General features: G+C 32.3%; 3 protein-coding genes and 1 pseudogene across 8 annotated transcripts; 3 read left to right on the plus strand and 1 right to left on the minus strand.

Annotated features, from left to right (window-relative positions):
• The first annotated feature begins 29,767 nt into the window (after positions 1-29,767).
• Positions 29,768-39,802, plus strand: LOC113742790 (TSL-kinase interacting protein 1). Its single transcript, XM_072047933.1, is given in 15 exon segments — positions 29,768-30,066; positions 30,961-31,163; positions 31,612-31,694; positions 31,796-31,843; positions 31,961-32,070; positions 32,885-32,969; positions 33,091-33,373; positions 34,762-34,896; positions 34,989-35,077; positions 35,079-35,114; positions 35,204-35,442; positions 37,394-37,751; positions 38,361-38,780; positions 38,885-39,010; positions 39,257-39,802. Coding segments are annotated over 14 exon segments (2,373 nt in total). The 5' UTR covers positions 29,768-30,066; positions 30,961-31,024; the 3' UTR covers positions 39,479-39,802.
• A 1,344-nt stretch (positions 39,803-41,146) lies between these two features.
• On the plus strand, positions 41,147-46,367 carry LOC113742295 (exosome complex component RRP4 homolog). 6 transcript variants are annotated; one of them, XM_027270102.2, is made up of 9 exons: positions 41,147-41,330; positions 42,856-43,033; positions 43,574-43,828; positions 43,959-44,060; positions 44,152-44,197; positions 44,540-44,629; positions 44,972-45,037; positions 45,379-45,447; positions 45,740-46,367. In XM_027270102.2, exons 3-9 carry the CDS (start codon positions 43,668-43,670, stop codon positions 46,193-46,195), a joined length of 990 nt encoding a protein of 329 aa, XP_027125903.1. In that variant the 5' UTR covers positions 41,147-41,330; positions 42,856-43,033; positions 43,574-43,667; the 3' UTR covers positions 46,196-46,367. The 6 variants fall into 6 exon arrangements, with proteins under 6 accessions (XP_027125903.1, XP_027125905.1, XP_027125907.1 ...); XM_027270104.2 differs by having other exon boundaries at positions 42,918-43,033; XM_027270106.2 differs by having other exon boundaries at positions 42,957-43,033.
• Positions 46,368-54,726: 8,359 nt separating this feature from the next.
• LOC113741170 (uncharacterized) lies at positions 54,727-60,055 on the minus strand. Its single transcript, XM_027268651.2, has 4 exons — positions 59,717-60,055; positions 58,146-58,381; positions 57,067-57,775; positions 54,727-56,884 (listed from the first exon to the last, which is right to left on the minus strand). Exons 2-4 carry the CDS (start codon positions 58,365-58,367, stop codon positions 55,137-55,139), a joined length of 2,679 nt encoding a protein of 892 aa, XP_027124452.1. The 5' UTR covers positions 58,368-58,381; positions 59,717-60,055; the 3' UTR covers positions 54,727-55,136.
• LOC113741046 (probable WRKY transcription factor 21) lies at positions 59,070-66,239 on the plus strand (annotated as a pseudogene).
• Positions 66,240-72,089: the final 5,850 nt, after the last annotated feature.

The following is a 72,089-nucleotide window of genomic DNA, read 5'->3' on the forward strand; positions in this document are numbered from 1 at the left end:
GTAAAGTTCAATCGAGCCCTTGCTCGCACTTGTATATCTTTTGTCAAGCAATACAATCAATTATCGTTTCGAAAAAAAAAAAAAAAAGTGAACGGTGAATACTAATGTTTGAATTCCCGTTTGGTCTGGTGCATTAAAGGGAAGTATAGTGCTTTCTTTTGTCAAAAAATTTTGAGAGTACTTGTTCAGTTCGAAGGCTCACTTTCAACCTATACAAATTCAATTGGCTCTCCCTCCATTGTAGTATAGGAGTAGAGTAGGTTATTGACGTTAGACAGCCAACCAAAAAAAAAAGAGAGAGAATACTAATGATTTAATAAACTCATATACTGAAAAACAAAACAAAGAAGGAAACAAAAAACCTAATGTTTCTGTGGTTTTATCTAAAAGAACGATATACCGGAGTTATAGTATACGTGGTAGTGAAGTTTTATTAGTTAAATTAGCATTCTTTATATTTATGTTTTCAGTATTTTGGTTATCACTTAATACTTATAAAACATGTTCTTATGATTTAGTAGGTTGTGGTTGTAATTGAAGGTTCATTAATTCAGTGTATTGGTTATATCAAGGCGTCAATAATTTGGACATCACTGAGGGCTTAGCAAAAGTTGTTTCCAAGCATAGCAATTTTTACCTTCATCCACAGGTCTGTGAATTCAGTGGCATAATTAACATTTTGAACTGTTTCAGCTCTGGTTAGATGCATTATTTTTCAGAAACATCTTTAAAAAATTCTCAAAACATCCTCTAACTATTTGTATATTGCATACATGTATTAAAAAAATTTTTTAAAAAAAAGTGTTACAGAAACGTTTTCATTCTGATTCCCAAAAGTATCTATGAGCTCAATCTCATAAAAAAGAAATTGTAAATGTGCAAAGTAGATAGAATCTGTAAAAGAAGATTGACGAGTTCTATTAATAGATGGACCTTGAGTCACTCTGAACGCTATTTTGTATTACATAGGGTAAAAATTCACTCTGATTTAACTAAGTTTATCCAAAGAAATTGTAAACTAAATCAAGTTTTGAATTTCGATTATCACTGCATGCAACTAATAGACCCACTTGATGGGATTTTTTCTTTTCTTTTTTTTTTCTTTTAGTGTAAGTGGGAGCTTTCAAACTCAGGACCTCTTAGTTATACTTTCTCTCCCCATACCACCCAGCCCAACCTCCCCACCTTAATGAAATTTGGATACTCTTCAAATAGTCATATTTTAGCTCTTTTATTTTAATGGTCTAATTTTCGCTAGCTAGTCCTTGATCCTGTACATGTTTTCTTATGAAACCAATGATATAGTTTGGTCTTTTCGTATCTTTTCAGTTTAAGATTATATGTCTGATTTTTTGAAATTATGTCTTACATTCCTTATCCAGATAAGAAAACGTTAAGGATCAGTGATTCAATTACTTCTTGTTAAGACATATGTTGATTAGGGATTTTTTGGGCGTATTTTAATTAGGGTTACTTAAACTTCGCCCCTGAACTAGATCCCAAGTAACATTTTGTCCCCCTAAATTGTGGAATAATTAAACCAAGCATATTTAAAATTTTAATAGTTTTAAAAATTTATTTGTTATTTAGTAACTATATTAGGTTTGGTACCATAGTTGGCTTAAGAAATATAGTTGAGTCATGTTTTGGTATTATAATTAGAATAGGATTTATGGTTATGTTTCTCTATTTACGGACTTGAAATTTGACTTTTGTAATTGAGGGAAATTAGTGAATTGATGCAGAATATTTTGTTTCCTCCCTTGCTTTTCTTATTATTTATTATTTGTAAAATTTTAATATTACTTCTACTGTGTGTTTTTTGTGCTAATAAGTGGTATCAGAGTTCTAGATTCAAGAGTTTGATCTTGGGATGTCTGTAGTGCTTAAAGGGTTTATAGAATTTGTGATAGAGAATCATGTGCCATAAAAAGGGACAGAGGTTGTGGCAGAGCACTTATGTATTGAAAAATTGGACCACAAATGTTGGTTTTACAGTACTCATTCGTTGATAGGAATTAGGAAAAAGTGACCCTAATTGGATAGACATCTAAAAAGAGGGACTCTATTGAGATTGTTGGTGTTGTGTAGTGATCAGGAAAAAAGATTCTGCCAGATTGTTGATTGTCACAGTTGTGTTTGATCAAACTTGAAGCCAGGAAGGCCAAGAAATTCAAGCGGAAAAGAAAAAAAATCTTGTGAAGGTACGCAAATTATTTTAACTTGCCAGAGAGAAAGAATTTGTCAATGGTTAAAAATTAAAATTTTGCATACACTGAGTCTTATTGAAGAGAGAATGGGAAAAAATAATAGAAAAATATCTCACAAGATGTTGGGTGACTTTCCTAAAATAATTTCTTTCTATCGTTTGCCAAAAGAACACAAGAAAAAGAAGCGAAAGTTTTTTTTTTTCAGGATTATGTAGAAATCCATGGTTGAAGAATATTATATGAGACTCTTTATTGATTTTGAAATGCCTGAATGTTTTTGGTTAGATCTCTGTTTTAATTTGATGGAGTATGATTATGAGTCTAATTGTAAATCAAAACTTGATTTGATATGAGAAATTAATTTGGAAAAAGATATGTTTGTTGATAAAGAGGCTTTTCAAGTTTTTGATATGGTTGAAAATTATGATTTTGCATACTTTGTTTGGGATGATTGATGAAGAGGAATTCGTGAGTGAGTGCATTAATTTGATTCCTGATGAAGATATAAAAGGAAATGTTGGTACTTGTGGAGTGGATGAATCCATTGGCAATCTTGAAATTGGAAATTGTTGGCAATAAGAAAGGCATAAATTATTTTTTAAAGACCGTGTGAATGATTATCATGGATACGGAGGCTTTAATGGTGGATGGGTTAATATGGATGAATTTTTTTGTACAAGCGGGATTAGCAGCGGAGTTGTGTGCAAAGTACAAGTATGCTCTACTCTCACTGAAGAAGATAAAGGTTAAAAATAAATTGAAGTTGCATGTGTTGTGAGTTATATTGCTAGAGAGACTGCAGGACAGTAATTAGTTATGGCATATGTGATTTGGTCATTTAAATTTTGATAGTTTGAGATTTTTGGCTGGTAAAAGAATGGTTGGTGGGCTACCTAGTATTAGAAATTCTGATAGAGTTTGTGATATGTGTGTTTTGGAAAAATAACATAGGGATGCTTTTCAAACTGGCAAATTATGGAGGGTCAAAAGACCATTAAAAATTATTCATTCAGACGTGAACACTGTGGATGTTCCTTCTAATAGTGGATGTAGCTATTTTATTACCTTTATTGATGATTTTAGTAGAAAAGTTTGGGTGTAATTTTTGAAACAAAAATCTGATGCCAATGACACTTTTAAAATTTTTAAAAACTTTTGTTGAGAAGCAAAGTGGATGTTAGATTAAAATTTTGAAAATAGATAGGGGTCAGAAATATTTGGTGTGTGATGATTTTTTTTGAGAAAAATGGGATACAGTATCAATTGACTACCAGATACACTCCCCAAGAAAATGGAGTAACAGAGAGAAAGAGTATGATAGTTAAGGATATGATGTGGTGTATATTGAACTAAAAAATATGTCAAAATCTTTTTGAGTAGAGGCAGTTTCTTGTGCAATTTATTTGTTAAACCGGTGTGTTAGGCCTAAAGACAACCTAAGAGGGGGGTGAATTAGGTTGATTAAAAAACTAATCAGGTTATCAGTATTTTTTGCTCAATAAGAAATTTATCCTCTTTTCTAAGTGATCACACAATGTATCAATCAATGAAAGAGTAATATCACTTAAAAGGAATAGAAAATATATACAATTTAAGGCTCATAAGATGATAAATAAAAAGGGAAAAATTGCAAACCATTTGACTACCAAACTCCTCTTGAACTCGAAGATTAACTCACAAAACAAGTTTTTTCAAGTTGACGAAATACAACTAATTTCGTATACAAAGGAAGACTCACTTCCTCATTGCCCAAGTTTCACTCGGTCAAGTTAGAAAGTTTTACAATCTCTCGGGATAACTCTCACAGAGTTACACTATTGAAATATTCTCTTACAAATAAAAAACTTACATAGAATCTTACACCACAAAGAGTACAAATATTCTTTGGAGAGTATTTTCTCACTAAAACTACTCGTGATCTTTTGTATTCTCAGTGTACAAAAGTTATTTTGAAGTTTTTGACCATTCACTATTTATATGAGACAAAAAAATTGCTTCATTAATGCTTCCAACGAATAGAAGGTACCTAAAGAGTCAAATAACCGTTAGGAGTATCGGACATCCGGTACTTCAGATGCTTGCGTCTGAAGCGGACAAAGAGTTTGAAAAGTCATTTCAATTCTTTCGGACGTCCGGTGATGATGTTTTTCATCCGATATAATCGTCCGTTACGTGCTCTGTCTATTGGATGTCCGGTATTGTCATTATGAGCGTCCGACAGCATTCGACTTCCCTTTTCTTCTTTCAATTGCTTTTTGAATCAAATTTCTTTAGAATTGAAAAGCTTTCTCATTGAAAGAATATTAGTTTGAATTATCCAATTATTGTGTAAACATCAAAAAATCGGGATCAAGATCATCATTCTCCCCCTTTTTTATAATGACAAAACAATGGATGATATTTTGAAAATATTTGAGCAAAAACTCCCCCTTACACATAGCATCCAAAACGAATTTAAAATTATTGAGTACCAACATGATCAAAATCATGAGCAAAGTAATTTCCATCATAGTCAACATAATATCATAAAAAACTCTCCCTTCCATTTAGCATCCATAACTAATTCAAAATCATTCAATAATTTCTCCCCCTTTTTGTTATCATAAAATCAGAAAGTGATTGCCATCAAAATTAACATCATCAGCTAACATCAAAATCAATCAATGGCAACTATCACCAGCCAATATCAACAGAAAAATAATATCAAAAGATATCAATAAACATCAACAATACCAATATTCATATCAACCAAAATCCATTAATGGTAACATTCAAAAATGTCAAATGAAACACAGTACGGAACATCAAAAAATATCAAAAATCAGTATTTTGGAACATAAAAAATAAGCTTAGAACACTGTCGGATGCCCGTTCATCAACTATCGGACGTCCGATAAAGTTTGACCAAAAAATTTTTAGATAGTCTTTTTCAAAATGCCCAAATTTATCTTTAAAAATATAAATTGATCCAAAGGTAAAACTTTTGTAAGAATATCAGTAATTTGGTCTTTTGAATAAACATATTTTACACAAATTTCATCATTTTGGACAAGATCACAAAAGAAATGATGCTTTATGTCATGCTTTGTTCTAGAGTGTTGAATGTAATTTTTTGTCAAATTTATGGCACTTGTGTTATCACAATACATAGGCACATAGTCATACACTAGTTCAAAGTCATTCAATGTATGTTTCATCCATAAGAATTGAGCACAATATGCACCGGCGGTTACATATTTCGCTTTCGCCATAAACAAAGAGATGGTATTTTGCTTCTTACTAAACTATGATACCAAACAATTATAAAAAAAATGACATGTACCACCAGTATTTTTTCTAGTTATCCTACACCCACCAAAATCAGCATCCAAAAAATCACATAAGACAACTTAATAACATTTAGGATACCAAAGACCATAATTCAAGATTCCCTTTAAATATCTAAAAATTCTTTTAACAGCATTTAAATCAGATTCTTTAAAGCAAGATTAGAAACGAGCATATAAGCAAACGGCAAATATAATATCGGGTTTACTTGCGATTAAATAAAGTAAGCTACCAATCATATCTCTATATTTCTTCTCATCAATTTTCGTACCTTCTTCATCTTTAATCGTAAGATTCTTAAATCTTTTTTGAACACCTACATCATCATCTTCACAACAATTCTTGAAAATATCATCATTAGTTTAATCAAATGTGACATGTATGATTTCTTCTATAACAAGAGTCCAAGAAATAATATTTGGTACTCTTTAATTTTTTGGATCCTTGAGAGTTAGCATCATATTTAACTATCCACATGCATTTTATACCTCTTCTCATGTTCTTCCTCACATAACAATCACTTTTTATGTGACTTTTTTTAGAACAAAAATTACACATAACCAAAGAATTATTTATACGAATAGGTTTAATAAATCTTACTTGTCTTCTCTTATAAATAGTAAATTCATTTGCACCAGAATTTAACTTCTTCTCAAGAGTGTCAAGATGAGACTTTGATCCATTCCCTTGAAAATAGTTTTATTTTTTATATTCGAGCAACTCATTTAAATTGTCCATTCTTCTTTTTAAAACACCTTGTTCCTTTTTGAACATTTCACAAATCCTTATTTTTCTATCAAGCTCATTTTGTAGATCAATCTCGCCCTTTTTCAAGTAATCATTTTCAGTTTTCAACTTTTTATTTTCCTGAAAAAGACGTGCATTGTTCTGAAAAAGAAAACTGATTTTGTGTTTTAATTCCTTGTTTATAGCATATGATTCTTTCAAACTATCATGCAATTTTTCAATGAAGGATTCAAGATCATCATTACTTTCAAGTTGAGGGTTACAAGTTATTACCTCATTATCTTCAATGGTCATGAAAGTCAATTGAACAGATTTTCTTATTTTTTAATTTCACCATCGGAGTTGCACTCATTCCATGTGATTTGGAAATTGTTGAATCTTGATTTTTTTTCTTCTTTCTTCTTCTTCATTGGACATTCACTCATGTAGTGTCCAAGTTGACCGTATTCATAGCATTTGTCACCTTATCTTTTATTGGTCTCTTACTTTCCTTTGTTTCTTGCAATGTTGAATTGATTGGAATTCAAATTGCTAGATCCTTCTTTTCTGAATATCTTTTTATTGAGGATTCTCTTGAAACTTTTTGTGAGGAGAGATAGATCATTGTCATCCATATTTTCATCATCTAGTGAAACTGAGTCATCTTAATTTTGAGATACTTTTAAAGCAATGCTCTTTTTTGCTTTTTCATCATCTTTTTCCTGTACCTTAGTCTTAAGTTTCAATTTATAAGATGTTAGAAAGTTTATAAGAGATTCAATAGGCATTAAATTCAAATCTTTTGCCTCTTCAATAGCAGTCACCTTACTCTCTCAATCTTTAGAAAAAGCATTTAAGATTTTTCTGTTTTTCTCTCCTAAGGAGTATTCCTTTCTCAGAATCTCTAAATGCTTAATAAGATCATTAAATTTATAATACATTTTATCAATATTTTCATGAGATTTCATCTTAAACGACTCATATTTAGTAATTAAGATAGATTTCTTTTATTTTCTAACATTCTAACCATCTTCATGAATTTCTCACAGTTTGTCCCAAATTACTTTAATTGACTTACAACCTTTGACCCTAATAGATTCATTTGAGTCTAAAGTACTATATAACACATTTATAACTTTTGCATTTAAGGTGAGATGAACTCTATCTTCTGCAGTCAATTCATTTCTTATTTTTGGTTTAGGTTATTGAGGTATCATATGGACCTTCATTAACAATAAATCACATCAATATCAATCGATTGCAAGAAAATGATCATTTTTTCTTTCCAACTCACATAATTTGACTCATTAAATATTGGAGGTCTAATTACAGATTATCCTTCAAAGAACATGGTATTGTTGGTTGTCATCTTTACTCCTAAGCCACTTGAACTTAATCTCTAAGAGACCAAATTCTGATATCAATTGTTAAGCCTGAAGACAACCGGAAAAGGGGTGAATTAGGTTGATTAAAAAATTAATCAGGTTATGAGCACTTTTTACTCAATAAGAAATTTATCCTCTTTTTTAAGTGATCATACAATGTATCAATCAATGAATGAGTAATATCACTTAAAAGGAGTAGAAGAGATATACAATTTAAGATTCACAAGATGATAAATAAAAAGAGAAAAATTGTAAATCAATTGACTACCAAAACTCCTCTTGGGTTTGAAGATCAACTCACAAAACAAGTTTCTTCAAGTTGACGAAATATAACCAATCTCGTGTACAAAGGAAGACTCACTTCCTCCTTATCCCAAATTTCACTCGGTAAAATTAGAAAGTTTTATAATCCCACAGGATAACCTTTACAGAGCTATACTATTGCAGTATTCTCTCACAAATGAAAAGTTTACACAGAATCTTACACTACAAAGAGTACAAATGTTCCTTGAAGAGTATTTTCTCACTAAAACTATTCTTGATCTTTTGTATTCTCAGTGTGTAAAAGTTATTTTGAAGTTTTTGACCATGCACTATTTATATAAGACCAAAAAAATGTTTCATCAACACTTCCAACAGATAGAAGGTAGTTGAAGCGTCAACTAGCCGTTGGGAGTATCGGACATCCGATACTTTAGATGCTTCTGTCTGAAAGCGGACAGAGAGTTTGAAAACCCTTTTCAATTCTTTCGGACATCTAGTACTTTCGATGCTTGCGTCCAAAAGCTAACGGAGAGTTTGAAAAGACATTTCAATTCTTTCAGACGTCTGGTGATAATGCTTTTTGTCTGATATTATCGTCCGGTATCTGCTCTGTCTATCGGACGTCCGCTATTGTCATTGTGAGCATCCGACAGCATTCGACTTCCTTTTTCTTCTTTCAATTGCTCTTTGAATCAAATTTCTTCAGAGTTGAAAAGCTTTCTCATTGAAAGAATATTAGTTTGAATTATTCAATTGTTTTGTAAACATCAAAAAATTGATATCAAGATCATTACGGTGTCCTACCCGAAGTGTTCTTAAAAAAATTTGTGAAGAAGTTTGGAGTGATAGAAGACCATTTGTTGGTCATCTCAGAGTTTTTAGGTGTATTGCCTATTTTCATGTTCCTAATCAATTAAAATAGAAATTTGATGACAAGAGAGAGAAGTATATATTTATTAGTTATAGTAAAATCTCCCGTACTTAAAGGTTGTTTAATCCGGTAAAAAAAAAAAGTGATAGTAAGTAAAGATGTGACTTTTGACAAAAAAGGAGTTTGATACTGGTCTATTGAAAATCCTAAAGCAGCAAATGTGACTCTAAACTATCAGCAAGAAAATGCTAGTGATGATATTCAGCCATTACCAGTTGCTCAAAATCCACAGACTGAGTTAACTGGATGTCCATAGTGCCAGTGACAGATGCCAACTCGTCAATAGGATTATGTTATTATACCAGATGTTGTTCCTTCTGACGAAAATATTATAAATTTTGCTTTGTTTGCAGATTGTGACCCAATTGTGTATGAGGAGGCAGCCAATAATGATCGTTAGGTGAAAGTAATGGAAGAAGAAATTCATGCAATAGAGAAAAATGACATGTGGGAGTTTACTTCTCTTTCAATTGGTAAGAAAGTCATTGGAGTAAAATGGGTATACAAGACAAAATTTAAATATAGTGGAGAAGTTGATAGATACAAGGCGAAATTAGTAGTGAAGGGATACAAGTAGAAACTCAAGATTGACTATTTTGAAGTATTTGCACATGTTGCCAGATTTGACACAGTCCGTATGATAATTTCTCTAATTGTCCAAAATAATTGAAAATTTTTAAAATAGATGTCGAGTCAGCTTTCCTGAATGGAGTTCTTAGTGAAAAAGTGTATGTGGCGCAGCCAGTAGGATTTGTTAGAAGAGATCAGGAAATAAGGTGTATAGATTGAAGAGAACCTTATATGGATTGAAACAACTTTCAAGAGCATAGTATGCAAGAATTGATTCCTATTTTCTGACTCGTAGTTTTCAGAGGTGTCCATATGAGCACACTTTATATATTAAATCTTCTGCTCATGATGATATTCTTATTGTGTGCTTATACATAGATAATTTAATTTTTATAAAAAATAATTCAGAAATGATTGTAGAGTTCAGGAAGGCCATGATTAAACAGTTTGAGATGATAAATATGAGACTCATGTCACATTTTTTGAGAATTGAAATCTTTCAATCTGATAGTGGAATTTTTATATCTCAAAAGAAATATGCAAGTGACATTTTAAAAAAGTTCAAGATGGATACAGCGAATCCAATTATGACACCTGTTGAAAAAAATTGAAATTGACCAAGAAGGGTACTGATGGATATATAAATCCTAGCTATTTTAAAAGTTTGGTAGGAAGTTTGAGATATCTGATATTTACAAAGTCATATATCAATTTTACTATTGGTTTGATTAGCAGGTTAATGAAAAATTCACATCAATCACATTTGCAATCGGTTAAGAGAATTTTGAGATATATTGGAGATACTTGTAGTTATGGCATTTTTTATTGAGGAAATGATCTAGTTGAATTGTTTGACTATACAGACAGTGATTGGACAGATGATACAGTAGAGAGGAAGAGTATTTCAGGTTATGCGTTTTTTATTGGTTATGGTGTGTTTTCGTGGAATTCTAAGAAGCAGCAGGTGATTGCATTGTTTACAATGGAAGTGGAGTATATTATAGCGGCTACCAGTGCTACTCAAACTTTGTGGTTGCGTCACATGCTTGGTGTTCTACAATACGAGCAATTGATCCTACGAAAATTTATTGTGATAGTAAGTCAGCGATTGAGTTGTCAAAGAATCCAGTACTCCATGGGCATAGTAAACACATTGATATCAAGTATCACTTCATACATAAGTTGGTTCGAGAGAGAGAGATTGAAGTTAATTATTGCAGAATTGAAGAGCAAGCGACTGACATTTTCACTAAGTCATTAAAGACAGAGACTTTTGTTATTGAAGAAAATGTTGGGCATGTTCAAATTTGAGAAACTGGGTTTAAGGGGGACATTGTAGAAAAAAATTAAATCAAACATTATTTTATTAGAGTATCCATGTGTCATTAATTAATTGGTTAGTGGAGTTAGAGTTGTATAGGATTATTCCCTTTACTACAAGTATTAGGGGTTAAAAGTAGTGTATTAGTTAAAAAAGCCAATAGGGCCGCTACTTCTTGTGTCATTTTCTTTTCATATGAAACCAAAAGGCCACAGTCTCGTTTGATGAATAGTTGAAGGAATTTCTTTGCCTCTATATCATTTTTCTTTATTGTTCCTGTGGGTTTATGTGTGCTTATTTGTTTGGGTCCTTCAGAACTGCTTTAACTCTTAATCAAATGACCGTAAATTTTATCAAGAAATACAAGTAACCAAAAAAAAATCATGATTTCAGAGAGTTACACTTCTATAAATATGTGTTATTGGTGTAGGTCCATCAGTCCTTGTGGCTGCAAGGGAACTATAAAAAGAAAGGCATATTGTTATGGTTGTTGAATAAAATCATGATATTAGAGGGCAATGGTTTTACAATTCAAATGTTGAAGATGAGAATCCTTAGGAAGGGTGGTGTCTTTGAAAGGTCCATAGTAGCATTTGTCCATGTTTAAAGCTTCTTTCTCTAAGAGAAATCATGGGATTGATTGATTTTCCACTCACCAGTGAGGGAAGGCAGAGATAGTAAGAGATATTAGGGCCATAATAAAGTTCTCATATACTTGAGAGATATTTGTGCATGGTTTGGACTAAGGGATATGATCAAATTCAGCACTAGAGTTGGTTGTGTTGGAATGTTGAATGATTTGGATAGCAATACTGTTGAGTTCAGATGGATGGTGAAAAGCATAGGGAACAAGATGGGCAACTATGATGATGATCAGGAGGTGGAGGTGGTGGTTCAAGAAGTCTTTTGATGCAGTGGTTATGGCCACAGGGCATTATTCTTAGCCTTGGTTGCCTACTATCGGAGGTAATTTTGAGTTTTGAGTTATGAACAAAACAACAAAACACTGAATCAAGCACCCTCGTTCTAAAAAAGTGACATATTTCTCATATTTTGCATGACCAAAAATATTTATCATCTTCAAATGTGTCATAATAGTCAAATTCAAATTTGGAGGGTGAAATTGTGTTGTACTGATATAATTGTTTTTAAAGTGTTAGATTATCAACAAAAAATGATAAAAGATATATATATGACAAAGTATATAATAGTTAGGGCATTATTTTACTACCATAGCCTTGCCAATCTTATCTTTTACACATTGTCTCCAATCTAGAATTATACCTTCTACTCAAAAAATTGAAAGAAAAAAACAATTGGTTTTTTATCATGGCATTTGTGAAAAAAACTCATGACATAGGTGGAATTGCACTTGCTTGGATGCCTTCTAGTACATTTTTCTCATAGACATAGATTGTCATCAAGCTTGTCCTTACTCAAAAAGATAGGCTTTAGCAAACCCGAAACCTATTCAAAGTAGGGGTGTCAACGGGTCGGATTCGGGTCGGAACTAAAAGTTTCGGATCCAAACCCGTTTTTATGTAGTAGATCCGAACCCAACCCGTGTACCCGAAGGGTCTTGATCTTAGACTTCTAGAACCGGGTCCGGGTCGGGTCCGGGTCGGATTCGGGTCTAAAAGGTCCAAGTTTAAATATTCCAAAATTAAATTAAAAACGAATCACAAATTTATTCGCCAAACTTAAACAAATCAAATTACAAAACTAAATCACAAATAACTCGCAATAATCAATCCAAAACTAACCACAAATCAATCTACAAAGTCATTACTAAATTGTTAATTTGGTAAAAGAATGTATTTAGAAATATTTATATTTTATAATCATTAATATATTATTCGGATCTGAATCAAATACGGGTCGGAATCCTATATTCCGTATCTGGCCCATTTTTTTGTTAGTGTAAACGGATCTGGATCTAGATTCGGGTATCGAAATTATTTTTCAACCCAAGCTTGAAAAAATTTATCAGATCCGGGTCGGATCCGAGTCCAAACCCGACCTATTGACAGCTCTAATTCAAAGGAACAAATTAAAGTGTTTTGTGGGATGCTTTTCAAAAACTTTACTGTAGCGGTGTATGTGAAAAATTTACTACTGTGGATTGTCCATTTGAATTAGGTATCTTTGGAGATGCATTTTGGAGTATTTTTAAAATTTAAAATTTTATTGGGATATTTTTTAAAAAAATATTATTTCTTACCACAACCACCCACCATCACCGTACACCGACTCCACCTCTTTCTCCACTTTCTCCTCTCTCCTCCTCCTTCCTCCTCCCCCTCTCTTATGATTTGGACCATGACCAAATATCAGGGTTTCCAAGAAGTGAAGGGGTTGCAAGAAGAGGGGAGAAGAAGAGGTAGGAGAAAGAGGGAGGAGGAAGGACGGGGGAGAAGGAAGGGGGAAAGGGGGGGAGAAGGGAGATGAAGGGAAGGAAAGGAAGGGATTCCGGTGGCCAGTGGTGATGTTGGTTGGTAGGTCGAAGAAGAGAAAAAGGTGGTAGGGATATTTTATTATTATTTTTTATTAGTTATATTTGAAATCATATGTTCTTGGCATTATTTTTGGAAGTTGTTATTATAAACTTCACAAACAAAAATAGTTTATAGGAAAAACAAGGAATCCAAGTAGAGCTTTTATTTATTGGCTTGCATCGAGCCAATATGGTCAAAGCTCCCTTGGCGGCACATTCTAGACCCGGAAAGAATTATAGTTTTGGTACCTAATATTTGGTTTGTGTGCTATATTAGGCCCCAATGTTTCAACCGAAACAAATCAAGTTTCTAAAGTTTGTTATTCTAGGCAGAATTAGGAGAACTCACAAAAATGGAACTATGACTAATGATCAACATCAAATTGCCGTTAGTCACCAACTTTGACTTTGCACTTTTAGTTCTCAATATTTTGATTTTGAATCATTATATTTTTCTAATTTTAAATAGTGATATTATGGTTTTAGCATGAATTGAGACGCAAATTAGAATGAAATAGTATTAAATAAGTTATAAGAATTCTAATTAATCTGATTTTTTTTTATTTCATTTATTCATGCTCATAATGTATCATAGTTTAAATTTTGGTATCTCTCACACACACACTACTGTTTCTCATTATCAATTATAATTGATTAAGAGTTTTATTATTGTTATTTCTAATGATAATTTAAATAATTAATTAAATATCCTTTTAAAATATAAAGTATATATACTTTTGATAAATTAACTTGACTTTTTTTTATTTTTTAGCATTTTAATGGGTTGTGAGTTGATTTGACATGAAGTTGGCATGTTATGCACATTATATGGACTATTAAATAATTATCAAGGTATATAGATATTAAAATAAATGCTTTAAAACTTTAATATTGGAATGTTAATTTCTAATTGGTAGAAAAATAACAAAAAATAAAAGATAATTTTCTTAAGAATTCCTAAAATTACTTCACATTATTGCTTACCTCCACTAGATTTATAAGTATAATGGCTAAGTATAAGAATGTCAAGAACTTGAAGCCTACGTGTACAAGACATGCAATAGTTTTTATAGTAGTAACATTGGCGGCACATTCTGGACCCAGAAAGAATTATAGTTTTGGTACCTAATGTTAAGCTTAGTTTTTCAGTGTCGCACATCTTTAGGGAAGCAAACTCCTCAGCCTGACAGGATGGCTAATTTGCATTGGGGGTCCGATTTCTTTTGCACGTCGCATCAGCAACTGCCGGGTGCGGTTGGATCCTCTGTGCTTCTTGACGCTAGGGAGGTATTCTATGTCCGTCATCTTTCAGTAGTGCCTTCGGGATAGTTCTCTGGATAGCTGTCCGCCTGTTGGCGCCAATGTTTTAAAAACCGGACCGTTAATTGAACCGGTGAAGTGAAAGGGTCGAGATTCAACCGGTCGGACCGGTTCAACCCCGATTCAATGAATTTTTTAAAAAATAATTTATATAAATATATATATGCACAAAATAAGACATGTAATGGATAATTTAATACTTTATATGATGAAAAGTTTACTATTTTCGAATAACCTAAATTTTTAAAAATAAATTTTTTAAATTATAAGTTAAAACAAATAAATTTTATCTCAATTTCAATTATATCTATCAAAAAAATCTTAAATCCAATCCAAAAATATCACAATATTTGAAATTATACAAAATTTACGTCTATAAGAATTTAGACATTGTGAACTTAAATTTTAATTTACATTTTGGAATTTAAATTTACAATTTAAAAAAGGAAGTTTGGAGTTCGAAGAAAATCAAGAGAATTGAAAATAGAAATGCAAATTTGATAAGAAACAAAAAATGAGATAAAAGTGAGTGGTTGTGGTATTAAATAAATTGGGTTAAAGAAAAATAATTCTTTTTTAACTTTTTTAAATTTAATGGACAAAAACAAAATTAAAATATGGAAGAAAACATCAATAAATTAAAAATAAAGAGGTTTGATTAAAAAATGAGTGGCAAAAGAAAAGATGATAGAGAGAGAGAGAGAAAGAGTTGAAGATTAAAAAGAAAGAGCCATGAAATGATGATATTTTGTAAGAAAAATGGAACAAAAGAAATATGAGTATTTGTTTTATATAAATAAGTTATCAAAAAAATCTAATAAGATGTGATGGTGCAATGGTTACTACATTGGTCTTCTATTTCAAAGGTCTTGAGTTCGAATCTTAATAACTACATTTTGCAAAAAAAAAAAAAAAAAAAAAAAAAAAAAAAAGTGGAAAACTCAAAAACCGGGAATAACCGGTTCAAATCCGGGTCGGAGGTTTTCGCGGTCCGACCGGTTTTTGACCGGTTTCTTGACAAAGTCAAACCTATCATTGAACCGGACCGGAGCCATGGCCGGTTCGCGGTTCAACCGGTCGAACCGGCCGGTCCGGTCCGGTTTTCAAAACACTGGTTGGCGCCCAATGTACACTCTGTTGGATTTCAATAAAAGCAGTAGTTGATTAAAAAAAAAAAACAATAAGCTTAGATTATAAAATTAGTATTCTCTTTTTCTTCCACTACTCTGTGTTTTATCATCCAATTATAACTTATTTAACAAAGATATGCTATTTAGGCTACAATTATGTTGTGCCAATATAAAGTGTTTATGAAATTTTATATTAACACAACATAATTGTAGCCTAAATAGCCTATTAAAATGCCAAATTATAGGGATATTTTAATGCCAAATTAAAGTATTTTAACGCCTATTAATAGCCTATTTTAATGCCAAAGTTTACATTTTAAACTCAATTAATAACCTATTAAAATGCCGAAAAAAAGATCAACTTAATTTACAAAAATTATATATTCCTTATATTTAAAAAGGATATTTAATTAAGTTTTTTAATTATCATTAGAAATAAAACTAATAAAATTCATTATCAAATAATTATTAATAGTGAGAAACAATAATATACATGTATTATACCAAATTTGAGACTACTATGCAAAAGAAAAGAAACATATGATACATTATTAGCATGAACAAATGAAATAAAAAGAAGTTCAATCAAAATTCTTATTACTCGTTAATACCATTTCATTCTAATTTGCCTCTCAATTTATACTAAAACTCTTAATATCACTATTTAAAAATTAAGGAAATATAATGATTCAAAATCAAAACATTAGGGACCAAATATGCAAAGTCAAAGTTGTGTTGACTAGTGGTAATTTGATGTTGATCATTAGTCATTGTTTCAATTCCCTTAGTTGTCCTAAATGTGCCTAAAATTATAAAATTCGGGGATTAGATTTATTTTGACCGAAACATCTGGAACTGATTTGGTACACATGCCAAATATTAGGGACCAAAAGTATAATTCTCCATCTGGACCAATATGTATATGTGGTTTAAAGGTTGAAACCGAGCCAGCATAAAACTTTAGGGAAAAAAAGATGTAATTCTAAATTTTTTAAAGCATTTTTTATTATTATATGAGTAAAAGGCTATAAATTTATAAACGTAATGTGATTACCTAATCACAGAGTTAACATATAATTATTATTAACAAGAAGACAATTATTTGACCATTTTATTTTGTAACTTTAACATGTTAGACGTGTAAATTAATTATATTCAATATTGTTAGATTGGTCCATTTTTATTCAGTTGAGCCTTAGTCGTCTTCTTGTTTTATACTTTCAATGCTATACAAGTGAAAAGATTCTCTGTTATATGTAAAGCGAGTATCAGGTGTCTGGTGTAAAACAATATGTCAATATTTTGCTAAGTTTACACTCCTATTAAATGTGGCACTATAACATAAAAAAAAATAAGGGATTTTTTAACGGGTGCCCTAACATTCACCTAACCTACCACATATATATATACATATATATATGCATACACATGTATATACTAACAATTATTATGCTACCTTGCATATATATATTTTTTTCTATTCAATCTTACTTACTCTCCCTTATATTTATTTAATTTTCTTAATTAATCTTATATTTCTAAAAATATAACACCTGAAATATATTTTGATGAGTACCGTATGGGTCTGTTAGACAGACCGAAAAAATAAATAAACAAAAGTCTTCCACAAGCAGCCATGGGAAACAATCAGTTTTGCATGGCTTCATCACCGTCTATAACCAACGCCGTGATATCATTTTCTCTGCATTAGATTCAATGGATTGAATATTTTTCTAAACAAAAAGTTTTTTTTCTTTTTTGGGGATGCGATGGCATTGTTGTAGTGAATCTTTCAGCATAATCTTGGAAATGTTCATAACTGCATCTGATCATGAAGTTGTAGTCCATTGACATGAACTGAGTACCATGATTCATTGTCCCAAACTAATCACAAGGAATTCAACTTACCAATGTTCTAATTTGGCCTCAACTATTAGATAATTTGACTTTTCAATGTGTTTTCAAGGGGTCCTTAAGTCCAAGGCCAGGTAGGATTATTTTCCTTTTTTTTTTCTCACTAGTGATAATGATGCGAAGGATGACAATAGTAACAAAATATATAAAGTTAATATCATGTTTTTGAAAGTGGAGTTATCTAAAGATTCTGTTTCTAAATTGCATCATTCTATAGTTCATTTAGACTCTTGAAAGAACAGATTTGTCATATTAAACATAGAGAGAGGGAGACAGATATCACATAAAAACAAGGGGGCGCTTGGTTCAAGCTTAGGAATTGGAATTGTAATTGGAATCATACAAAAAAACTTAGTATGGGTTTTGGACAAAGGTATGATTACAAATGGGGGTGCTTGGTAAATATTGGTAAGGAATGGGTATCAAATTTAATAATCAATTTTTTACCTTTAATTTCTTTTTTCTTTTCATATCTTTCTTCTTCCTCGTTCAAATGCTTATCCCAGATACTCATCCACCATATATATATTCATATATAAATATTAATTATCTGTTTAAAATATATTTATAAATATAAATATAAATATAAATATAAATATATTTATATAAATAAATAAATATATTTATTTATATAAATTTATAAATATATTTATTTCAATTTTGTTTTATAATATGTATATTAATATATATTAATATGTATATTTCAATTATGTATATTATATATTATATCAATTGAAATAAATAATATATATTTATATATAAATATTTTTGTTTAAAATATATTTATATATATTTATAAATTTATTTATATTTATATTTATATAAATATATTTGTTTATATATATTTATATAAATATATTTATTTCAATTTGTATATTTCAATTAATATTTATATTTTAATATATATAAATTATATTAATATTAATATGTATATTTCAATTATGTATATTAGATATATTATATCAATTGAAATAAATAAATATATTTATAAATATATTTATATAAATATATAAATATATATTTCAATTTTTTTATAATATTTATAATAATATATATTTAATATACATATTAAATATATATTAATATACATATAAATATATATATTAATATACATATTATAAAATAAAATAGAAATAAAAAATATTATATATATAAATAAATAAATATTAATATATAGAAACAGAGTCAGTATATATTTAAAAAAAATCCCAAAAATAAATTTTTTTTTAAGATTTGGGAATCAAATGTGGGATTCATCAAAACCCTCCAATCTACTTGGGTATTGAGAGTGGCTGATTTTTCATGAATCATTCCAAGATTTCAAAACCTATATCCATTAGCCAAGCAACAATTTTGGGGTTCAATCCAATTCTTGATTCCTATACCCTCCAACCAAGCACCCCCTTAATGGTTAAAATTATAAATACCATCCTTGGATTTGACCAAGAGCATCCACGTAGAATCAAACTCATAAACAATTTAGGGACTTTATAGAAACTTCTAAAAGTTAAGGTATTGAATATAAAAAGAAAAAAGTTCAAGTACCATTTGTGGGATATAGCGAAATTATACATTGTGCAAGATGTAATTACTATGGGAAAGTGTGTCATATGTGTGGTTATGTTGGTTTTTAGGCTCTGACACCAATTGATGTGATCCTTGATCCACAAGAACTAAGGAGACGACGCGCGGAAGCAAAAACCCTAGACCTTAGAGGGCACGTTGCGAAGTTGATGGAGTCGAACCCAAACTTGGACCACTCAAGAACAGATGCAACGGTAGAGGACGCCACAATCAAGTGTGTGTGCTTGATTGATAAGTCAAGAAACAACCTATGATCAACTGTAGGGTGTTCAACTTAGCTTTCACAAGCTAAAAGGAAATTGCTTCAAGGAAGACAAATTTCTGGAAATTCTGTTATTGAACAACATCTTAATATTGCAAAAGAAAAAATGACTTACAAAAAACTTATATTGAAGGGTGAAAGTAATCTTATGTTTTTCATTCATCGACTCATTATTTATAGTGTTTATATGAAACAAACTAATACAATTTCAACTAACAATTCTCTAAAAATCTCAACAAACTACTTGATAACATAATTTTCTACTAGCAAATTTTAGTTAAAATATTTGTTAACAAACTAACATGATCTTTGGTTAACAAATATCACAACAACAAGATTTATTTAGCTACTAACTAAATTATTCTAATATCAAAAATAATTTAAAAATTTTGTAGAAAAAGTTGGCATATCTCAACACTCCTCCTTACCACTTTTGCTATAAATTCTAGATTACCTTCTCAAATCTTTGGACATTGTTTTGGACAAAACTTTTGTAAGAAGTTCTGCAACTAATGATTAGCCTTGTAATGAACTTCTTCTTTTGATTTTTATGCAAGCTGAAGGTTAGTTTGGCAATAAACTACTACTTTCGATTTCTTGCGTCAAACTCGAAATAATGGATGGTTTCTTTGAAATATCCAAATAACTATCTCATTGGTTCAAAATGAAATACCCTTCTATGATATTTGAACTTGTACAGAAAATAATGAAATTTTGCATAGTTCTTTATAAATTTTGTCATCACCATTAAAACCTGTAGACTCAAAAATAACAACATTATACTCTTGATAAATATCAAGAAACAATTTGATGCCTCCTGACTTATTAATGATTTTTTCCTGAATTCTTTCATGATCTGAGCTCTTGATTTCATCATGCTCCACTTTAGAATTCTCAAAATCTGACCAATTATAGTGAAACTTTTTCTTTTCATTTTAATTTAGAATAGTTTATTTTCAATTAAATCATAAACCATTATCCTTGTGAAAATGGCATCAAAAACTAATATGTGAATGTTGGCCTTGGATCTCTACCTAGCTGTAACTCTGTTGTCTCTAATTTGTGTATCCATCAATTCTTCAAATACTGGAAAAACAAAATTTGTCTCCATCATTCTCCCATAGATCATTGACTATCAAATAAGTCTAAAATTTATGGCCCAAATTTGGTAAGTTTCGCCACGAAAAGTTAAAACATTTGACTAAAAGTTCTTTCCTATCACGATTTTGAACTTATAAAGGATCCTCACCAAATGCACTTACTCTCAAAAAAATAACACAGGCCCTTAAACCATGCTCTTGATACCACTTTGTCAGTGTTTTAGGCATAAACTAAGAAACAACACCTTAGTATTGCAATAAAATGGTTTACAAAAGACTTGTATTGAAGGTTGAAAATAACCTTATGTTCCTCATTTATCAACTCACTATTTGTAGTGTTTATATCAAACAAACTAATACAATTTCAGTTAACAATTCTCTAAAAAATCTCAATAAAACTATTTGATAACATAATTTTCTACTAGCAAATCTTAACTAAAATATTATTAACAAACTAACATGATCTTTAGTTAACAAATATCATAACAACAAGATTTATTTAGCTACTAACTAAATTATTCTATTATAAGAAATAATCTAAAAATATTTATAGGAAAAATTGGCTTATCTCAACAAGTTAGAAAGAATTTCAAGGAGAATAGGAAAATTAGAAACAAAAAACAAAAAGATAGCATCATTAGTTAAGTAATTAGACCTATGCCCTTTTACTTAACTAGCATGAGAGTAGGCGCATTGCACGTTGTATTTTGTGTATTATTTAGTCAAATAATGAATCTCTTAAATTATTGAAAATAAAAGAATTTGTAACTATTCAAAACAATAGACAAGTAAATTAGAAGGAAAATAAAAGTATAAGAATGTTACTTTAGAAAAAGAGGTAAAGCTCCCTATTAACAAGAGAATTATTTTGAAGTAAAAAAGCACATTAATACATTTGTTGAGTCTCTTATATTTTACATTTGTTGGTAGCTCGTTTAAAAAATTTTAGTATGTATCCCTGAATTTTATCACCATAGAGACCATCTAAATAGTTCTGCAAAATGGTAATTCCTAGACATGATTGGAAATAATTATAAGCCTAGAATACAATTTAAAACTCATACATGCTCCTTTTTGAGTGTGTAACTAACCGGCTTTTTTAAGTAGAGGAACATGTTTAAAAGATATGGAAAGGTTTTTTCAATCATTTACCACATGTTTAGTGAATTGAATCATTGATCAATACTCAAGGGTACCTGAATTAACCAAGGATTAAAGTATCTTAGTCCTCAAAGCATTAAATGTTTTTACACAATGATTACGTTATCAGGAAATATGATAAGGCATGATAATTGATAACAAGAGTTAACTAAAGACCCACCTTTCACAAGTTAAGTGCAAAGCAAAACTTAGGCTGCGTTTGATAAAAACTAAAATCTGAAATCTGAAATTTGAAATTTAAATCTATTAAATTATTGAATTGTTAAGTACTCAATATGATACATTGAGTGTACATTACACTAGGTGATAAGCGAATATCACTTATTTTTTAAAGTAAGTTTTGTTTAGTAAATTCAATGCTACTTAATTAATTTAGATATTCTAGTTTTAGTTATTAAACGTATTTGAATACATTAAGACCTAAATACAATAAATTTGAATGATGAATTGGGATGTCAAATAGGGCCTAACTTATAATTTAATTTAAATTTACATTTCCATATGTCGCGGATTCATATCCTCATTGATTGTTGTCCAAATCTAAGGAGAACCAATTGTACTGAACCGATATTGATGATCATGACTTAAGTTTCTAGAATTGCAAGATCCTAACTAAAATAGGAGCATTTTACTGAAAATTAGGTAGTTAATTAGCCAAATCTCTAAATCTTCTGACTAAGGAGTTACGTAATAATTGATTAAAAATTACTAAAATTAGGGATTATGTTTGTACATAGTTCTGCCTTTCTTTGATTGAGTTTGATCAAATTCCCTGGGACATCTAAAATATTTAAGAACATAAATTAAATTAATTTCATTTTTCTAGTCAATAGTATGAAAGAACTCAATTTACATACCTATGCATTGTTGCATCCCTTTTTGGAATTTTGTTGTTTAAATTTCAATAAAGTTGTAGCTGATACATTTCAATAGAATTTTCATCTGTGACTCTTTTATATTAGAACCATGTTGCAATATAAACTCAATTTCTTAGTTGAGACTTTTGAGTGTTTCAGTTGGCTTTTATACAGTTCTCTTTGAGATAAAATATATTGTGTTGACTTCCACCACTTTGTCAAATTTATCAATTATTTCGCAAACGTCAGCTTAGATCTTGGTCTGATTCAGGTTAAATGGTTTGGAATACTAGTTAAAACATATATTACTGATTAATAAGATATTTTTTTTTTGTAATGAATATTTCACATGTCATTCTAAAATTTTCATCCATTAGTGGCATTAGTTGAAATTGTCCTAATTTTTTGTTCGTTTCATAATGGTTGATATTTGATTTTGAGAACTATAATTTCTATTTTCCAAACCTTTTATTTATTACTAGGCCCATGTTATTCATGGTGATTGTTTCTTGAATTCAAACAAAGTAAAACACATAAGAAATACAGGTATGAATAGAATATATGTTAGTTTAAGATATCAATTCAAAGCTCAATGAAAGTAAATAAAAAACGAATTAAGATATCATAATCCCTCTTGGAAATTATGAACGAATGTCTTACAGATTAACAAGACATACAAATTTGATTCCATATGTGGTAATCCTTTTTTTTTTTGTATGCAGTAAATCCTTTTTTTTTTATATCCTTTTTGCAACATGTATTGTTATGTTTTAGGCCAACCTATCTAGTCTTCTTTTTTTAGGTTAAATTACCTTTTACCCCCTGTAGTTTGGTGTTTTATCAGATAACTCCTCCATAGTTTAAAAACCTACATATAACTCTCTCATGGTTTTGGTTAAAGTGTCACCATTAGTTTTCTCATTAAAACTAGTGGCAAATAGTAAAACTTCAAAGTCAAACTAATAAATTGACAAATTCATCCTTTCACTACTTTTTTTCTTTTATTTCTCTTTTTATCTGTAAAGAGAAGATGATTTTGAAAACCTATACTTTGGCCTACAAAATCTTAATTTTCTTCAAATACAAAAGAGATGAAAGGGAAATAAAAATAAAAAATAAGACAATTAACAACTAGGAATTGACTACAAGATGAATCTAATTAGTTGAATTTAAAGAGAGAAAAATAAGAAAAATCGTGTGTAAGTATATGTAGATCATTTGATAGTAAAGGCAACAAAGAGAAATGCAAGGAAATTTTAAGATAAATCTCATTGCCAAACTTGGGCACTAATTTTTTTCACTTCTTATTTTATTCTCCCACTTGATTAACGTATTACTTCTTCCAAAAAAAAGTTTTTACTCAATTTATGTTTAGTAAGTTATTTAGTCCCGTTAGTTTTTTCCTTCCTATTTTATTCTCCCTCTTGGTTAACATATTAATTCTTCCAAAAGTTGTCCTTGCATTTATGTTTAATAAGTCATTTTCTCCCAAACAATTTCCTTCCAATTTAATATTTTGTTGCTTAGGAAAATCAAGGAAATTTTATTGGATAAAAAAAAAAGAGAAAATCAAGGTAAAAATGGTATCAAATTGATAGCCAAAAAGATTTCCTTTTTTTTACTTAGATATCTTCTAAAAGCTATCTCGACGACTCATGTATATTAGATAATTTCTACAATAGGTTCCTATTAAATGTTTAATTTCTAAATGCTATTCCTAAAGAATTTTTTTCCACTCAAAAATTCATCCCACGTTGAAATACTATTATATCCCCAAAACAAAATCACAATGTTCTTATAAGTGATTACTTTGAAATTTTATTTCTAAATCAAGACTTCACACCCAGAAACCAAAAAATTGAAATTAAATACATAAATTATAGCATGACCATTTATTTTTTTAAATCGTGGACATTATCAGAATACGAAATCAAATGCACTAATCCACTAATTGAAACTCGTGCTTTTAATATAGTATAGGTATTAGTACATGCATTGTTACTGCTTATACTGACTTTAAATTTTTCTTCCAGCACTTGGTTTGTGCATGCAAAAGAAATACATAAAAGCGGTTGATGGCTATCGTATATTGTATTAATTTCGCAACCTTTACAAAATTTAATATTAAATAAGTGGTTAAACACACTATTGTATTTCAATTTTGACATGCCAATTTTAATGGTTGAATAAAATGAATCCACAAAAATGAGAGGAAAGGAAAAAAAACTAATTTTGTTGGACTTTGTAAATACAAGAGGACCATGGATCTGGGTAATGGGATGTTTAAAATTTGAGTTTTATTAGTTAATTTAGCATTCTTTATCTTTATATTTATATTCTTTTGCTTATCAAAATATATAACATGCATGGTCTCATTATTTAGTAGGTGGTGGATGAGGTTGGAAAATTTTTCAATTGGAGAAATATAGCAATGGAGATTGTACATGTGACTAAGGACATATATTTGAGTATAAAAAATTTGATTAATTTTTCCTACACTGTCAATGTTGGATGAATAATAACTATGCAAAATTTTAATTTCAGTAGACAATTCTTAGGGCTTAGCAAAAGTTATTTCCAAGCATGGCAACTTCTATCTTTGTCCGCAGGTTTGTGAATTTAGCGACTTGATTAATACCTTGCACTTATGCGTTATTAAGAATGAGCTGTTACAGCTTTGATCGGATGGCCTTTTATAGGAACATTTGATGAAAATACTCCAAGCACATTCTCTAACCATTATTTATTACATGCATTTACAAAAATTAAATAATGAGACTACGAGTATAGTGATGCTTTCCAATTGACACCATAAAGCAACCACATAATCAAACAAGTTTTATTTGTAGATGATTTTTTTAGTTACGGCGACACTATTTATATATAACACCAAGCAAAAATTAATGCACTCTCATTTGGCTAAGTTAATCAACAAAACTAGCAAATTAAATCAAGTTTAAATTTACATTAGTAATGCAGCTATCAAAATACTTTGATAGGATTTTCATACTTGATTATGAACAAGTTATACTCTAGCTCTTTTTTTTTTTAGAATAAATCTTATATATATTGACAGTGTATACACTATCACAATTAAATATAAGACACATATGTAAAATTTGAATTTCAAATTCAAATTCGAATTATGTGTCATGCATTTAATGATAAAAGTGTATACACTATCAGTGTATATAATATTAATCCTTATTTTTATGGTCCAATTTTCTTTTTCTTTTTCTAGTTTACGCAGTTTTGTAGTCTAATTTTCATTTTCCAATCATTTGTCTCTGACTTGGCCTCTAAATTTTGCTTATTTAAACCAATTATGTAGCATCGTCTTTAGTGATGTATTCAGTTTAGGATCAAGTGTCCATTTCTTTACTTTTTTGTTGGTAAGTTTAAATGTCAAAATTTTCAGTTTCTTTTGTTACCTTCCTAATCAGTGACGATTTGTGAAGGATGGATGCACTCTATACTTTTTGTTATGGTTTTTATTTAATTAACATGCTCACCAACACATAGTTTTCCCATTTTGATTAAATTCAAGCACTAATTTATTTAATCAGAATAGAGTGATGGAAATTTTATTTATTTATTTTATTTTACTTTTCTACAAGTGTGTGATGAATTTTCTTATTATCATGTCTAAAATGTATGATTCATGTAAGATCTAAAATTTTAAACTTTATACTTATAGGTTTAAAAAATTATAAGAAATAAATCTTATATACATTGATAGTGTATACACTGTTACCATTGGATTCACGACACATGAAAGTTGGATTTCAAATTCAAACTTTGCATAGTTATCATTCATCTGACGGTGTATACACTATTAATGTAGGAAAGATTAGTCCAACTATAAGAAGTCTTTTAATATTTAAGATCCAAACAAGTAAAGTAATAATCAAATTCAACATTTAAGATCTGATCACGTAAAATGGTAATCAAGCTCCGGTTAGTAGATATTGTGTCAACCTCCAGTTAGGAGGCATTCCATTGGGTACATTTGACAGCGTTGACATAGTTTTATCAAAATTTTAGGCTATTGTGTTGGATTTTATACCGTTTGTTGTGCGCGCACGAGCATTTAAGATCTGTTTACAAGTCTAAACTTTTTAAGGGATGATCGCATATCACCGTTTAATTTTTCTTTTTGGATTAGGTTGTGTAAAAATTTTTTTGGATCTACGCTTTTATTCCATAACAGGTTTAGTCGAATATCAATTGCCTCCCTTGTTGGTAACACCATTAGCACTCCACGGATCAAATGTCTTATGTAAATGAAAACCAAAAACTGGTATTAAAGTAGTCAATTAGTATGTTTAACAAATTAAAAATAGCAAATAAAGTAAAAAAAAAATAAACATAGAGAAACTTTTCAAAATTAAAAATTTTAAGGACCCAAAAGGCAAGACTACTAAGCAAAAACAGTAATCATAAAGATGTAGATAAATATGATAAAGGAAAATCCCAGATATACACAGTATAAAAAAAATATTAACAAATAAAGATTAGGTTTTTCTAACGGGTACTCTAAGGACACTTGTTAACACACCTAGTATTCACCTAATCTATTATACACACACATACACACATGCACATACTAACAATTATATTATCTTCTCTTATATTTATATACTTTTTCTATTTAATCTTGCTTACCCTCCCTTGTATTTATTTACTTTCCCTAATTAATCTTATATTTCTAAAATCATAATACCTGAAATATATCTTAAGGAGTGCCCTATGGGCAGCCATTAGACAAACTGAGAGAGCAAAACATAGAGAAAAGCAATAAAATCATAAAAGGGCAAGAAAATATAAAAGGAACCCACAAAAAATTGCTAGCTCAAAGAAATAAAGATTTTTACCTATTTTTTCAGACTATTCGTCCTCAAACGCCATCTCCCTCTTACTATTCTTCCTCCGCCCTCAATCTTTGTCTCCTTTCTTTTTCTTGGCCAAGCATATGAACAAGTGACAAGCGTATAAGAAACTAACATAATTGATAAGAGATTAGAGACTATACCCCCTTTCATAACTCACAGTTTTTTGTATGAGTGTTTCGATAAATGGACTCTGCGAAGACACTTCAAAAGCCGGCAACTTTTGAAGTGCTCCGCAGCACTTAACTACTAAACCCCCCAAACCCCCCCAAGCGATGTGGGAACTTAACCCCACAGGGTGCCCCGCTGCTAAGAGATAAAGACCCCCCAGACTCCCCGAGACAGGTTTTTCCCTTTCATAACTCACAGTTTTTTGTATGAGTGTTTCGATAAATGGACTCTGCGAAGACACTTCAAAAGCCGGCAACTTTTGAAGTGCTCCGCAGCACTTAACTACTAAACCCCCCAAACCCCCCCAAGCGATGTGGGAACTTAACCCCACAGGAAGAATCATGTTCACTCGTAAGGGGTTGGTGAAAGTGGTAATGGAGGTTCTTTTATTAAGTACTTATTTTTTTATCTCTTTTTTCATTCCTATAAATTTAAGGTAGAAATTGTAGTCCAAACATGTATGGAATTTTGTTAATTTGGTGTTGAATTTTAAAGAGAAGCAAATGGTGGAATAGCTGTCAGCTAGAATTTTCTTGCTGGCATTGTAATAATATTATAAAATGTCAACTTTCAACAAGGGTTTCTCTAAACGGTGCCCTTAGTGCACTAGTTAACACATCTAATATTCATCTAATCTATCAGATACATATACATACTAACAATTAGTATCCTCTCTTGTATTTATATACTTTTCCTATTTAATTTTGCCTACCCTCCCTTGTATTTATTTATTTTACCTAATTAGCAATATAAGACCTAAAATATATCTTAACCGGTGCCCATAGACAAATCGAAAAAAGAAAAGAAAGGTTTAACCAAAAAGATTTGAAAAAAAAAAGAAAAAAGGGAATGAAGGAGGTTAGTAGTTTTGTCATTGGAAAATAAAAAGTAGCTGACTAACCATCAAAGTCATTTTGTTAGTAGTTTTCTCAATTTGATTTTGAAATAATGGACCTTCCCAGGTAAATATCAATCATTTCCCATACCATTAACTAGATAACGGAAGTCTATTAATCTGGCCATTAATTCAATCCTACAGTCCCAAAGCGCCCTCAAGGTTTCTTTTTTCACAGAATTTATAAAAGGATGATGGCAAGATTATCTTTTCTTTTGCTTTTGTGGTAGGATGATAGATTTCCCATCATGTTTGGGATTCATTTCTCAAATTAAATCTGAATCCTTTTGAAAACTACAAATACTTATTTCTACTTTAAATTTGATATTAGATAATACCTTGTAAATAGTTTGTGAATAATTTACACCAACTAAGCGTGCATTTGATATAACTGAAATCTGAAATATGAAATCTAAATCTAAATCTATTAAGTTATTGAATTGTTAAATATTAAATCTAATACATTTGAGTGCATATCACATCCAGTGATAAGTGAATAGTTTATTACTTAATTTTGAGAGCAAGTTTTGTCTAGAAAATTCAGTGCCACTTAATTAATTTAGATGTTCAATTTTTTATTATCAAATGATCTGAATATGTTAAGATCTGAATTCATTAATTTAAGTGCTGAATTGGCTTATTAAATAGGGCCTAAATGTGTATGAAGAAATTATACAACTACACAGTCATGTACAAATGCAAAACTCACAATTTTGAAGATCATGCAAAACCCATAGAATAAACTTCATGTCCTAAATTTCACAAAGAAATAGTATTTACATTTTTTATTTTGTAAGTAATAAACAAGCTTTTATCTAAGTTGTTCATGCTATGACTAAAATCAAAGGTTGGTCAAACTATACAAATCCACAAAAAGCATCACAATTACATTTTTTAAATCAACTTATTATCTTTTTAATGATTTTTTTATCTCATATACATCACATCATAAAAAGTGCTATGGTACTTAATATAAATAATATTTTAGATAATCTCCTATCCAAATAAAGTATCACATACATCCTAATAACCTTTTACAATTCCCAATGACATTTGTTGTCAACCAACTAAATGAATTGTTCTTGCTAAAGGTTAAAAATGTAAAACAACCACCATATTAATGAAGTTTCAAAGAAAATTTTGATAGGCAAAAACCCTACTATTTCAAAATCAAGAATGGAGGTATGTGATTTTTATCAAAACTATAAGGGGGTTAGTGTAATTTACCCCTTTTCTTATTTCTAAGATTTTGTAGAGTGATAAGTAAGAACACGTAGGTTCATATTTTGTCCTTGTGTAAGCAGAGACTACCAGAGTGAGGTACATAGAAATTGCTTTGGAAAAAACAGAAAAATGCTAATACCAAACATGCCTTTAATTTTCCAGACCTTTCCCCCAAATTCTTTGCCCTAATTCGTAATTTTCAGTGCTTCTTCATCTCTATTGGCCATCAATCATCAACTCCGCCCTGCCTGCACCGCCACTGGAATCCTACCGTTTTCTTCCAATTGGGTTTTTTCTGCACACTGATTTCTCACTTCAGCGGAAATCTATGGTAATATTCCTTCTCTGTGTGTATTACAATTTTGATTAGGGATTAATTAGTAGATACTTAGTTGAATAGCTTTACATATTCTTATGCTACTGTTTCTTCTTAAATCCTACTTTGTTTTTTGTTCTTACCCTGTGATACTGAGGTTTTGGTTTTCTTTTATTGGAGATTCGGGAGCTGAATTTGTGATCTATTTTGAATACTTTTTAAAAATTAAATCGAATCTTTTAATTCAAATTTGTCCTATTTCTCAAAAAAGAAAAAGGTTTGCTCTATTTCTTTTTGTAATGTGAAATTTAAGGCCGTATTGCAATTAAATTTTCTGCCGTAGTACTCTTTGCTTTGGCTGTCATCTTAGCTTAAAATGTGTTATGGTTGTGGTTCCAATGTTAATTTCCTGATTGAAAAAGTCTTGTGTGTTGAGAGCTGTTGACGTTGTTTAACCTAATTTTGTGGACTCTTGGGTAACTTTTCTTGTGCTGAGTCAAATTTTGACTATTAAATGAATCATGTTTTGTGTAAGAAATGGATCACATAAAATCATACATCCATACTTCATCTTTGCAAATTACCCAGCATAATGCAACATGAGAAAAGTGTTAGTTGGTGTTCAATTGCATTATTTGGTGTGGAATATTCTGTCATTCATTTGGATTTGACTGAAGTTACAGAATTTTATTATTGGTATCGTATGCCATTAACTAGTCTGTCAAGTCGATATTAAGGTTGAATATGCCACAAATTCTAAGATGAGTTTTACCTACAGTCTATCAAAATAACTCATCTATGCTAGTAAGTTCACTTACCTAGATATCAATGGCCTTGACTTTGATCAGCTATCATTTTGTATTGATTCTCACAAATATTTCCTTCTTGTGTGCTGATATTTTGATGCAGATTTTGAGGAACTAGCTTACGTGATGTTGAAAACTGGAAAATACTAAATTCGGGTGTTCCCCTGATGACCTTAAAAACGCAAATGGAGCCACAGATCTCCTTGGATTGCAATTCATGCCTCCATCCCAAGAATCATGTAAAAGGAGAAGGAATTCCTGGTTCAACCATATCCTTGCAAGACAAAAATGCCTCAACTCTGCCAGGTTTGTGATGTGATTGGTTGCTTAATCATTTCATTATTAGCTCCATACATTTCAGACACACGGCATTTATACTATGAACTGCTCCTGTTTTAACATATTTCTTGTCCCATAGTGACTAAAGTGTCTTGAATGCATTATGTTCTCCGAAGAAATTTCATGCAGAGAAAAAGATCTTTGTTTAGTCATGTTGTAATCTTTCAGTTTCCTGTTTCATTGATTTTGATTTGCCTGCTCCCTCAACGTTCTTCTTAAATTCCTAATTTCATATTCTTTGCAACTTCTATTATCCTTTTTTCTTGCAATTGATCTGTTGAGTAATTTTATGTGTGTTTATTTCTCTTTCTTCAAGAGAGTGTGACCATGTTCACCAACTTATGTCTAAATTAGTCTTGTATAACTGATGCTTTGAGATATTGAACTTTAACGAGCATTCTATCTTCTAATTCAGTAAAAAGGCCAACACGACAATGGGCTGCTTGGACCCATCAAGAGGAAGAAAGTTTTTTCTCTGCTCTTCGACAAGTGGGCAAGGCAATCTACTTTTATTTTTAATGTTGATTAACCCAATATGTTTTGTTAGATTCCTGCAGAAATTATTGACATAATGATGAGTATGATGTTTTCTTTGACAGAACTTCGAAAAAATAACTTGTCGTGTTCAGAGTAAAAACAAGGATCAGGTGCACTTACTGTTCATATTTGAGTTTCTATCTCTTAGTATCTTGTTTTTTTTTTTATGTCTAAATCATGATTTAACTTTTCTTGTATTCTCGTTCTCCTTGAAATTGGGGTTTTAGGTCAGACATTATTACTATCGCCTTGTAAGGCGTATGAACAAATTGCTGGGTCCAGAACTTTGCCTTGATGCCAAAAACTCTAAGGATACCAATGCTGCAATGCTTCGATGGTAATTGTATATTCAATTAAACTTTCTTCTGTCTGTTTCAAGCTTTCTGTTATCATTCTAGCTTAATTACTTTAGCGTATAGGCTAGAGTCCTCTATGCAACAAGCCATGATAGTATTCATCTATTAAGTTGTCAGGAGTCATTTTATTTGGAAATTTGTAAAACTCAGGATGAGCACCATCTGTGCATAGAGGAGAAGCGTGCTTTTTTTGTTTTTTATGGTCACCACAATGATTTTGTTGAGAAGTTTTGGTTGTGTCATACTTGTGACCTGTTCTGAGGTGTATGTATTGTCAAGAACAAAATTTTGAAGGTAATTTACATACCTGTCTTTTTGTTCCTTTTAATTGAATAAGGCTGTGGAAAACTTGTCCAAGCAATGAAAGGTAAAAAGTAAGGAATTGAAGAATGAGATGCTTCTGCCCCCAAAAAACTGGCCAGAACTATTTTTAGCATGAATGGTACAGGAAGAATTTTGTTGGTAAATGTTAAAAATGATGTACTACTAACTTTTAATTGCCCTGAAATATGAGATTTCAGCTTGGGTCCTCTGTCACTCTCTCAGTGTGCAGAAAATCACAACCTGTCAGAAGTTGGAAAACTTGTTTATCATTAAGTGCACTTTAGCGAGCTCCTCATCTACCTCATGCTAAGTAGTAAAAGTGTAACTCTTCGGAGGGGTTATTTCTATTCAGCTTGACAAGCGAAATGTGAATGGTTGTACTTGAGTGGTTTTTGGTTTGTCTGGAAAGAGTCTACATATGCTAATTTATTCAAAATGTACATCTCATAAATTTGGTTTTTTGGTTTGTAGGTGGTCTTTACTTGAGAAGTACAGCTGCAAAGCATCAAAACTTCACCTGAAACCCCGAAGATTCAAGTTGTTTGTAGAGACTTTGGTAAGCCTGGACCAAATTGTAGCCATAATCTTTTTTAAAAAGCTTTCTGGTGCCCATTTTGGGCACATTTGGTTTTGATCTTTTTTGTTGATTTAGTTACTATATCTACTTTCTCTTGAAGGAAACCCAACTCTTGAAAGATAGGAAGAAGAATGTCAGAAAGAGGGCTTCTCAGGGAGAAAACAGTTCTATAACTGCTCCAACTGGCCTCCCAAACCAGGGTAAAGTTTCATGCCATGAAAGCCGCGTGGTCAAAGACGTTCTTATTGATAGTCAAAACATTCCAAAACCTGGAATTGGGAAAGGATCCTCTATACACCGCCATCTAAATATAGGCATCAACAGAGGCAACTATAAATCAGGCCCCTCTGCTCTTAAAACAGCTAGGTATCAGCGCAAAACAGGTAACTTACTTCACAAGTTTTATGGTTGGCATGCTGTAGTATGTAACAGTTTTTCTTTTCTTTTTATTTTGATGTCTTAACTGTTTTATTCTAGTTGTAAAGGAAAAGGATATTGATAGATTATATTTGGTGCATCTCATCATTGAAGTCTTGTTTGGGTGTCCTTTTTTTAGATTCTAAATGTTGCTTAGGATGTTGGAATACAAGAATGGAATATGAGCAGCTGCTTATTTTAAGTTTATAATATGTAATGGCGAACCTACTTGTGGTGATATCTTTTTTTTTATGCTAAAAAATTAATTAAGTGATGCTAATTTAACTGCAAATTTAAATTTGATTTTCTTTTTACCAGCAATGTTATCCTAGTTTTATGATCCCAAAAGCTGTATTCGTCATGGATTTAAAAGCTTTCAAAGAGGTTTAAGTGCAAGTTTAACTATTTTTAGGAGAATAAGTTCTGATTCTTTTTTCCTAAACGCAAGTAAAAGAGATTTTCATAATGTCTTTCCCCGAATTCTCCTTTTGTGTTGGATAGGACAGCAATTCAGGGAAAAGTCTGCTGTCATTTAGAGGATGTAGAATTATTAGTTTAGTCAATCATGGCATAACAGAGAGAGAAAGTTTAAGGTAGGTTGTATACCAGGCAGAAGAATGCTCCTGAACTAGTTGATACAATGTAGTTCAGTAGAAATTGCATGTAAATCTTTTGAAGAATTTGACAGGTAGTACGAAATTCTATGAGAACTCCTTTAGGAAATGCTTGGGATGTTAATTTAGAAAGCTATGAAGAATTTACACGTTTTCATGTGGTTTTAGTTGTATTTTAAAGGTGTGAGTTGATGATTATATGAAAGTGAGGCCCTTGAGTGGAGTGGTTGCCGCATAGATCTGTTACCTGGCATTGTAGCACTTCACAGCTTTAAGTATAGAAGTTATGAAAGATTATTGTTTGGGAAAAGTCTTCGGCGTAAAAGCTGGAATCTTTGTCAGGTGATTGAACTGCATATACAGGTGTAACAACAAAAATTTAATGTAGATCTGACTTGTAAGTGTGGCCATTAATGTACTTTGAGTTGATACAGGTGATCTGAGGTGGTGCAGCCTCAGTGCAATGGGTGTAAAAAAAGGAAAAAAAAAAAAAAAAAAAGTGTTCACTTGGGGTAATAGTCTGCTGCTTGTTTTGATTTTTCTATGAGTAGTGAAGTATGCATCAAGCAATCATACTTGGTATTTACCATGATAGGCTTTGATTTTAACTGATCCTATTGACTCCGTAAATTATGTTGACAGGCTTCTGTTCTTTTTGCACCTAAGTGATTGAAGCTCTTTAAGAAGTTTTGATGCATGGTCATCACCATTCTGGCTCATCTTGTGGTAATCTGTTGCAGGTGCTACATCAAAAGCTGCCTATAAAAGATGGGAGAAGGCTGCTATTGCCGGGGTTTCTTTGGTTGCTGATGCTGCTGAACATTTAGAGAGAACTGCCACAGATAGAGAGGTTGAACATGTCGAGGATGCTCATGGTGAGTTGCCAGTGTGATTTTCTGAAGCTAATTGGATTAGGACTTATTTGTAAACTTGCAGATTTTATCTGAACTTGCTCATTACTTCTCAGTGCAAAATGCTTTTGACTACCGTGGAAAAGACATGCCCTCAATCCTAAACAATATGCAGAGTTCAATGAAACTTAAGCTCCAGCTATTCCCCCGTTGATGAAGCTACCCGAAGAGCCTTGGAAATGGTGGGTTATTTAGTTATGTGTTTTCTTGTGCCAATCTAAGGGAAGTTGTATAACTCAGAACTTGAAATCTGGCTTTTATCCTTTCACAGGATAAACATAATCCATACCTGGAGCTGACTTTGAGTGCACGAAAGAAGATATCTTCTGTACTGGAACATCTTAATCGCAAATGGGGTCAGTCAAGCATAGCATCTGGAGAACTAATGCTCTTGCCATACTTTGTACAAGCAGCGAACCTGGTTAGCTGTCACAAATGGGCTAAAGATTCAGTTCTTAGTGCTTCAGATGTATATGCGCAAATTGGAAATCCTCCAGTTTTCCGCCTCAGGTACTCTATCCTCCCCCCCCCCCAACTGGCCAAAAAAACGCAACGGATCTTCTGTCCCACACCCTGTGCCACTCTCTATGACACTTTTTATTATATTGCTATTTTTCCTTCATAAACATCATGTTTTAATTCTTTTTTGTTTCCTTAAGATCCAATAACTATTAATTCAGTAAAAAATAAATACAACAACTTCAAAAAAGCAATGTATAATAGAAAATTAAAAAATACAGCAGAAAATTCATAAAAAATCTCATTTTTTATGCATTTTGATTTTTTGAGTTTGTTAAATTTTGTGTATTACTGAATTAATAATTATTGGATCTTAAGAAAACAAAAAAGAATTAAAACATGATATTTATGAAGAAAAAATAACAATATAATAAAAAATGGGATAGAGAGTGGCACAGATATAGAACAGAAGATCCGTTGCATCAAAAAAGGGGTAAAGTACAAAAGAATCCTGTATGGTTAGGCGAATGTACACATTTTTGGAAACCTAGAATCCAACTCCAGTGGTCATTTGGTCCAGTGGTCATCACCATTAAAGGTGATGCTGGAGGTCAGGGGTTCAATCCCTGCCTCCCACAAATTTGCCACGATTTGTGGCGGTCTTAATTGACCTTCATCGATGGAGTCTGTACTCACATCGAACCCCCTCCCCTTCCCCTTAGACTAGGCTAGATTAGGTTATAGGACATCTATCGTTTCGACAAAAAAAAAAAGAATCCAACTCCGTGTGCTTATACTGTTATGAAATGTTAAATTTCTGTTATGTTTAACAGCTGTAAAGGTTAAATTAGTAATTCAATTATTAGGTCAATTAATAGTATGAAAAGAGCCTCTCGCCTCCACCTCTACCCTCCCCTTCCCCGGTGGCTTTCCCAGCACTGTAGAAGCCAGACATAAGAGTCCCAAAGAGAGAGAGAGAGAGAGAATCCATCATGGGATGTTCTTATGTTTCAGCAAGATTGTTGTAAACATGACATCTGGATTCTCTAAAGATGTTGGATTGCTAAAATATTCAAAACTTAAAGGTGCATACCTGTGGGGACAGCAAATGAAGCAATCAATAAAGAGGTTGTTCTCAAACTGAATACATTTCTATTTTGGTTGCTTTGCTACTCTGCTCAACCCAAGAAAGTTTTCTTTTTGGCATAAATGAGGATATGCTCTATTAGCAATTATCATTTCCTTTTCCGGCAAAATTACTGAATTGACTTGTGACAATAGGATAGCAATTAGAGTTTTCCCTCCTGTAGCTCTCCCACGTGTCATCACCTACTTTTGAGAGATTGATTCAAATAATTTATTTGATTTCCCCTTTTGTGCTGGAATTGATGATGATCCAATGGTCGACTTGCGTTGGCCTCCACCCAAATTTGCCCATTGCTGGTGAATGGGGAATTTGGTTGGAACATGGATATGCGGAAGTTGAATGGCGCAGTTGGGCTATTCTTCTGGTCACAGGGATGGGACGTGAATTGTAAGAGGGCAGGAGAGTAGAGGGAGGATGATGGTGGGGAAAGGGGAGGAAGGAGCGACGAGTGAGAAAGGAATGTACTGAAGAAGATAGGAAAGAACAGAATTTTAATTTTGACCCCAAGTTTTCTTTTATAATTTCAATTTTACCTCAATTTAAATGGCAATCCGATAATTTCATCATTATTCCATATAAAATTGCTGACTATTGGCATTAGACTATTAAATGTGACAAAAAAAAAATTTACCATTTCACTTTAGTTGGAACTATGAGGAGCTAAAGTGTAGGTTTCCAAACTGTGGGATGGTTTTGTCTATACTCATAAACTACAAGGGGTGCTTGTGTAATTCCCCCTACCCACACCCCCACCCCTCCCCTCCTCAAAAAAAAAAAAAAAAAACCAATTTTCTTCTTGTGAGAACAAATTCTAGAGAGTGATTTCAATGATGATCATTTTTTCTTTTCCTTTAGATATGGTTGGTTTCCTCATGCTGACCCTGGATCTGCAACATCTCTAGCATCATTATCATGCCCTACTCAGCACCATACGGAGACATCTATTGTGAATGAGCAGATTGTGGATACAACACCAAAATCGAGTCCACCTACTTATCAGGAAGCAGAAAACCTTTTAGGTATCCATGAAGGCTTGCTCTCTGCTACAAAAATGATCACCTCGACTCCTTCAAGATTGCCCAATGATACCATTGGTTGTGCTGGCATAGGTCCAGATGTGAATACAGTCAGATCCTCTAATCATACTGCAGCACATGTATTGAACAGAAGAGAGAGTACAACTGACAGAGTCGTGGAACAAGAGGAAAATCTGGTAAAGTATTTGTCATTTTAGCTCCTAGTTTCAGAACATGTTAAACTAACATGTTCAGCACACTGGAGGTTTCTGTTGTTTAACTTTCTCTCTTGAAGCTTCAGTCAACTTGGCCTTGCAATTGTTCTATATTAATCTAGTTCTCACGTGAAATTTGCACTACCTGAAATTACAATTATGTATGCCTGTAATAGATCGATATTTTTCCTTGTTGTGATTGCTGTTCCAACTGTGTCTGGAACACCCGTGATTTTTTTTTTTGCGGGGCCGGGTGGGGGGGGGGGCCCTTATAAAGTGCTAGGTATAGATTAAGCAACACTTGGTAATATACTTTTGTGGTTTGCTGAAAGTGCCATAAAGCTGTTGTCTATCATTGTGGACTTGTGGTAGCAATGCTGCCTATTTCTGCCTCAAACTGTCGGAAAATATTGAAGTCGTGAAATAGATAGTCTGCTATAAAATATGATATGCCTGTAATATATTGTTGGAAATAAATGGGTGATTTTCTTTGCTTCATACCATGTATAACTTTTCGCGCATCTCAAAGTCTGAGGAATGGCTGGTCCCTTTGTTACAATTCTATCTAATTTCCTATTTGTGCTTTTTTAGGATGACTTGAGGCCACACAAGACTGTTGCTTTGTCAGCTGGGGAGTGGGCTGATAGCCTAACCAACATAAGCACTGGGGATCTGCTCACTGAGGCATCTCACAATGGAGAAGTAAATTGCATTGATTCAACTGAATTAAGGAACTCTCACTGCCTTCAGCAGATTCCATTTAGCTGTGACTCCTTTGATGCTGCAATTGCTGCTCATATATATAAACACCAAAGCCGATCTGCTTTGCAGCCACCTCTTCACACTAATACATCCTCTATATGGGATGGTGAAGAAACATGTGATGCTTTTGTGTTTCAGAAGAACAGTGTTTTCTCTGAAGAATTTCAAAATGCATCAAGAATTTCTCCTCCAGAGACATCCAGAGAGATTACCAGTACAAGTTCGGCTGCATCTGGTAAAGCACAGGAGGTAATTGCATACAGATATTCTTGCAATATCTATTTCCTGCTTAGTATCAAATTCTTGCAATTTTAGTTCAGATATGACATATCCATTTTTGGTTGGCCTAGCAGTCTGATCCTGAGGAACCCTTAACTGATGATCCCAGGCATGGAGACATTGTGGATAAGTGTCATTCCGATCAACATTCTTTCGATGACTCTCAGAGGGAACTCAATGGGCTTACTGACATTTACTGGGTACATTCTTGACCCTTTGCTTTCCTAGTTCGTGTTTCTCCTGGTTTCAATCAAATGCCTCGTATAAATCCAGTGGAAAGATGGTTGTCTTTTTTGCTTTTTTTCATATCAAACAAGTACACTTAGTTATTTTATTTTATTTTGAAAGAACACGAGAAAATTTGCTAAAATTATGTAATATTACAGAAATTTTTCTGCTGTAGGATTTTTGCACCTATGACATCATTCCATCTTTCAATTTTGCAGCCTGATTCTTTAGGCGCACTAGATTTGGACATATCTTCCTGTAGATATCGTAGTGATGATCTGATTTTAAGTGATAGTCTTGGTGGCTTGAACCGCCTCATAGCTAGCAGTCTGGATGCATTCCAGAGTTGCTCCTTTTTTGGATCGGACAAGAAAGAGTCTGCATCGGCTGTTGAAGCTGGAGAGATTGCTTCCGACCTCAAAATCAGCACTCAAGTTTGAAATGTGACCAAACTCTGAAGAAAAGTCTAGCAGGGGAAGTGGGTAAGCCTCCTTTTGGTCCAAAACACCAGGATGAATATTTTCCCTGGTTCAGCTGACAGAAGTATATAGTAGTAGAGAATTCTGACATGCATGATGGAGTTTATTCAAATGAAACTGTTCCAGATGCAAACGGCGGAAAGTTTGAGTCTCTTCCTGACTTGTTATATTGTTAATATAAGCTTGTACATTTTGTTCTTTCATCTCCTTTTGTGCAGAAATACGGTAATTTTAGTCTATTTTCTTTTCTTAATTAATCAAAGAGTTATATTAGGAAATTGTACATTACGTTTTTTCCCCCTCTCTTTCTGTATAGATCGTTAAACTTGCAAGTTAAAGTTGACTGATCTTTAGCACCAGATTAACAGAAGAGCTTGTCTTGTCAACGGGAAATCCCCTCATACAATCAAAAAAATAGTTGTAACTTCAACCGACTGAAACAATTTGCATAATCAATTCTCGGAAAAATGATCTTCAACAAGCCATTCTTCTCTACCATGTGAAGGACGCGATGATGAGCGGCGTCACAATTAGGGGTGAGCAAATTCGGTTCATATCGAATTCATAACCGAATTCAAATTCAATTCGGTAATTTGAAATCGGGTATTTGGTAATTTGGTATAAATTCGATACATACTGAATTCACCGAATTCTAATATGGTATGAAATAGGTAATGAGATTATGAATTTGGTAATAACCGATTTCGCATTCAAATTCGGTAATTGAAATAGAGTACCGCATTATCGCATTCGAATACCAAATTGGTATATAAAATTATATAATATATAGATAAATGCTATTTATTATTAGTTTATACTACTAATATATTATTATATTATACATGTAAATGCTATTAATAATAATTATTATATGGTATTATCATCATATCATGTACTTATAATAATAATAATATATAATAATGTACAATATATTATTTTAGTATTTGTTAATAGTTATATGACTATAATAATACAAATATATAGTAATACATAACAATATATGATAACTATAATACTTATTATTTTTTACATGAGTAACATGACTAGAATTAGATAATAATTAATACATATATGTATAATATTAAATATTAAACAATAAACATAATTAGTAATTAGAATTTAGATATTGGTAATTTGATACATCATTCATGTTTGAATATTTGAATACGTAATCTGTAATTTGCAAATATTAGTGCGCTCTAAATTTACATTACATATTTAACATAAAAATTCATATTATCTATTGACTAATCTTAAGATTTTAAGTATAGATAAGATAACTAAGCAGTGTAAGTGAATGCATATGAATTGTAAATCAATTTATTAGTGTATTGACTTTCACAATAACATATGTAAGTAAATAAGTTTTATTTTGATTTGAAATAAATTATAAGCTTGTAACTAATATAAGTTATCATTAATCATTGTAATTTGTAAGTTTGTAACTAATATTACTTATTATTAATCATTGTAAATTATAAATTCATAAATTATCACTAATCATTGCACAGTCTAAGGTTTATTCTAGTTTAAATTAATCACTTTTTATGTGTTCCTTAAAAATAATAATAAATAAAAGATATTAGGGATACAGTTGATATTATATATGCATCAGGGGAGGAAAATGAAATTATCCATTTTCAGAAACAGGCGCCTTAGGGTAAAGCCCTTCGCTATCACCACTGAACCCACCCTGGTCGTCACTTTTGTCTAAGCTTCCACCACCGTTACACCCAGCACCTCCCTCCCGACAGCTCCACCGCAAGAAAACGTAATCGGCCTCTCTGAAATCATCAATAGGACTCCACTTGAGGTAAAGCTTAAATTTTTTCCGTTTTCTTTAATATGCCTGTATATATATGTCACCGGTGCTTCGAAATATTAATTCCTTTTGCAAGCTTTCAGTCGATATACTTGTTATTGAGCTCTGCAATCGGAAAATCATTATGTTGAATTATAATTTTGTCTACTACTAGGTTATCTTGTTGCATTTTCACTGGATTTTGAAAATATACTGCTTGATTTCGTCGGCATTATGAACAATATACTGGAAATCTTGACCTTGACACAATTGAGATGCATATCATCCTTATATGGTAGAGATTTTACTTCACTTTTGTGTGGTTCATATGGAGCAGACTCGGAAGGTGTTCTATCAAATGTTTGATTAATCTTTTCTTTTCTAAGATGAATTTGGTCTAACCGAATTCATTACCGTTTTCGAATTTAAAATCGGTTGCGGAATGAATTCGGTTATGGCCAATTCGAAATTGAAAACGGTACATTGTTAGGAAGATAATACCGTTCTCGAAAGCTTTGACAACATCCTCCCCAACTGCTGCCCAATTCTTTTTAAAAAATTTCACTGTGTAACCATCTGGGTTCGGAACTTTTCCTTCCTTCATACAGAACACAATTTGCTTGATTTATTCATATGAGTAAACAAGGACTAAGGTGGGGAAACTTCTTTTTGTTTTCAAGCCAGAAAGGCTACAATCAAAATAATTATGTGTTTAAATGTTTGTAAATTTTTGTATTTAATTTTGTTTTACTCCGCAAGGAAGGCAAAAACTACAATTCAATGCTGAGCATGCTCCATCTCGAAAGGGTACATATTATGTGCATAATACTATGGATTTTTCTATTTGTGATGCTAATTACATTGTTAGGAAGATAATACTTGAGATTTAGTTAGTATTTAAGTTTGTCTTATGTGAGTTCTATTTTTGGCCGATATGTCACTCTTATTTTAAAGCCAATGTATTATGCTTGTGATATGTATGTTTCATTCGGATGCTTATTTCCGTATTTTGGTTGATAGCCTTGAAGCAAAGCAAACCACTACATGGATTTCTTGTAGAAGACTTTTATTCAAAGAAAGTCTAGGATCTATGAGTTCTTGTTATGTATGCATGTTTTTTATTTAGTTAAAGCACTCATATTAATACAATGGAGACTTTAAGTTCCTCTTGAGATGCTGTTTAAAGGATCATATTCCCTTATTAGCATCAAATACCAGAAATTCTTAACTTCTTAAATTCAATGAGTGCCACAGTGCACTTGTCCAGATTGGAAGTAGTTTAGTTTCCTTTTGTTCTCAATGATTCCGTTGAACCTGTCTCCTTCTTCTATAGTATAAGAATAACAGTATAGGAATGATAATTTATTAGGTCTATCCCCTTTCTCTATAGTACAAGAGTAGTTATAAAATGTTGCCATCAAATCACCAAAAAAAGTTAAACATTGGGACTAAAATAACATTTTGTTTGCATAAATATTGACAATTAAGGGTAAAGTATGTATCAAATGTAGTTTGAGGGTGCGTGTTGCAATTACAGTAAAGCGAAACGCATAAAGTCGCCAACGTTTCTTCTTTTATCTTTCATTCTCTCCCTCCAAGCCCCTCGTCCTGTTACTTTCCCTCCGTTGCCGTCTTCAGCTCTTCCTTCGCCGCCGTAGCCGCATCGTTCCTCCCACCGCTACGCTACTCTCTGGCTCCTTAACACGGTTGGTTTTGTAAGTTTCCAATTTTCTTTCTTTTTTTTTTGTTTTCTAGACTTTTGTCTGCCTTAAAAATTATCCAGTAGTAGTTATGATTCATTGCATTGTTGGTATATATCGAAATTGAACAGATAAGAACTTTTGAGTTCCATACCTTGGTTCATTGAAAGGGGATTGTTCAAACTTGGGGGGACAAAGACTTTTAACATACCTCAGTCTTCAATTATTTTGCAGCTTCTATGTTAAATTAGTTCTCTGGTTTTGCACATGGACATGAACATTGCTTTAATTATCCTACTGCTATAATAGTTTGCACATGGACATGGTTTCTCAACATGACGACAATTAAGATCTTCCATGTTCTATTAATTTTAAAAATGAGAGTTATAGGGAATTTGTCAATATTTTTTACACAACAAATTGGGCATTGGGCACAGCCAGAAAATTTCTAGTATATAAGTATATAGCGACGTGGTTGGGGTTTTGGCAGGATTTCCTAATTCTTAGTCCTGAATCATAATCTACTGTCTGTCTACTGTCTCTCACACACGCAAGACCTACGAAGAAGAAGAAGAAGAAGAAGAAGAAGAAGGGGCAAGACCTACGAAGAAGAAGAAGAAGAAGAAGAAAGTAAAAGGGAGTTGGGAAGATGAGAGGAGTTCAATTGTCATTGAGCAAGACCCAGAAGCTTAGACTGGAAACAGCACTTGAGAAGTTGGAATCCCTTTCCTCCACCACCAGCAACAATTCCAATGCCTCCGTCATAGTCGCCGACACCATTCCCATCAATTACGAAGACGGCGTTCTCAAGTAAATATTGGTCACACAAAATTTTCTCATTTTTGGCATTTTGTCTTATATTTTTCCGTCATTTCATAACAATTGAGAGAAAATCTCAAATGGGTGGCGAACTCTAATCCTCTTGATTTATTGGGCGAAGAGGGCATGGGACGTCGGAGATGGATGGCCGGGTGGTGGCAACCATCTGCGGAGTGGTTGAGCGCGTGAATAAGCTTGTCTATGTTCGTGCTCTCAGGGCAAGGTACCCCCAACTGTAGAAAAATTGTACCTTTTGTAGCGCTGATAATGTTTGAAAATACATTGCTCTCAATTCTATCTACCCTATTTTTTAGGTACAAGCCTGAGATAGGTGATATTATTGTTGGCCGAGTTATCGAGGTGAATGTTAACCACATCTTTGTTGAATTCTCTCCTGTATTTCTGTCCCATTCCTTTGAAACCTTGCCTTTATTCGAAATTACACTGCTAAATTCATTAATACTGCTTACGTTGTATGGAACCAATTTGATACTTATTATTGTTGCCTTTTTGTAATGAAAAATTTTGGGAGCCAATTAGTTGCTTTCTGATTATTGAGGGATAATGTTCATGTAAAGTTTGTTAAACATGAGGCGCGTCTGATCCATATCTTGTACTCCTATATTTTTGTTTTTGGCGAATTCATTTTTCTTTATTCCGCTTTTGGTGGGTGGTTCTTTATCTGCAAGTGTATCTTTGAAGGTGGCTCCTAAGCGTTGGAGATTGGAGATCAATTTCAGCCAAGACGCAGTATTGATGCTTTCTTCAATGAACTTGCCTGATGGCATCCAGGTATCTGCAAGTTCCTTTTTAAATGCATTTACTATATAATGTCTCTCATTTTATAATGTCTATACACACTGTCAATTCCAGACTATGCTGAAACAGTTAATTACTTGAGCTTCACATCTTACAAGAATAACTTCACCACCATTTTTTTTCGGTTTTTTGGTTGGTTGGTTTTTGGGGAGGGGGGTGGGGGCACTGGTTGAGCACATTATTGTTCCTGGGAACTCCCATTTGTTGTCCGTGAAGATATAAAAGGAATATGGTTTTTGAACCGGACTGAGTGTGAGTTCCATTTGATTTCATCCAAAAGTTTTCCTTACTTCATCTCATTATTTTCTTCTCCAGAGGCGCCGAACTGCTCTCGATGAACTCAACATGCGCAGTATATTTGAAGAGAATGACATTGTTTGTGTAAGCCCACCAATTGTACACCTTTTTTGCTGCTGCCCTGGTATCAGAATTTGCTGTTATAAGGCTATAGGATTTCCTTTTTGATATGTCTTATGGTGATCTAGGACTGCAAACACCACCCCTCCCCCCTCCCAAAGAAAAGCAATCAACTTGAATGTCCTGTTCTTTTCTTCAATTTCATCACAATTATCTTCTGCATGTGAATCTTTTGACATTTGGAAATTAATATCTTGTATGTTGATCATATCCAGTAATCAATAAATTTTGAGGACCTTGGATCTCGAGAATTTAATACTTCAAATGCCTAAATAGATCATTTAGCAAAGATTGTGCTGTTTCAGGCTGAAGTCCGTGGTTTCCAACATGATGGAAGTCTGTACCTACAAGCAAGAAGTCAGAAGTATAGAAAGGTGTATTCGTGATCTTGGGCTTCAGGATTAATGTGTTTTTGTGCTGGTTATCGAAAAAACCAAAGAGGAGATGTTTCGGGCCTCAAGGAGTTGGGCTTGGGGTTTATTAATGCTGTTGCTGTCTCCATGTCCAATTCCTATTACCTGCGCCTCAAATCCCTATCCTTTTTTAGCCTCTTGATCTAGATCAGTGCATCTAGTATACTTTCCTGAGCAATCTAATACTTTTATTACTTTCAGCTTACTCATTTTGTTTGTTTGTTATTTTGTTTCCTTCTGTTCTTTGCAACAGCTTGATAGAGGTCAATTACTCAGAATCTCCCCTTATTTGGTGAAGAGGCGTAAACAACATTTCCACCACCTAGACCAGTATGGAGTTGACTTGATACTTGGCTGTAATGGATTCATATGGGTTGGTGAACATGTTGAAGCCAAAGATGACATGGTAGTGGATCAAATGATCAAATCCGAGCAAGAAAATGCCAGTTTAAGTGGTTCAGTCAGTTCCCGTGAACAAGAACAAAGTCACACATCAGTAGAGATTAGGCAACATATATGTAGAATAGCGAATGCAGTCAGAGTACTATCCACTCTAGGTTTCATGGTTACTGTGGAATTGATAACTGAGTTAGTTGATTTGAGCATCTCGCATAATCTTGATATACATGAGATGCTTGGGGCAGAATTTTACGTCATTGTTGCTGAGAAAGAAGCTGAACGTCGAAGCCTGGCAACTAAAAAGAGATGAAATCCTGACCCTGTAGTTTAATATTAGTGTCTGATTTATAAATGCCTATAACTGGTGGCAAAAGCCATCTCTCCAAAGAGAGAGAGATAGAGAAAAGAGATTCAGTTTGTTGCAGTCATCTTTGCTTATAACTAAATTTAAATGTGTTCTCTGTTGAGATATTTTTGAACCATTGACAGATTTGTTAGCGTCAAATTACTAAGGCAATGAAGACTAGTTTCTTTGATAACATAAGAAGCGTCATATTTGTGCATGCATGTATTTGTGGGTTGTGTTTGCTGTCTACAGACTCTGCATTCTTAAGAGATTGTCGATGGATGGTGCCTCTGTGAGAAATAGTTTGCTGTCTGCAGACTTTGCGATGCCCTGTACGCATCTAGCCCATTGTTTATTGTACAATGGTCCAGAGGTCACTGATGTTTCTGGCAACTGGCAACATACCATTCATTAACAAGCTCCAACCTCAACAACTGATCTTGTGTAATTTGTTGTCCAGCATCAGTCAACAAACCATTATAGCAACCAATGGTGTTTATATCAAATTTGTTAGTATTAACCAAGTTAGGCACCTCAACTACTTCAAAAGCATCAACAGCTTCATCACTTGTTATTGGATATCCTCCACAGCACTTTTCCTATAAATCTTGCTGGCAACATTGGATTTTCTTGCAGTTATATAACAATTAGTAGCAAGCCTTCATTCAATGGGTCGACATACGTAATTAGTCATCCATCAGTCCACAAATCACCATAGCAACCAATTGTGTTTTCTCAATGTTGTGTTTCATGAGATACAACTGAGATGCCCTCTGCAACACATTCCCTACAAGTCTTGGCTGCAATCTTACAAGTAATTAGTTGTCCGTCTCCTGGTTGTACTCTTGCGTGTTTCTTGATGAGGTAAATCAATTCTTGATCCGTGATTCTGTAGTAACATATGGCTTACTCCTATTAGTTGTATGAAATATTACATCGATATATCAATAGAAGTTTAGTTGATGAAGAAGATCCAAGAATAAGGATAATGAAGGAGTAATGGATCTGTCAAGAAGATTCAATAAGGAGATTAAGTAATGGCTAAAAGATCAGTATTGAATGGTATAAGCTTGATGAAAAGAGCATCAGGACTCTTATGAAGGACAGCTGAAAGCAAAGTAATAATGGCTAGAAACTAAACGACAAAAGAGTAAAAATTGGCTAGAAGATTAACTATGGATGAAAACTAAAGAATGAAAGTTACAATAACAGTTGGAAGATGATACCAGTCAATCATTTCTTGATCTTATTTAGGTTAAAAGGTGTTTGAGGCTAAAACGAGGAATATGTAGTTTGAGTACAAATTTTGCAAACGTACTTTGAATTAAGATGATAATAGAATGCATGTTTCAATTGTCCGTGGGACTTAGGGTATATATAGTTTAAGTTCCTAATTAGTTGGATAAGAAGCTGTTACCACTCGATTTCTTGTTTTCCGGATTTGCGCAGATTCGGAACATTGATTGATATTGCTAGGCTTTATGCACGTCCTCTATGAACGGAGCCACAGGCAAGCAAGTGGGGTCACTTAAATTTGGAAAATTAGTTCTTAGACTTAGAAAATTTAGTAAATTTTAAATTTGTATCTTATTTGACCCCACTAAATTATATCAAATTTTCTTTCCTATATACATTGACCCCAAACAATTGAAAATTCATAATTCTTACCATCACAATAATTTTGAATTTATTTCAAATTATTTATGGAAGTTAGTTCAAAAATAAATTTATCCAAAGTTTCCAACTTTCTTGATTGGAGTGAGAAAATCAATTCTTCAAACCAATTTTTTCTAACTTCAAAGTCATCAAAAACATGAATTATTCAAGTGGATGGTAAATTTTTTATTTATAATACGAAATTAAGTTATTATGATTTTTATTTATAACGGGGTAAAGATAAATTTCTTAAAAGAGACCCGTCGAAGATCAAGTTGATGGTAATTCCCAAATTATATTTAAAAAATTCAAGAGGGTCAATTACTTACATTGAAAAAGATGTATTTAACAAAATTGATAATGAATTGATTTTGCAACATTTTAAAAAAATGAGTAATCGTAGGGTACAATTATAACCTGTATATAATGTAGTAGTTTTTTTTTTGAAATAAATTTTATGGTACTAAAATTTGACCCCACTTACTGTGGGGTCTTAGCTCCGCTCCTGTCTATAAAATAGTCCTAGCCCCAAAAGAATGGAAAAAAAAAAAAAAAGAGTAGTACTATTTCATTAGAATATGGCTTTAAGAGCACAAGATAAGCACATTAACATAAACGGAGTATACAAGTGTGACATTACGATACATAAACTTTACCTAATGCTTTTTTAGACATATTAGCACTAGATCTACCTTTTATCTTGTGTATGTTGTTAGCACACACAATTTGAGTAACCAATTATCGTGCATAAAGTCAGTTAATTAAGGGTCTGTTTGATAACAAAAAAAAGTGCTGAATCTGAATTTTTTCAGACATTTAGATGTTTTGACTGTTTGATAAATGAAAATTTATTTGCTGAATTTGTTAAGTAGTGCTGAACTTGTGTGTATTTTTTTCAGCACAAGAATCCTGACTGAATGCTTAATTCTGATAAGAATCAATAAAATTACTTCAATTACCTTATCTTATCTGCCAAATCTATCATTGTTTGTTAATTATGTTCAAAATTTTTATCTAATTAAACAACCTAATATTCTCTATCTAATGATTTTCTATTTCTTTTTTCTCCCTTTTGAATGACTTTCACATCTTCTGCATACTCCTTATATAATATATTTCATCTTTTATATTAATTTGATTTAAAAATAAATATTGTCATTTTCATACCTAACATTTTTAACTAATTAAATCATAGGTTTTATTTCTTTTTTGGATGAAAAGATATAAGGGCAAAATTGTCAAATTTAACTTATTAAGCATTTAGTTATAAATATTTATCAAACAGTATAAATAAGTTTAGCATTGAAATTCAGACATTCATATATTTCTTTTCAGTGCTTAAAATTCAGTAAATTAATTGTTTCAGTATTCAGATTTCAGAATTCAGACTTCAGAATTCAAATTCAGTTTTATCAAACAGAACGTAAGTATAACCCAGTCAAACAACTATCAAATATGAGCCAGTTAATTAAATATTTGAAGCTCAAGCTAGGTCGAAATGGATTAGGATGTTTCGTTTTCTCTCTAATAACATCATTGAGATGCCACAATTCATTTTAGGAGCAAAATCTTACCATATAATATGCAGAACATAAAAAATTTCACCAAAAATTTATACGAGATAAATTTCATATAACCATTGTGGGAGGCAATTTACATACATACAAGTATGTATGTGAGAAGAGAAATAAATCAACAATATAATATTAATAATATCATAAGAACAATGCTCTCAATCCTTCACTCTTTTCGATTGATTCAATAATAAGACTCTCTATTTGTAAATAAACCGCTTGACTAAGTAAACAAATCTTACAGCCAAAAGAAATTTTCTACTAAAAAACTAAATTCTAAATAATAAAAAGGGTTAAAAACAAAAAAACCACCCATGGTTAAGCGAATATATAGGAAAGCTTCCCATGATTTTAAAATATACAATCTGACACCTCGTGATTTGAATTAAATTGAGAATGTGATGGAAATCATCAAAACTAATGTGAGTGGACTAAATGACAAAAATACCTTAATATATAAGGATAAAATGCAGAAAAATTTCCTGTGATTAAGCCAACTTACAAGAAAATTCCATGTGGTTTCAAAAAATATAATATTCATCCCTTTACACATAAAATAGTTGTTCTGGTTTGGTTAATATCAGTATATAGGATAACACCATGATCACAAAAAAACCCACCGTCATCCATTGTACACATAAAGTGCAACATCTCTTTTGATGGCTTTTTCAATCTTGAAAATTTTTACTTTTACTTTTTCTGAACACTCACAAATCTTGTAATGGTATCATAGGGTCTAGTTCTACTATCCACTTGAAAATTTGAGAAAGATATAAGCAACTATTTTGTAAAATTTTCCTTCACTTTGTACAAAGAAAGAGTATTGAAATTCCTACTTTAACTTCTTAAAAAAGATCCTCTAAGATAATATTATAATAGCAAAAACCCAATTTTAAAACTTTTACCATACCCCAAAAGTAGTGTGCATAAGACTGGTGGTTGATTTCTCTCAAAAAGTTTTACTTTCTTTTCAATATATTTTCTGAAGTTTCGGATTAAATCCAACTTGTATGTTTCAAAACTACAGAGTGCTTTCCTATAGGTTGAGTTAATCACAGGGAGCTTTTCTGTAAGTGGAAGAATAGGTATATTAAATAAATATTAATTATAAAAAACGGTTTTCAGGTACCACTAGTTGCAAAACAAAGCGTGTATGCTTCGAACATGTTAGTTTTGACAATTTTCATCACGTTTTCAATTTAGTTCAAATCATGAGGTGTCGGATTATATGTTTTGAAACCATGGAAAGATTTCTTGTATATTTGCATAATTAAATGTGACTTTTTTGTTTTTAACCCAAAAAAGATATCAACAACAACCAACACTAATCAACACCCAACAGCAAACAACTAACAACTCATTCCAACATCATTTTCATCCCCAAACCTTTAAATGTGCCTATCGAGTCCTTCAAGTTACTAATCTATCCTTAAATCCTCTCTCTCCCCAACCAAAAATAAATTACATTTTCCTTCCCCTAAGGTCTAAATATTGGGCAATTTGACTAACAATGTTAACCATAAAATTATATGAGTCAATTAAGTAGTAAGTAGATTTTTATTAAGTTTAAAAAACCTAATTGACATTTTGAATTTAGTAGATTAGAAAAAAATATGATGGAATTAAACTTTTTTATATGTAGGTTTTAATGTTTAAACTAAAAAATGGTAAAATCAATACATAATTGTCATTCATTCTTGCCTTACGAAAAGTTTTTAGTTTTTTCTAAACCCTCCCATCCCTTTCCACATTCTTTCCACCCTTACACGAAAAATGGTTCGAGCAGTTTTTTCTAAACCCTCCCACCCGTTTCCACATTCTTTCCACCCTTACGAAAAATGGTTCGAACCCTAAACTTGACAGCAAGGAGATATAAAAACTTTTTACTTCTTAACTTTGGATTGCATACTCCTGGTATTTATTTTCGTTTGTCTTGTATTACAGCGTAAATGCTTATACTAGTGGTAATTAGGCTATAATGATCAGAACTTGCATAATCTAAAACTATTTTTTAAGCCTTTTTTTTTTTATAAATGAGAGGTTTTGAACCCTAAGATCTCTTACTTACAATCTTTTTCACTTTACCACTCAACCCAACCCTCCCCTTTAATCTAAAACTTGATTAAACGTGTGTAAAGGACACAAAAAACTCCATGAGCTTACCTTTGATTACAATACTAAAGATACAAGGCAAAGCAGAAATAAAAATGAGATTTAACTTTTTTTAAGTTTTTTTTTTTTAAAAGGAGGGGTAGGATTTAAGAAGTTGAAAAGGAGGAGGATTTGAACTCAAAATTTCTACGCTCTAAGACCTTAATTTTAGCCACTTGAAAACAATATTTTACCTTTTTAATTAGAAAAACAAGATAGAATTCACCATGAGTAAAGTGTAAAAGTGAAGTGTTTTAACTCCAAGGTTTTTTTTATTATTTTTTGGCATGATACAAGTTTATTTATTAACAAGCATTTGTTATTTTGCTTGAAATACCTGCAGAAAACAAATAACTTATGTTTAATTTTCACTACAAATTCTTATGAGATTTATATTATAAAATAATCGAGGCAAAACGGATGTGTAATCTAGATTACTGTTTTCACCTAAGAAAATAAAACATGAAAAAGTAATGTAAAGTTTCATCCATATACGTAAAGGAGATATCAGTCAATGCGTCCCATTTAATGAAATAATATTTATTACGTTGCCTAAATAATTTTTGTAAAATTTAAAAATCTTTACTCAATCCTAATCCATCCATTCGACAAAGATTAAAACCTTGCCAAGTGAAAGTACAATGAAAATCAGATTATGTACGCAAATAGGAACCGTGTGTACACAAATGCCAAAATTGTGTGAATATACCTTTATTACAACGAAAAAGAAACAAGCCAAAAACAAGATTGTAAACGATATATTCTTTTTTCTATCTCAACAATTCTAGTAATTACCAAGATTGATTTAGCTATCCAAAATTTCAATTTCAGCATTTTATGTTTTATTGTCGACTATAAAAATGTATCAAGAGCAACCACTATCAAGAATATTAGAAAAATGACTCTCTGTTTTATTTTCAGTGTAAATGAGAGGTTTCGAACCTTCACACGTGCCACCTGATCATCCCTCGCCCCGGTGACTCTCTCTTGTTGAGCGTAAAATATGTTTCAATAGAATTCAATATCTAGACGACTACTTAAAAAATTATTATTTATTATACTTATGCAAAGAGCATTTCCATCTTGCTCTTCTTTCAGCACGGATGAAAAAAGGCAATGGATCATATGCATAATTCTCACACTTTATTTTTGTGCGAAAAGCTTGATTAGGCATTTTGGATTCAAATTTCCTGCACCCTCCTAACTTCTTAATTAATCCCACCCCTTTCCTGCTGGAAAAAAAAATAAAAAAAATAAAAGTATCTTCCTTGGTTTCATTAGCTGAAACCTTCGAAACAACTTAATCTTAAAAACGATAAATTTAGTAACATATACTATTCTGGAGTACGTACAGCCCTCAAACATATAAGAATCAAGGCATTAACATTTGAGAAATTTAAAACTCACCCAAATAACATTTTATTGAATTCTAAACGACCCAATCATCAATATGCCTAGAAATTGAACATTGAGGAAAAAGAAAATAAAGATTGCCTACTTCTATGTTGTTTTATTTTGGCCTTTCCGCTCTTTGCTATTTCCTATAATATAGTAATGTATACTCTATAACAAGACATAAAGAAATAAATAACTAGTAGAATAATGCTGATTCTTATTGTATTTTAGTTAGTTTTTTTTTTTTTTTTCAGTTAGAGCTATCCGGGCCTACACCCGACTAGTCCTCTAACCCTGAGGAGAGCGGGTCCCACCGATCCTCAGGAAGATACCCCAGGCTGCACAGCTTCGGAATCGAAACCAGGCTGCCCAGTTAGGGGTTATTGTATTTTAAGTTAGTTTAGTTCCAACAAGTTGTAGTCGTACTGTTGTCGGCTCCAATGGTGGCTAAACTATTTGCGTAGTTTCACTTTGTTCCCAAACCTCAATTTTGCCTATTGAGTCCTTCAACTTACTATTCTGTCCATAAATACCCCCCTTTAAAAACTTGATTTTGGAAAAAATAAATTGCACTTGCCTTCCCTAAGGTCTATATATTAGCCAGTTTCATTAACAATTTTTTTTAAAATAATTTTTCTAGCAAAAAAGGAATGGGATTTAAGAAGCGGAAGATAGGGAAGGGGAATTAGTACTTGAGAGAAATGTTTGGATAGCAAATTTTTTCAAAAAAATTTTTCGCTTGTATCATAAACACATTTTTCAGTTTATCTTTTTATATTCCCAACCACCTTTTTATCTCATATACATCACATCACAAAAAGTGTTACAGTAATTATTCTAAATAATTATTTGGAATAATTCTCTATCCAACCTCTAAACCTTAGAGGTTGAACAGTTTTATTAACAATGTTATCAATATAAAAATATGAGTGTTTAAAAAAGTAATTAGATTTTGTTGAGCATTTAAGATTAGAAACCTAAATGACGTTCTGAATTTTGAACTAATATATGAGATAAAAAAAAACATAGAAGAAAAAAAAATAGATGGACCATTTTTCCATGAATATAATTGCTAATCTTTGTTCAACATCATTCTTATCTATTTGCGAAACCTATAAAAAAAATTATGGTATTCATCCATTATTTTCCTTTGAAAGTTTTTCTTTTACTCATTTGGATCATAAACTCATCTCATTTATTTGGTTTGCTTCCATTACAATCTAAATAGTAATTATAGTTAGAATATTATGATAACAACTAGTAAAATCTAAAACTTAGTACTCTTTTTCTTTTCTTTTTTTTAACTTGATTCGTCATCCAAACCTAAGTACTTTAATTGATCCTTAATATGAGAACTTGATTGTTTAACAAAAAGACACAGAGAAACAGAAGCACAAATGATTTACTTGAGAACTTCAAAGCAATATCGAATATCCATCGCAAAACGTAAATATAAACATAATAATTTAAATTTTTTGAATCAGAACAAAGATAAATTAGAATTCTCCATGGGTAAAAGTGGAAAAGTACTTTAAAGCAATTCCAATTTATTAAAAAACATTTGTTACCTTTGCTTCAAACACTCCCTCAAAACAAATAACTAATCTACGATTTGCAGAAGTGTAAAAGGAGAAACGATTCATTGCAACCCCACAATTTGATGAAAAGTATTTGTTACTTTGTCTAAAAATTTAAAATCTATACTAAATCCCAGATCCATCCAAACAAAGATTTTCATGGATACATTTGTCATTTATCTTAGAGGACAAAAGAGGTTTTCACTTGCCACCTTGCCCAGGAGTACAATCAAAATCAGCTTCTGTACACATGTACATATGGAACATATGTACATAGGGCCAAGAGTGCGGTAATTGACCTTTACTACAAAAAAAAAACGACACAAGACAAAGCAGAGTGGTGAAGGAGATTCAACTTTTTCCTATCTCGACAATTCTAGTAATTGCCAAGAGTCTTTCCATGCATTAAGCAGCTCAATACGACTTCACAGCTTAAAACATTCATTGCTCAAAAAGGCTTCAGAGCTAAGTTCATTAGCTTCCTATCATTCTATCAATCTTCCTACAGCCAGACAAGTAGGTTCTATCCATGTAATTTACAGAGAAGCCATGTTAAGTGAAACCAAGATCAAAATAAGACCGAGCCCTCCGATGCTTTTGCCGTCTATGTTTCCTTCCCCATCCAAATGAGCAACTCTGCAGAAAGCTCTGCTCACTTTGACAAGGATTCTGTTTTGAAAGCGAGCACGCCTTTCTGCTGATTGCATTGAGAGGGAACCTTTTAGAGTGCCTCCTCCCTTTGGCACATCCAACTCTCCCGACTTTCTTCCTGACTTTGACATTCTCATGAGCTGTTCTTGCAGCAGCTCTTAGCTTTTTAATGGGCCGAAGATTCTCAGTCGCGTCATGTGAACAGAGAGAAGAATCACAAGGTAGATCTTGTGACTGAAAATCCTTCCACCCCCTTGCCTTTCTAGATTGTCCCTCACTTGTCAGTAGAGGATCACCTATTAACTTGTTTTTCTGGTCAATGGTCATATGACAATGATCTTCAACCTTGATTCCTGTGGACTTGAATGTCATGGCTTCCAATTTTTCAAGCACTTTGGGAGCAAGATCACTGCAATTGCCAACAGGTGCATCAGCCAGATGATCTTCCGATTCATTTTCTGCAGAACCTGCCACAGTACAAGCAATCCCAGCAAACCAACCTAGGCAGTCAACAGAAACCTCTAATAGTTGACTCATGCTAGTGTTGAGACTTTGTTTTTTGCCAGGAAACATAATCGAAAGAATAACCTCTGCTGCAATCCTGTCAAGTTCCTTGACTGTACCTTCATGATTCTCGCTTTGATTGTCCTCGGACTCTTCTCTAGGTGGAGAATGCTCCTTGTTGTCTGGACTGATAGGTGCCTGCAAATCTGTCCCTACTGCAGTTGTTTCAGTCAGTACCTGGGAATGCTTTTGATCCGTGTTGGAGAACCGCAAGTCCATACAAGTTTTCAACTGGGACATTTCTTTTCCACAATCGTTAGCTGGACAAGTTTCATCATCTTTTGGAGATTTTTCTGAATCGTGTGAAGAATCACAAGACATATGGCTAGCAGGGAGATCAACCATTTCACCATTCTGGATGTCGTTTTCCTCAGATAAATTTGAATTGGAATCAATTGCAGTAAATGCACAAAATTGGCTTCTGGAAATTGGAGGATCTAACAAATGTGGACATCCACCTATCTGATCTTCAGAATCTGGCTTAACTCTTGGTCCATTCAATGGCCCTACAGAATTTTCACACTTTTTTTCTCCAACCATACTCCTGTCCTTATCCTGAGAATCTTCTATTTCAGGCACTGAGTTACAAGGCATGGTATTCAGATCCATATCCACTGGAATTTGGTGAACTGGGTCCTCAACAAAACCAGCAAGGTATTCAGCAGTGGGTTGATTATTACTGGTGCAGCTCATATGGGAGGTAATGCATCCCAGATTTGAAGAGAGTACTGCATTTCCATTTGAATACTTCTCCTTAATCACAGAGCTTCCACTAGATGATCTGGAAGTTTTACTGGAGAATTGTATAGAACTGAAGCATGGCAGTGCTTGAATTGCTATAGGAACCTCAGTGTATGATGTTTTCCAGGAAGAATTTGAAGCTGATGCTCCTGTATTGGTTTGATCAGAGAACTGCACAAGTTGGGATGCGGTGGTTACACATGAGCTTAACATTCTCAGCTCATTGATATTGAAGTCTTGCTCTTTTTTGGTTGATTTTGAACCCAAAATTGTTTTATCATTGCATGGCAGGGTCAACTTTCCAGCGGATTGAACTGGAAGCCCAGAATTTGCTTCAATACTCGCTGCAAATTTAGATAATGATAAGGTAGTTCGTTAAAACCATATGTGAATTAATTTATTAAATTTAGATAACAAGAGGGGTTTCATTAAAGATGGAGATATAAACATGGGTAGCATTAATTTACTCTTTTCAGACAATAAAAAAAGGAAATAGAAATATGAATATAGACACTAAGGGAAGAACCTTTTCCTTCCAGAACATCAGAAGCAATACTCATCAAGTCAGGGGTTTTTGATCTTGGCTTTCCAGATAAATCTGGATCCTGTTGCTTGATTCCTGTGCTGCTCATGTTAGAGTCAACTAAACTGCTGGAAATTGTAACTGGTTCATCAGAAGGTAGAGGAGCATTCAAATCAAGCAAACAACTTGTATTGCTGCAACTTGAATTAAAATCGGAAGAAGCTCCTTTTCTGAGTATTAAATTACTCTTAGGCGAAGAGTCTACAAATCTTACAGATGGATCAAGCTGAACTGGAGAGACTTCAGAAGATTTTTCCTTCTCTAGCTCTTCGCCTCCATCACTATCCATATATTCCTCAGGTGGAAGTTCCAGATTTAACATTCTCTTCCCATATTTGTTCCTTCCACATGATGAGACTTCAAGTTCTTTCAAATGGTTTTCTTCTAGATAAACATCAGAACCAGCGTGGATGCTCTTCTTTGAAACAAAATTTGAGGGCCTTTGAAAGTTTTCCACTCCATGTACAGACGGCTTATCATCTCTTGGGTTTGATAAAAGCCATCCTGGAAGCTGTAAAGCCTTCTTAGAAGTATCACACAGCATTCCAGATACAAAAGTTTGCATCCGTAGATGATCTTTACTTAGTTCCATCATTTTTATTTCATCCATCAACTCCCTTTGCCTCCCATACAAGCGATGTAGTTCATGAACCTGGAAAAGAAACACAAGTAATTATTTGCTCTATTTCAAAGGCCGCCAACAAAATTTTCCCGTTTCAAAGGCCATAGACAAACTTTTCGAATAAAATAGCCACAGTTACAGAAGACTCCAATAAAAGAAGGTACAGGAACTCCAGATCCTATGCCATTTATATAAGGCATACCTTTAACGACACAAAATCTCATTTGAACAACCACAACAACTCAGCCAGCAATAAATGAAATCATTATCAAAAACTAAAGAAAATAGAACACAGACAAGTTCCAGGATCCAATAACCTAAATTATGATAATTAAAACAGTGTCTACAGAACCATAGTCCAATGCAGTGCATTTAAAATCAATTTTTGAATGTCTTTTACCTGATACATGAATAATGATTCATGCTTTAGCATTGTCTGCCTTAATATTTCTTTGTTATAAGCTAAATACTGATCAGTCATTGGTTGCTGAGACAAAATATTGTAGTCTCTGCCACTTCTACAGAAGAAACCATTGTTGAATTGTTGCCATAAGCTCCCACTAGCATCAACATTTTGCTCTCTAGTATAATAATACCCAGAAAGATAGCTTGTACACTGCATCTTTGCTCCACTTCCTATGGACAATTCAAGAAGGAAACAGTCAGTTTCAACCGAAGATACGTAATCAAGATATCAGAACTAATAATGCTTCAACCGCTGCTGGTGACAAAATGAAAGATAGTTTACTTATTTAGTGAAGAACTCTATGATACATTTAAACTCAATTTTTATGTAAACAGAAATTCCACAGGCTTGGAATGAAGCTCAGCATACCGCAAAAGAGACATAATCATCTAAATTTACTCAACCAAGATATTCAAAATCAATTCGAATAAATAAGTTTGCATCGCAACAACAAAGATTTTAACCAATTTGACTATGTTGTCTATTTTTTGACATCTTTCCTTGCGTAGTACCAGCTAGTTGAACTGATCCCAGAGTACATAATGCGCTGACTGAGGGAGATGAAACTCAGTAGATTTTTCAGATTCAATTAGAAGTTAGCCAAGTCAAACTATAGTGCAACAAGTTCAATTATCTATACCAGCTCAATCATTTTCCTGTCTCAACAAACAAATTCCATAATCAACGATGACAAGATGTATAGGCATTTGAAGTCTAGAACTCACATACAAAGACAAATAAACAAAAGCATATGGCAATCTTCAGTATCAAACATCAACTATAACCAAGATCTTTAGGATACACAAGTGAAGAAAAACAAATAAATAGTGCACCGTCACAGTGCACATCAGATTAATAATGGCGGTGGGTGGAGGGAGAATGCAAAGAACATTTGAAACTCACAGAAAGTAATAATATAATTACTTAATATCCCAGGAATTAAACCAAAAGCAGGAAAAAAATATGTAGGGATCAGGAGTTGTGAGGAAACAAAAATCAAATCCCTTGAAGTGTAATGGTTAACAAAGAAGTTAGTAAATTGGCCCTTTGAGAAAAAAAAAATCATTTCAAATTTGAAACTGCAGATCTTTTGACATAAAAAATTTGAAACTGCAATTGTGCGCCTAAAAACCTTAGAGATTTCATCTACCCATGTGTAAATTCATTAATATTGCCATCATCTACAAAGTAACCGTAGAGCATCATTGACACTCCAAAATTCAAGACAAAATCATGGAAAAAGTGAAGTGGAGAGTATATACAGGACAAATTTGGCATATCAAAGCCAACATCTTTCTGCAAATCAGTTCATCAAAATCACAGGTATGCATTCATACATCACATACTCATAAATTCATGCATACCAATTCAGATATCCATACAAATACACAACTGAAAAATCATAGAAATTCATGAACAGCAGAGCATCCCAGATAAGAAAGCAACAAAGTAATCAAAACCCATTATCATTTTCTTGCAACATTCAGGAAAGTATGAAACTTTACCTTAAATTACAGCCTAAAAACCTCTTCTTTCAAGAACCCTTTTGAAATATCAACCCATTAATCCAACCCCAATTCATATCTCCTATCCCACTTTTCAACTGCTGAGAGCAACCATCAGCAAAAGCAAAGAAATAAGCAGAGCCCATTAACTATTATCACAGCCCAGAAAACAAGATAAAGTTTACAGAAGAAAAAAAGCTCAAATTTGTATACTATCTATCTATTTCTGCTTTTCCTCTTTTTTCTGAGCACTTGAATGCTGAAAATGGGATATTGCAGACTTGTAAGAAAAGTTAAGAAAAAAGAGGGATTTTGATTGTCATGTAGTACTAATGGGCACAGCTATAGGCTCAACAACTGTGAGAAAATATTTGGAGTTTTTGGATCTGACGGGTCCCACTCTTTACAAAGATGATGGAGAGAGAGAGAGAGAAAAGGAGAGAGAAGGAAAAAAGAATAACTTACATTAGAAGAGACATAGGATTTGTCAACATATGCGGGTCCTATACTCTTCTTCCCCTGATTCATAGCATATCTCATTTTGGATTTTTTTGATGTGTTGTTGGAAAATTTGTGCGTCATTTACTCATTAGATTCTCTCTCCAACCAGTCCACTGTGTATATACACTTGTCCTTGACATACCGTATTTTTTAGCACTGGAAGTGTACCGTTCTCCATAAAGGGATAAATGCCCCCGCAGATCAACTGGTTTCGTAGTCTCCTCTTTAGGGGCAGGTCACTGGTTCGACCCTCGGGAGAGCTAATGCGCTATGAACCTTGGGGCGGGGCTCTCACATCCGTAGAGGATTAGTCGGGCCCAATGGTTCCGAACACTTCTGTGTTGACCAAAAAAAAAAAAAAATCCATAAAGGGATAAATACTGAATTCGGCAATGTGTCAATCCACATGGATACATACTTTTAACTTCCATTCCTTCGTGAATTGTATTTGGTTCGTACTTTTTTTAAAAAAAAATCTTTGTTACATTAACAATGTACCTTCGCATGTACACTGATAAGTCCAACCTCAGTGGCCACCAGGGAAGGATAAGTCTTCCTTGAGCTGTAACTGAGGGTTTAAATCTCACCTGCAATAAAAAAAAAAATTTCAAAGATATTGCCATAGTACTCTCTTGGTTTAGTAAAAAAAAAAATGTACATTGATAAGTCTAAATGTATATTATGTTATCTCAAATTTTATTCTAAATTTTGCTTATATAATAATGTATTCAAATCTGTTATTATATGCATTGTCAGTGTAAAAATATTAATCTAATTTTTTTTAACGGTTCAAATTTGAGAAATTATCATCGATGGTAGTATCTTGACTTACTTCTAGAAATTGATAAAGGAATATTGTGGATGAATAAATTTTATAAGACGAATAATTGGTGGAGACACCACTAACAAATTTTGTGCTTAGTCTATCTGGGATTGAATATCTCTTTTTTTGTAAAGATTAGATTGAATGATAAGATAAGAGAAATTATAAGTAGGAGATTTAGAGTTCAAGACCTTGCTCTTGTTAAAAAATTTTAATTGAAAATGAATATCTCTTTTTTCGGCCTATAACTACAATTGAATAGCTCCTTTATTGAAATTTTTTGGTCAGTCTAGCTATCTCAAGAAAAAAAAAATTGAAAAAAAAAATCTTCTATAAAAATAATAACACAAATTGCTTAGAACCAATTTGAATTGCTATTTTCTGGAGTTTTTTTATAGAAAAATGTACTATAATGATTTGATATATGTGAGGTAAAAAAATATTGAAAAATATGTTCACAAAAAATGTAAAAAATATTTGGAGAAAAATTGCAATGCTTTACATTTTTCAATTTACCGCGAATGAATTAGTTGATATTTCAATAATTTTCTCATTGGATATACCGGATGCATTATTTGAGTTTGGTCATTCAAATCATTACGTGCCCTCTGAAGTATTGAAAACATCACCAATATATGAGTAATTCTTCCAAGAAATATTATTGATTAAAAGAAAAGAGTTATTAAATAGGACAAATAGAGGGAATATCACTCTAGTCGGCAGTTACCTTTGCTGTATTTGGATTTATTTTTTGTCTCATTTTGAATTTCTTGCCAAAGCTAAAATTGATGCTCATGTGTGCACGAATCTTTCTTGTTTTCATAGCAAAATAGCATGCGTAGACCCTTTTTAACGTTTTACACACCACTCAACTGAAAGACTTTTTCCTCAAAAGCACTTGTGAAAAGGGTGTGTAAGAATTTAAAAGGTATATGTGAATAGCATTTGGCATTGTTTTCGTCAACAAAGCAGTTCAACAAGAATGAGAAGGTCAAAGCAATTTAAAGTGCAAAAAGTTCCAAACCTGAAGTTTGAGGGCCAATGTTGGAATCAACCGAAAGTTTAAGGATGAAAAGCGAAACAAATTAAAGAGAACATGATGCTCGCGTCTTGTTTCCATCTACTTCTGTAAACACCTTTTACTATTCAAACTAATTGGGACAAATTAGAAAGTTCAGGACAGAAAATATCTAAAATTGAAGTTGATGGTACAATCTGATAATAGATATGAAATTTACCAATACAAAGCGGAATTATTCCATAATGAATGAAGCAATTATTGAGTAACTACAAAATATAGGACAACAGTTACTTTGAACACTTTCTTTATAGTGTAGTAACAAGATTAACACTATTAGAGTCAACAATTCTATTCTGCTTATAAGCAAGATTAGAATAGAAAAAACATAAAAATCAAATCAACCATTGTATTCAGCTTCCCTTTTTTGCATTGTTGAAGATGCTGATACTATTGTACTCAGCTCATAAACAAGACTTGCTGCAAATATTAAGAAAAAATGAGAGGAAATTCCACATACCTTAAAGTTGTCCTTCCCTCTAATAACATGGTCTAGGTATTGGACACTAGAGGGGCAAAATGTAAAAGCATTTTTTTTTTCAAAAATATAAAAGTTTTAGGTTGCAAATAACAATAGTCATGTTTTTGGTACTTATTCACGGCATAGCTCAAGCGAATACTTGTTTGGAAAGGGATTTTCTATCAAAAAAATCTTTATATTTTCTGTGAACGCGTTTCCCAATCATCTTTTTACCTCACAAATATTAAATCGCTACAGTACATTTTATACAAAAAAACTCCAGAAAATTGCAATCTAAACTTCAGAAAATTACACTAGTTGCACCAGAATTGTGGATTACCAAGAAAATTGACGAACAATGCATGTTTGTGCATGTGTATCATCTTTTACAGAACAAATCTTTGACGCAAAAAGAGATAACATTTTGCAAAAATTTGCATTTTTCCTTCTACCATTAAGTTAGGTTTGGATTAGCTTAATTAATTTTCTACTTCAACACATTTGGTTACTTATGTGCTGTAATTGTATATATTTTTTAAATCTGTCATGATATATACCTTTTCAATGTATATAGTTTGCTGTACTTGACTGTCTTTAAAGAACATAAGTTGATAACCCCAAATACCAAATATTCTGGTACAAAATTCCAAAATTCATTGAGACCAAACACGAAGAAATAAATGTTTTGTAGGTTACTTTCTCATTCCAGTCGTCAAGAGGGATTTTTTTGAGGGAATTCATTGATGTTAATGCTGAGCTTGAAGACAAAAGTCCAAAATTTTGACCAATTTTTGACTACCAATGAACAAGTTCAAATTTACTTTTGGTTAGGTGATTTTCAGAGGAAGATAGGACTGGCTTGTCAAATTCAATTGCAATATATAATTGGTTCAATTATTAGGGCCTAACCATAAAGGAGTATTTATTTGGCATGTTGCTGTTAGCCGTTAAGTTAGGCATGATTAGTTCATTATTGTAATGAACATTTATCCACACATTACCAACCTTTCCTCTTTAAAATTAGCATGAGAGAGTCAAATTCAGGTTCGCGTTATTTATTTCATTTCTTAATTGCAACGACCAATGTTGCACTTAACATAGGGTTTTTTTATTATGGATTTCTCTAACGAACGCCTAATGGACACCTGTTAACACACTAAATTCCATCCAATTTATTATATATATATATATACTAATAATTATTACTTTCTCTTGTATTTATTTATTTTACCTAATAAATCTTACATTTTAAAAAATCTAATATGTGAAATACATCTTAATGAATAGACCCGTTGTTTATTCTTATTATTCTGGCATACGTTAGGGTTTTAGGGTCTGTTTGTTTGGATGGAAAAGGTTTTCCGGAAAACATTTTCCATGTTTTCCATTGTTTGGTTGATAATTAATTTGGGAAAATAATTTCTGACAGAAAATAAGTTACACCCACGGGCGGAAACAACTTCCTTATCCATGATTGTGAAGTTATTTTCCTTTCGTCTTCTTTTCACAGCCTCTTCATCAAGAAAAGACCAAACTCTTACTTTTTCGCAGCGACATCTCCTCAACTCCGGCAAATAAAAGCCTCAAGCGATACCATCGATAAAAGCCTCCGGCGACATCTCATCAGCAAACAAATCCCTTCTTCGCAGGCGGCATCTCCAACTCCGGTAAAGATCCACTTTCGGAGGTAACAGATCATCTCCCTTCCCCTCCTCTCTCTCTCTCTCATTTTTTTTCCTTTAAAAGCGGCCAATATCAGTTTGAAAAATTTGTCCTTATTAGTTTTTTTCCTCCCTTTTCCTTTGAAAAATTGTCTAGAATTACTGGTGTAGATTCTTGAAGTTGGATTTGAATGAATTTTTGTGGTTGCTTTTGTTTTAGTTTGTTCTTACCGGATTAGGGCTATATTTGATTTAATTGATGCTAATGAATTAATTTGGCTGCTGAGTTTTGGGGGTTTTTGATACTTGGAATCTGATTATTAATCTTGGCGCTTTTGTCTCGGCCCTCTAACTTGCTCAGAATCCGGGTAGGGTAGGGTAGGGTAGTGTTTTTCTTACAATCTGGTGAGAAGATGCTCTGGAAGAGGAGAGGATGGGAGTGTGAAATGTGGAAGTAGTGGACGGTGTCACTGCTCAAGGAAAAGGTTGTTATTTTCCGTCCTCTTAGATTTTTCAAATTTCATTTTGTTGTCTTTTTTGTGGTATTTATGGCCACTGTCTTCATTTTTTTTTAAAATTCCCTTAGCAGGAAACACAGGGTGAAGAGATCAATCAAAGTACCTGCTATCAGTAACAAGCTTGCGGATATCCCTCCCGATGAGTACTCTTGGAGGAAGTATGGCCAGAAACCAATCAAAGGTTCACCTCATCCCAGGTACATTGCTAGTCTCTGCTATTCCATGATGGAGCTTGCTTTGACTTGCAGTAAAATCCATAGAAAAATCATCAGTTATTTATTATTATGCTTCTTGACCTACTTACTTTACTGTGCCCTCTCAGTGGAGTGATCTACAGTTTAGCTTTTAATTGCATCTCATCCACTTTGAATTTTGAAGTGAAAACGCTATAGTGCCAGGAATTGTTGCTCGTCTTTGATTCAGTTTTAGTTTGGCAAAAGGAAGGATTTGTTTCTTCTCCAATCCTATTTGCGTTTTATGTTTCTCTGATTCTTGGTGTGCTTGAGAGCTTCTTGGAAGTCGTGACATAATTATTTTATGAGCCTAACATTTAATCTTATCTCGGCCTTCAATGTGGGAGGGCTGAGGAGAAGAGTTGATCTCCAAGTGCCTAGATTCAACATTCGCTGATCTCTGTGCAGGGGATACTACAAGTGCAGCAACATGAGAGGCTGCCCTGCCATAAAGCATGTGGAGGATGCTTGGAGGAGCCTTCAATGCTGATTGTCACCTACGAAGGAGAACATAACCATCCAAGATTGCCATCACAATCAGCAAATACGTGAGACTTGTGGTCATCAAGCTTTTGGTTGTCCCGATTGCTCCTGTACACATCATGTCGCACTTGTTCAAGCTTGAGGTACAGGGGAACGAGCGTCTGGTGAAAAAAAAAAGAAGAGAAGTTGGATTTTGAACCTTATTAGGTCTGGGAGCATACATTCTTGTTGTCATGATTTTAGAATTAGATGGGCTGTCATGATTTTCATTCTTGTTGCTATTGTTGTTATTTCGTTTACCTGTCTTATTTAGAGCAATTGAGTTATAATAGGTTGTGCTTCACGGGTGGACTTGATGCTTCTCTCACGTGTTAAGATATTTATTTTTCCTGGTTGTTTTTCAGCACCATTGAACCTTAGAGGTGATCTAGAAGTGGAAAAAGGAGGGCTGACTGAGTACCTTGCCACTTGCTGTGGCCATGGGAAGTTGTAGATGCAGGCCAACTGGATTTGTTCAAAGCTCTGGTCACTAAGTTTTTTCCTGTAAAATGTTCACATGAACATTGGTGACGTGTTGTACATATTTTTACTTTTGTAACCATTATTTACTACCTGGGCAACTGATATTTTTGGGACCGTTTTCCATTTGGAGATGTGATTTTCATTTTTGTTGAGCAATATTTTATATTTTGGCATATATTTGCCTCTGTATGTATTGAATTGTTCCAGATTTTTGATCCAACTGAGGCTGACAACATTTAAAGCAGGGATTTGAGTCACTCTAGGCTTGATAGGTGCTTTTATGTACCAATGGTTCTAATTCTGTACCATAAAATATGTGTTTTATTTAGTTCATTTCACAAAAGATGTTGTTTCTAGTGCAGTGGTTATCTAATTTTTTTTAGTATCACTGATTTGAGACAATAAAGAAAATGTTGTGGCATCCAATTTGATAGAAGAGACTCTCGGCCCTTAATGATTATTTTTAAAAGGAAGATAAAAAGCCATTTCATTAGTATCATTAATAATTCCATTTAAGAATTCATGATGTAATATGAATACATATTTTATAAAAATGATAATATGATTATAATGGATAGAAATTAAAATTAACTTGTAATGAAATAAATGTTTTGAGAGTAGAAAAACAGTTGCAACATATTAACAAATATATCAGAAAATATTTTCATTGACAAACCAAACATCGGAAAATTAGGAAAAAAGAAATTTGGAAAATATTTTCAGTTAATAACCAAACACTGGAAAATTATGAAAAAGGAAGTGATTTTCCAGGAAAATGACTTCGATGTAGGAAAATATTTTCAGTCCAACCAAACGGACCCTTAGTACATTTCATTTTCATATCACTTCCAAATTTTTCAGTTGTGTCAATGCAGTCAATTATCAATAATTTTTTTCTAAATTTTTGTCCTCGGTCTCTTGAAACCCATTTATTTCAAAATTTTTAGAAATGGAAAAAGAATAGACTGCAAACTTTGGCAAATTTCAATGTCAGTTCACTTTCAAAATTTTTCAATTGTGTCAATGCAGTCAATTATCAATAATTTTTTCTAAATTTATGTCCTTAATCTCTTGAAACCCATTTATTTGAAAAGTCTTAGAAAGGGAAAAAGAATAGACTGCAAACTAATTCTTGCCTTCGCTTTTAAACAAGGTTACATTATTGTGTTAGGGTAAAGGTAGTAGGATTACCAAATGTGCAACCTCACAAATCATTTTGAAGGAATTTTTTTTTTTCGTGAGATGATATCTGCTGGGATCATTTTATCCATTTCTGTCAATCTATGCTGCAAGCCTATATATGTGTGATATAAACCCCTCTCGTGGTCTTGGTCAAAATGTATTTTAAGGTGTTCGAAGGATGAAAGCAACAGCATAAACCCCGAATCGGTTTTCCTTTTGGGATCATTTCAGAACTGTTCTAAAGTTTTCGAGGTTTCTACAATATCATTAAGCACCTCTGGAATTTTTAAATTTTCATTTGACTTCCCAATTTTAATTCTTTTAATGTATTTAGCACATTTTAAACCACACTTTTTTTTTGTATAAATCACAGATATTCGCATCGATTTTACGGTTTGCGACTAATTATATTCGAACAAAGTCAATCCCTTTATGGGGGAGAAACTCTTCCAACATTGTTCTTTCCATTCCTATGGGTTTTGTACCCGAGATTTCATGATTAAAGTATGCAAACTCTCCTAACATTTTAGATCTCATTGATCTCTTGAATGTTAAACTTATTAATATGTATTTAAAGAGGGAGAAGATAATTTCATAGCACAAATTGACCTCTCGCTGTCCCACTGGTTATTTTAGTATGAAATTTTATGTTAGCAAAAGATTAGAGACTAAGGAAAATAGTCAGTGGTTGAAAGTTTAATGCCAAAAAAAAAATATATGTAGCAGCAACCATATGCATTTTATTGTCCTTGCAACGACTACTATTGTCCGAATTGAATTGAAAGGAAGTCGGTGGTGGAAACAATTGAAACTTTTTAGGAAGTGCCAAAAGCAATAAAAAAAAAGGACAAAATTTTGAAAAGTACAAGTATTTCCTCTTGAAGCTTTGAAGGGAAGTCATGCAATTGGCTAACATCTTTTAGCGTAAAGAAACGAAATTGTGGCTTTAATCTAAAAGCCATAATAAATTTTTTGGAATATGCATATTCTTCCAGTGTTATAAAAGCAATGAAGTGATGAGATAAACGACTAAAGATATGCAGTTGGTACATGGATGCTAGAAAACTGTGGCCTTTTTACAGACTGGCTCCTAAATGGTGCCAAATTTCTAATGGGATCTTCCTTAATAATGAGGCAAAACTTTATGACGAAAAAGAAGAAAAAGAAAAAGAAACCTGGCAGATTTTTGGCTGAGAAAATATACAATAAGCCTAAAGCGCTAAAGGTGGACCTGTAGGAAGGCCTTTTCTATTTTGATTTTTGTGCCATTAGGAGTACATATCATCGTCCACAATGGTTTACGCTTTTTGAAACGTAATGCACATGTCACGTCAACATTCCACTTTCTCCTCTTTTATTATACTCTCATTCACAATGAATTACACTTTATAAGGTGTAATAGCATGGATCCACAATTAAATCAAATATTTATTTTAATAATGCATAACTCATATTGCATGAATAAATAAAGTAATTTTTTAAAAATAATTTTGTTATTTTTAAAACATAAATTATTAACTTTCATTGAATTTTTTACCTTTTCGAATCCATGGCCATATTTCATAATTGGGTTTCGAATCCATGGCCGGATTTCACACCTGACCCACCCATTACACGCATCATTCTGATGATGAGTGTAATGAGTATTACACGGCCACAATGGGTGTCCGTGTAATGGACCTATGTCATGGCAGGTATTACACGCATCATTACACTCCATTGTGGATCATAAAAACTAGATGGGATGAATTTATTATAAAATTCAAACATTACCAATCACCTCCTGAATTGTGTAAACTTTTGCTTATTAACCATATATTATAAGAGTAAAGATCCCTTCCACCTCACCTTGGTCGCCCGCCCATGTGGAAAAAGGGGATTGGCCTCCTGGTGATGTGGCAAATGAAGATTGGTAAGAGGAGATAGACATGACCGCTATTTTAGAATCGAATTCTAAAAGATAGAACCTGAACCAACTCTTATAAGGATGGTTACAATTACAATTGTTAAACCTCTTATTCCAATCTGATTTCGATTTCGATTTTATTCCAATTAGGTTTGATTTTTTTGGATTACGGTTCTAGTTCTTTTAATTATGCTTAAACATTTGGTGTCATAAGATTGATTTTGAGAAGATATGACAGTAAATGTAGAAAAAAAATAAGAACTTTATTGCATTATCATGTGCAAGGAAAAAGAAAAAATGATATAAAATTTATGAAAAAAATATCTTATTTCCATGCAAGATTTATTTTGATATCATTTGTAACGTCCTGCGCCTGTTAGGTTGGCCCACTAATCTTTTGAGCTAAAACCACTTGTTCAAAATGGTTAATCCAAAGTTATTAGTAACCTGACCGACTAGATGTTATAAAGGAATGCTTCTATTTTTTTGGTCGCTGTAGGACATTACATAGGGAGCGAGGGGAGTCTTATTCAAACTAATACTAAATTATACATAAGTCTATACAATAAGTTAATTAAACTAATACCCAACAACGTATCATATAATAGCAAAATATTTTGGCGAATATATATTAAGAAAATCCAACCAGCTAAAAGTTGAGTATTGAGAAAACAGGAAGACTGGAGTAATTTGGAAAGAAAAATGTGCAAAATTAAAAGTACAATAATTCACTGAGGGGGACAAAAATATACATTTTTGAAGTTCGGGATGGTAAAGTGTTACAGCTCCATAGGTAAAGTGATACAAAAATATACCGTTCCATAGGTAAAGTGATACAAAAATATACTAATCCACCTTTATTATTCATATCTAATTATATGGTTCCTAGCAAAACTTGCTATATATCTGTAAAATGATTGCCATATAAAGTAACCAATACCTTCTCTATATAGACCTTCAATGCCTACTACAATCATTCCCACATGAGTAACATGACACTATCCATATTTCTAAATTATTATTTGCCTGTCACATCTAATTTAACCATTTGAGACTCATGGGTACAAGAAACGAATCTATCACTATAATGTTGATATAATATGAATTTACTCAAAATATTTTTTTTGATATACCTAAAATATTTAATTAGTTCTATTTTGTTATGCCTAAAATTTTCTAATTGGTTTTCTACATTTATTAATTGTTCTACCCTGACTGCTTCATTTTTATTTTCTCTGCTACTCATTACCCTAGTTATCAGGCTTATACTAAATTTACTTTGAGAAAACTAAGTCTAGAATGTTTCATAATTATAACATTGATTAGTAATTAGTCTTTTGAATTTCTAGTTATCTTCTTTGTCCTTATCTCCTAAGCTAATATTCTTAAATTGGTTTATTAAACTATTTATAACTTCTTCAACTTTAGTTTTTTTGTCTTAACTTTTTTTTTTTATCTATTTTTGTTTCTAGATTATTTAATTTTTCAAATTTTTAATACTAATAAAATTTATATGTTGGATTATCTAGTTTGTATTTGATCTCTCTTGCTTATTCCTTGATACTTATTAAGTGCTTTCGGATCTTCGTGATATTTTTTTTGCTTCTTTTGTGCTTCTACATATTCTAGGTTATTCATTCACCATATGTAATCTTTTAATTTTTCTAATTTTCATTCCAAATTTTATTTGCATATTTTCTAATTTCTAAACTTGCCCATAAACCTGACTAATTTGTTTATCTACATGTTGTAAGGAATTTCTTATTTCAATTTCTAATGTTTTAGGTGCCTTGGGTTCTTGTTTAAACAATATGCATTACAAGATTCAAAACTTTCTTCCAGATTATTTGTTAGGTTATTGTCACTTTTCCCCCTTAAACTATATCACTACTATTAGTTTACCTTCTAACGTTATTTTTTAGTCACTTCACTCTCATAAGTAATTCAATTCAATATGTTAAGAAATTTTGGATAAAAATATCCTTTTATTCTATAGCATTACTACATTGTTATTATCACTTTATCCCTATAAATTATAGTGATACGATTGATTTAATCCCAAACCTTATTTTTAAGGCATTTTATCTCATCGTTAATCTAACTAGTATGGTAAAAAAATTTTAAATGTATTTACCCTTTTTATATATAATTAAAAATAAAAAGTTGGCATGGTTATTCTTCTTTTTTTTCACTTTAAGAGATCCATAAACATAAAAATAAAAGAATTTTCTCAAATTTCTTTTTTCATATTTATTAATACTAGGAAAAGAAAAAGAGACAGGAAAGAATGAGATAGAAAATTAGATTTTGCAAAGAAAAAAATAAAGAATGAGATAGAAAATTAGATTTTGCAAAGAAAAAAATAAAGAAGAGTATAATATTATCGTATTAGTTTAAGGTTGTCAAAATTAGGATTAAAATTGAATGGTAAACAGAAAAATAAAATAATTTTAAAATAATAAAAATATTTAATTCTTTCTTTTTAAAAAAAAAAAAGAATTGAGCTCCCTCCCCCACTCGCCTCCTCCTTCCCATCTTTCTATTTTTTTCAATATTAATAAGATTGTCAAGAAGAAAGAGATTAATACTTTGACTTTTTTTTCTTGATACTAAAAAGAAGAAAAGTCATTCTAAATTTTTTATTATTTTTATTATACAAAGAGGAGTGTACTTTCTTCTAAAGTTTCTTAACTTGTTAAGTTAGTTTAACGGTGGGATAAATTGCCTAAAAAACAACAATAAGAGATAAATTGATAATGAAACTATAGTTTATGGGGATAAAGTGATAACAATTTTAAAGACTAAACATGTCTTTTCACTTTAATTAACAAACTCCGCTAAGTTTGACCTTTAGTTTTGGGGGTACAGTGACTAAAATGTAACGTTAAGGGGAAAATTGATAGTTACATTGAACGTTAAGAAGGTAAAGTGATAATAACCCTTATTTGTTTTACTCTTTTATGTAAGAGTAAATAACCAAAATGGTCACTAAATTATTCAAAATAG

This window comes from Coffea arabica, chromosome 4e (assembly GCF_036785885.1).
Source record: "Coffea arabica cultivar ET-39 chromosome 4e, Coffea Arabica ET-39 HiFi, whole genome shotgun sequence".
NCBI lineage: Eukaryota > Viridiplantae > Streptophyta > Magnoliopsida > Gentianales > Rubiaceae > Coffea > Coffea arabica.

What these genes read in the sequence shown, in the direction of transcription:
- LOC113742295 (XM_027270100.2), top strand. Translation starts at nt 43,668, where the DNA reads ATGAGAGGAGTTCAATTGTCATTGAGCAAGACCCAGAAGCTTAGACTG. An exon ending in TACGAAGACGGCGTTCTCAA is followed by an intron (nt 43,829 to 43,958) that starts GTAAATATTGGT and finishes TATTGGGCGAAG; the next exon opens with AGGGCATGGGACGTCGGAGA. An exon ending in GTTCGTGCTCTCAGGGCAAG is followed by an intron (nt 44,061 to 44,151) that starts GTACCCCCAACT and finishes CCTATTTTTTAG; the next exon opens with GTACAAGCCTGAGATAGGTG.
- LOC113741170 (XM_027268651.2), bottom strand. Translation starts at nt 58,367, where the DNA reads ATGCAGTGTACAAGCTATCTTTCTGGGTATTATTATACTAGAGAGCAA. An exon ending in AATCATTATTCATGTATCAG is followed by an intron (nt 57,776 to 58,145) that starts GTAAAAGACATT and finishes TTTCTTTTCCAG; the next exon opens with GTTCATGAACTACATCGCTT. An exon ending in TGATGTTCTGGAAGGAAAAG is followed by an intron (nt 56,885 to 57,066) that starts GTTCTTCCCTTA and finishes CTAAATTTGCAG; the next exon opens with CGAGTATTGAAGCAAATTCT.